The sequence below is a fragment of the Mus caroli genome, unplaced genomic scaffold (assembly GCF_978045245.1).
Source record: "Mus caroli unplaced genomic scaffold, Mus_caroli_1 scaffold_14, whole genome shotgun sequence".
NCBI lineage: Eukaryota > Metazoa > Chordata > Mammalia > Rodentia > Muridae > Mus > Mus caroli.
This window is the reverse complement of record NW_028227269.1, coordinates 21,283,198-21,354,810: the sequence shown is the minus strand read 5'-3', so window position 1 is coordinate 21,354,810 and position 71,613 is coordinate 21,283,198. Positions and strand designations below refer to the sequence as shown.

The 71,613-nt window shown below is 45.1% G+C and overlaps 2 protein-coding genes and 1 pseudogene across 3 annotated transcripts; all 3 read left to right on the top strand.

Moving 5' to 3' along the window:
* The first annotated feature begins 16,825 nt into the window (after positions 1–16,825).
* Positions 16,826–38,554, top strand: LOC147001193 (zinc finger protein 439-like). The gene is made up of 4 exons (XM_085830248.1): positions 16,826–17,157; positions 37,261–37,387; positions 37,590–37,650; positions 38,306–38,554. The coding sequence occupies exons 1-4, from the start codon at positions 17,032–17,034 to the stop codon at positions 38,403–38,405; spliced, it is 414 nt and encodes a 137-aa protein (XP_085686374.1). The 5' UTR covers positions 16,826–17,031; the 3' UTR covers positions 38,406–38,554.
* On the top strand, positions 37,622–56,074 carry LOC147001191 (hippocalcin-like protein 1; annotated as a pseudogene). The gene is made up of 4 exons (XR_015045191.1): positions 37,622–37,650; positions 53,175–53,571; positions 54,965–55,070; positions 55,977–56,074. The product of XR_015045191.1 is annotated as a hippocalcin-like protein 1 (transcript).
* Positions 38,766–40,378, top strand: LOC147001192 (uncharacterized). The gene is made up of 2 exons (XM_085830456.1): positions 38,766–38,776; positions 38,980–40,378. The coding sequence occupies exons 1-2, from the start codon at positions 38,766–38,768 to the stop codon at positions 40,238–40,240; spliced, it is 1,272 nt and encodes a 423-aa protein (XP_085686582.1). The 3' UTR covers positions 40,241–40,378.
* Positions 56,075–71,613: the final 15,539 nt, after the last annotated feature.

Here is a 71,613-nt window from a genome sequence, read left to right as displayed (position 1 = left end):
CCCAGATGATTTAAACATTCCCAGCATGTGGGGATTGGACCAGAACCTTGGGACCTGGAACCTGCCCACGGTTATGTCTTTTTTTTTTTTTAACATTTTGCTTATGTATTTGTATACATGGGTGGTGTGCATGGTCAGAGGACATCTTGCTAGAGTCCGTTCTTTCTTTCCTGTACATTTGTCCACAGGATCAATTAAGCTTGGTAATAAGCTCCTTTGCCCACTAAAGCCATCTTGCCAGGCCTCATGAATATTCTTCAACATTCTACTTAACTGATCTTAGCTCACATCAGGGCTGGGAGTCATGTGTCTGAGTGTGAAAATCTATGTTGACTGTGTTCACTAGGGAAGGAAGATTAGAAAAGTAAGGGACTGGGGAGCAATGCTCCAGAGTTAGAAGGAAGAAAACAGCTGGGTAGGGCACCTGAGAAGGGGCATTGGGGTGGGCCTGTCTTTGCATTCCTATGCCCGAGCCCCAGGTCCAAATAGGCGCCAGTGAGAGCTATTTAGTTTCCCACTAGGTGGATCTGACTCAGCTTACAGAGTTTATACATCCTCAGGCACAGGGAACAGTCAAAGGTTTTAACTTGTTTGACAGAGACAGATTCAGTCTGGATATGCAAATCAGTGATCAGAGAGAGTCCTTGTAGCCTGAAAGAAACTTGTGATTTGCACCTTAGAAAGGGTGGCCAGATAGACCGGACAGACAACTGGACAGATAGAAGACATCAGCTGTACAACAGACACACATTCTGGGATTCTGACATCCATCGATATTTAGTCTGTGGTGAGTTGCAACACCCTGTATGGGTTCCAGCTTGCTCACCTGTAAAACAAGACGGATTCTCTTACCTATTTGATAGGGGGTATGCTGGTTAGTGGTTTTGACAGCTTAACATGTGTTAGAGTCATCTAAGAATCAAGAACTTGAATTAAGAAAATGCCTTTATCAGATGTCCTGTAGGCAAATCTGTGAGACATTCTACTGATTAATGGTTGATGTGTGGGAAGGCCCAGCCACTGTGATTAGTGGGCCTGGCTTGTATAAAAAAAATGCTATCTGAGGAGATGGAGAGATGGCTCAGTGGTTAACACTGGCTGCTCCTCTAAAGGACCAGGTTTCAACTCCCAGAATCCACACAATCTAACCTGAAATGGTGGCTCACAAACATTTGTTGTTCCAGTTTCAGGGGATCTGGAGACCTCTCATGGCTGCTTTGGACATAGCATGTACATCTTATGCAGAGAAGCAATAAGTAAGTAAATAAATAAATAAATAAATGCGCTAAAATAAATAAGTCTCAAAAAAAAAAAAAAAAAAAAAAAGCAAGCTGAGCACATTGTGAGGAGCAAGACCATAAGCAGCCCTCCTCCATGGTCTCTGCTTCAGTTCCTGCCTCTTGGTCCCCGCCTTGTTTGAGTTTCTGCCTTCTTTTCCTTCATAATGGACTGTGAGCTGCCAAATGAAATGAAATTATGCTTCCCCATGTTGCTTCTGATCATAGCGTTTAATGCAGCAACACTAAGCAAAGTAGTTCAGTGAGTTAGATGTTGCTTTTATTGGCATTTGGGGACCATGAAGAGCCATGTTCAGTTAATAATGGAGGGAGGTTATCCTCCTTAGATCCACACATGACTGTGTGAGTGTCAGGGAGATCAGCAATAACTCGAGGAGGTGGGGAGGAGATGAACAGAGATGGTTTAGTTTTATCATGAATCAACTGAAAAATGTCTTGCATTGGCAGGGCTTTACACCCGGCACCTCAGGAGACTGGACCCTAAAGACAGAAAGTTAAGTCTAACCTGAAAACGAAAGAACCTAAAGAAAACTAAATAAACTAAGAAAACTAAAGAATGCACCTGAGCATGCAGATAAAAGACAAGCTTTTTCAGCCAGGCTGTGGTGATGGTTGTGGCTGCCCTCTCACCTTTAATCCCAGTACTTGGAGTGTGGGGAAGAGGCAGACAGATCTCTGAGTTCACGGCCAGCCTGGTCTACAGAGCGAGTTTCAAGACAGCCAGGGCTACACAGAAAAACCCTGTCTTGAAAAACCAAAATCCAACCAACTAACCACACACACAACCAAAAAACAAACACAAAAACTACCACAAGAAATCCAGACAAACATACAAAAACCAACAAGCTCTCCAGGACAAGAGAGATGGATCAATGAAAGTCCTTGTTTTTCTTACAGAGGACCCAGATTTGATTCCCAGCACCTGCTCATAACCACAGTAACTCCAGTTCCAGATGAGGGGGGTGGGGTTTATGCTCTCTTCTGACCTCCACAGGCAGCAGACACACATGCACTGTACACCTCTAGCATGAATGCATAAAAAGTGTTTCCCTGGACACTTTACATCAGTGAATGTTTTATTTAAATTTTCCCCGATATTTAATTATGTAGAGATGTGTGTGTGTGTGTGTGTGTGTGTGTGTGTGTGTGTGTGTGTGTGCGTGTGTGTGTAGATGCACGCAATTGAATGGAGTGAATGGAAGGTAAAGAGGCAGTTGGTTTCCTGGAGCTGGCCTTACACTTGGTTGGGAGCTACCTGATGGAGGTGTTGGGAACTGAACTCCTGTCCTCTGGAAGAGCATAAAATGCTGTTAACCACTGAGCCATCTCTCTAGCCCCTTCTCTTTATATTTAATCAAATAAAGCCCATAGTGAACTATCATTGCTAATCTGTCAAAATGGTTAAAATAAAAACAGTGACACACCAAACACTGGCAAAGGTTCACAGTGACTGAATTTCGCATAAATTGTGGGTGTGGATGTACAATGTCTCAGCCACCTGTAATGGCAACTTTTGGTTGTCAACTTGACTTCATCTGGAATGAAATAAAACCCAAGCTGCTGGGAACATCTATGAGAACTTTTTTTCTTTTGAAGTGGGAAGTCCCTCTTTTAATTCAGGTTTTCCAAGGTGGGAAGACCAACCTGTACTCTAGATCCTTTGAGATGGGAAGGTCCACCTTTAATCTGGCTACACCTTCCCGTGGCAGCCTATAGAAAGAACATCGAAAAGGGAAGCTTTTGCTCTTTGCCTGCTTACCCTTGCTCTCACTGTCAAGCTCATTCCTTCACTGGCTTTCTATGTCTTTGGGATTCCAGGGTCTACTGAAGACCAGCCGAGATGCCCATCTTCATGAACTGGAAAACTACTGGATTCCTGGACCGGTAGACAGCCATTGTTGGACTAACTAGACCACAGCCTGGAAGACACTATAATAAATCCCCCTTTTATGTCTCTGTATAGATTCGCTATCTGTTCAGGTCTCCTAATTCACCTTCCTAGAAAACAGTTCAGCTGTTTTGTAAGAAACAAAACATAGCACACTGCTGTTACTAAAGGTGGACAAGAGAAGGAGGGGAAAGTGAGGGAGTGAGTAAGAGATGAGAGAGAGAGAGAGAGAGAGAGAGAGAGAGAGAGAGAGAGAGAGAGAGAGAGAGAGAGAGGAGAGGAGAGGAGAGGAGAGGAGAGGAGAGGAGAGGAGAGGAGAGGAGAGGAGAGGAGAGAGTAAGTGTAAGGGGAGTAAGAGCAAGAGAGCAAGAGAATGGGGAAGGGCCAAATAGCCCCTCTTATGGTATGCTGTTATCTTTACTGTTGCTAGGTAACTGGGGAGGAGTTTAACCTAAAGGTCAGAAGCTTGGGGCATTGCCTATGTGACTAAAGCCATGCTTCTTTTTTGAGGGCTGTGGGGGTGGTAACTTTGAAAGGATCCAGAGTTCCAGGAGACATGAGAGAACTTCTGTCCCATGTAGGTGAATTATCACCACTGGGTCCTGGGGTTACACCTCAGCTTGACTGGAGACCAGACTGTCTGTGTATACCCCAATGTCCAACAGCACACAGGCTGGTAAGATGGCTAAGTGGGTAATGGTGCTTGATAACCTGAGGCTAAAACCCAGGATCAATGTAGCAAAACTGACTCCTTCAATTTGTCTTCTGACCTCCACATTCATACACTCCACATATGAAAGAAGTAAATGAATAAAATTTTAAAACAAACAATTGAGCTGAGCATACAATTGCTGTGAGGTCCAACCATCGTGCTCCCAGGCAGTTATCCCAGAGACATGGAAACTCCTGTTCACAGATACACCTTTTTGTAAGTGTTCAAAATGACTGTGTGTAATGGCCATCTTTCAATAGTGACTTGGTAATTCAGCTGCCATGCACTGATGCTGTGGAATGGAGCTTAGCCATAAAGGGTCTCTAGGGAATTCTATGGAGTGAAAAAATATCCCAAAAAGGAAGTGAGGAAGAGGGAGAGGGAGAGAGAGAGGTATATGATTATTAAAAAGCAATGGGAGGCTCCTGAGGGGGTTGGAACCATCTGGAGAATTTTTTTGGCGTGGGGGGTTGAGACAGGGTTTCTCTGTATAGCTCTGGCTATCCTGGAACTCACTCTGAAGACCAGGCTGGCCTAAAACTCAGAAATCCACCTTCCTCTGCCTCCCAAGTTCTGGGATTCAAGGTGTGAACCACTACTGCTTGGCTTATTTGAATTTTTACAAGTGTCATTTGTTTGTTTGTTTGTTTGTTTGTTTCCAGGATTGGGTGTATATAGCCCAAAGTGGACCCAAGCTTCATGCTTGCTGTTCAGAGGATGACGATGACCTTAAATTTATGATCCTCCTGCCTCCACCTCTGAGTTCTGGGACTATAGATGTGTGCAACCATACCTAGTTTTATGTAGCACTGAGCACCCAACCCAGAGTGTCATGAAAGTTAGGCAAGCCCTTGACCAACTTTGCTACATGCAAACCTAAATATGATTTATTTTTGTAGCTACAAGGGAGATTTTGTTTTAAAAATAAATCTCTTCATATTAGTAGCAGTTGCTTAAGCCTTGCTAAGCTGGAGCCTGAAGTACTTTCTTGGGCTGCTGAGGGATGGTGAGAAGGCAGACACTACTATTACAAATGAAGACTTCTTAATTTCTACCCAACAACTTCCATCTCCACCTGGGTTGGTGACACATGTTTTCTGAGAGTCAGCCTCAAAAGCTCCAAGGATGCCGGTACCTCACGAACCATAGGCACTGGTTCTTGTTCTTTGCCCTCACCTCTTTCTGAAATCCCTGGCTGCTGGAAGATGTATTAACTGCTGGAAGATGTATCAGTTCCTTACAGATATATCTGCTGCTGGTGTTCCTGTTCATACCCATCTACAGGTCTCTTTATTATCTTCTCTGTCACTCTCCTATTTAAAACATCCTCTTTGGCTCTTTCAGGGCCAGGTCTCTCCTTGCTGCATAAGCATGCCATGTTTGTTCTTCAGAGGTTGCCTTTCCTGAGTATTGTAACCAGCTCCCTCAGGAAGGATAGGACCCATCTCATTGCTAACAGTTTTCCCTCTGAATTCCCATGAGCATGTCTGTTCTGCCCAGGACTGAGATGTATCTGTGAGTAAGGAAGAGAGTTAGTTAATACTTAGTTGAACTCAGGCTCTTGGGTGAGGCTCTGTGGGGCTTGTGTCTTCTGGGGCAAAGTCAAGAAGCAGCCCCACAAGACAGTGTCTACACATGCTGCCATGAGTGTGCTTTGAAATTCTATTTATCAGTCTAGCCTAGACAGACAGTACCTACTCTCCTGCCTCCTCACTTGGAAAATGTCACTGAGCTCGCTTTGTGGGGAAAGCAGGAGCTGGGAATTTCCTAGGTCTGTGCCACTTTGTGCGGTTGAAGGGGACCTGGCTCTTTTCTTATGATGGCAATAAGGACATGTTGCTGTCTTGGATTACTCACTTCTGGGTCTTGTTACTATGGAAGAAAGGTTCTTTCTCAGCTGCAAGTGAGTATCTCAAAAGAGAAAACTGTCCAACAGAAACCCCCAAAAGGAGGAAGGAGAGGACACTCAGGACTTAATATGGAGGTGCCAATTGCGCTGTGAAAGACAGGTGATGAAAGTGCTTCACATCAATTCTGGTTTCTGTTTTAAAACATTTGGTTTGTTGCTATGAAAACAAATATATAGAAAGAATGCAGGTCGGTGACACGAAAGGCATTTCTTCTTCCTAACTTCAGATGCTGTTTCCCTCTACCCTTTGACAAGTCGCTTACCAGCAGAGGAGACAGACGTGGGAAGGGCAGCCAATGCTCTTTCTGGAGAAGTGGCCTCAGCCCAAGCTCACAAGGTGTGTGTGGGTGGGTTGGGTGCAATTTGAAACTAATTGATGAACTGCTGTGGGGACTCTATTCATTAAAACACACTCTTGGTACTGATGAAACCCTAAGCTACAGGGGCCAGTAGGAGGCATGGAGATGCTGGCCAAGGGGATAGTGTTCATGGTTCTGTGTGACTCACCAAGTTGTCTTCTGGAGACAGGGGACAGCACTGTCTTGGTGGCAGGGAGAGTCTCACTGTGACTGGCCGTCTATTTAAAGCTCATGAGGAAACACAAAGAGGAAACAATTGTCCCATAGGATAGTCTTCTGTAATGTCACTGCTACAGACCCTTCTACATGGGACTCATTAAAGGTCTGGCTCTGAGGACCAAAATGGGGCAAGGGGGTCTGGGATGGAGTAGAAGTGCAGGAACAGTGTGGCCCTTCTAAGTCCCTCCCTTGGTAAAGAGAAGGTTTAACTTACATTGATGTATTAGGTCTATATTTTGCTATGAGAAAAGATATCCCATACAAATCAGAGACCTTTTAAAGCAGGTGAACTGTGGGTTAGACTCTCCTAGGTTCCAAACTGGCCTCAGATCACAAAGCAGAGGGTCAACTGCAGTCCCAGGTGAGCTCCCTAAGGGCTCTCTCCCCACCCTGAGGGAGGTGACTTCCTCATAGTCCCTGCCATGATGGGAACCCACCCCACCCCACCGCACCCCACCCCAGTACTCCTAGCAATGCCATCCTTTCTGAGACCAAAAGTTTCTCTTTTCTCATACAAAACCATAGACAGTCAATTGCTGTGCTTCCTCTACTGATTCCAGCTCTCAGATGGGCAGGTCAACCTCACTAACAAATCTGGAGTAGGCGAGTGGGCAGAGGAGGCAGTGAGATGGACTCGTGTGTGTGTGTGTGTGTGTGTGTGTGTGTTTGTGTGAGTGTGTGAGAGAGACAGAGACAGACAGACAAACAGACAGAGAGCTGAGAGCACTGAGCACCTATCTCAGTGTGTCTTGAGAAACTCTTGGGACTGATTCTCCCTCTGTTACTTGTTGACCAGTCTGTGTTGGAGACCAGCAGTTGGCATGGTGGGAAATAGGATGGGATGAGTGGGCCATTTCTTTACTTAAGCCCAATGCTTTCTCCCTCCCTCTCCCTCCTCCCCTCCCTCCTCCCCTCCCTCCTCCCTCTCCCTCCCTCCTCCCTCTCCCTCTCCCTCTCCCTCTCCCTCTCCCTCTCCCTCTCCCTCTCCCTCGCCCTCGCCCTCGCCCTCGCCCTCGCCCTCGCCCTCGCCCTCGCCCTCGCCCTCGCCCTCGCCCTCGCCCTCTCTCTCTCTCTCTCTCTCTCTCTCTCTCTCTCTCTCTCTCAAAACGCAGACCAGGTCTCTCTATTATGTAACTTTGGCTGACCTAGAACTCGCTATGTAGATACAGGCTGTCGTCGATCAGGCTGTATCTTTGTGTGCTGGGATTAAAGGTATATGCCACCGTGCCTGGCTTCTGCTTTTTTTTTTTAAGGGGTTGTTTAATATTATGTGTATAAGCATTGGTCCGCATGTATGTAGGTGTGCCACATGAGTGCAGTACCTCTGAAAGGCACAAGAGGGAGTCACTGGAGAAACTGACAGTTGTGAGGTTCTGTGTGAGTGCTGGGAACCAAATGGGTTGTCTGAAAGAGCAGCCAGTGCTCTGAATCACTGAGCCATCTCTCCAGCCTGTTTTATTTTTGTTTTAAATGTTGTCTGTAACTGTTGAAGAGCTCTTAGTGACTGTCAGCAGCCCAGGACTTCTCAGGAAGCAGTCACATTCCCCACAGGTCCCCACGGGTGTGCCTTCAGACAGTGGACCTCCTCCCAAGCTTACCCTTAAACTCATGTTTGCTCTCCCAGCATTCCTGTCGCTCAGGAACGCAGTTGATCAGCTGGCCCAGAATCTGGGCTGTGGCCAGGGCAGCTTTCTCTGTGTGTTTTCAGGTGGCAGCTGGCAGGCCCTGGTTCTTGTGGGCTGTTGCTACCTGGGCCCTCTATATAGGGCTCCTAACACTGGCAGGTAGCCTCCCTCCTCATAATGAGTGGGCAATAAGTTGATAGAGACCAACTCAGGGGCCTGTTTTATCACCAGATCTTAGAAGTCACCTGTAGCTTGAGGTTGGAACTCTTGGGGACCCCTAAAGAGGTTGCCTCTCATCTCTCTCCTATATTTCTATTATTTATTTATTTATTTATTTATTTATTTATTTATTTATTCATTTATTTATTTGAGATAGGCTTTCTCTGGATAGCCTTGGCTGTTTGGGAACTCAGTCTGTAGCCAGGATGGCCTCAAACTCAGAGATTCAGCTATTGCTGCCTCCTGTTGGGATTAAAGCCATGCTCCACTACTGCCTGGTGCCTTATTCTTATATACAGAAGCATGCCAAGCTTTTTCATGTCGCTATTTAGATATATCTTAGTCTTGTGAATGTATGTACCTATGTCTGTGTATCACACATTCTGCATACTGCTCTCCATACCCCAAAATTGCTTGACTGCATCTCTCGGGATTGATGTTCAGTTCTTATGACAAAGAATGCTCTAGGGAGTGTTTGCCAGTCATGTCTGTGTGGCTGAGGGAGAAAGCTCTGATGTCAGTCTAGTCTCCTTCCTTCCTCCCTCTGACCTCTAACTGACCTGCACCCTGGCTCATCTCATAGCTTCTTAACAAGTACCAGCAAGGCGCAGGCAGTTGTCTCTCCTCCCCTCTCCTCTCATCCCCTCCTCTCCCCTCCCCTCCCTTCTCCCTCCCCTCTCTCTCCCCTCCCCTCTCCCTCCCCTCTCCCTGTTTTCCCCTTCCCTCCTCTCTTCCTAACCTTCCCCTCCCCTTTCCCTCCCCTTCTCTCCCCTACCTTCCCACTGATCATCTTTCCTCTATCTTATGCTTTTGTTCTTCCCCAGGTGTCCCTGCTTGCAGCCTAAGCTCCATAACTCCCCTTACCTGCTTCAGGTAACCTGTATGAACATTCCAGGTCAGACTAGGCATCTCTCCTCCAGGTCCCACAGTGAGCTAAGCAGGGTTCCATTCAGAACTTGGAGGCTACCTCAGGACTATCTGGCATGTCTGTCTTTCTGGGCCTGGGAGATCTCCACTAGCAGGTATCAGCTGAAACTCCAAATGGAAGCCTTGTACAGTCCTGGCCTTAGCTGCCACGCTCTGACAGCTAGTGCAAGAATAATGGATTAACCACACCTTGAACATGAACACCATTGTTAACAGAGTTGCCTTTCAAGGCTGGAGACAAACATAGGGAACAGTCAGTTCTAAGTACTTGTGCAGTGTAATTGCATCTCTGGACTGTTGCTCTCTGATCTCCATTCCTTCCATGCAGCCCTGAGCATGATAGAATTTTCTTCTTCCTTTGATCCTCTGACATTGATTTCTGCTCAGCCCCAAGACCTGAAGGGGCCTTCATCTCCATGCTGAGTTACAGTGCCTAATGTTGGCCTTTTTCACTCCAAGGCCCCTGACAAGCCATGCTCACAGTGGTTACTGGAGGTCAGGAAAGGCATTTTTATCTCCCTGTCGTTAGTCTGTGCCCACTGGGGAGACACATTGGTGGCAACTTTTCTTCTACCCATATTATAAGAATCAGCTCAGTGAGACTCAGTGGGCCAGGTATGGATGGATTTCCATTGGAAGAGATTTGTGATTGACCCTCTGTGGTTGCTTAATATTCATTGTTAATTTGACAGGATCTAGAGTAGCGATTCTCTTCTCATCCTTCCTAACACTGCAATCCTTTGATACAGTTCCTTGTGCTGTGGTGACCAGAACCACAAAGTTATTTGTTGCTACTTCAAAACTTTATGTTTCTACTGTTATAAATCGGATTGTAAATATCTGATAGATGACCCCACCCCACCCCCAAAGGGGTTGAGAACCACAGGTCGAGACCCACTGATCTAGAATCACCATAGAGATATGACTCAGGGTATGTCTTCAGGGGATTATCTGTCAGGTTAATTGAAATGGGAAGAGCCACCTACCTTAAATATGGGCAGCAGTATTCCCCCAGCTAGCGTTCCAGAGAGCATAAAAAGAAGAAAGCCATCTGAGTCCCAGTATTCATCTCTCTTTGCTTCCTGCTGCTATGATAGACTGCATCCTTTTAAACCATCTGCCATAGAAACCCTTTCTCCCATGAGTTGATTTTTGAAGATATTTGGTCACAGACACCAGAGAAGAAACCAGCACACCCTGCCAGCTCTGGCTGCATAGCTCAGCCACTCTGAGCTGAGGAACTGTCTCTAAGAGATCTGCCCTCGGTGATGTCAGATGTGGCTCAGTGAAGGACTGAGTGTGAAGTCTCCATTAGAGTGAGGGGCCCACCCCAATGCATCATTCCTCAAGACTTTGTTCTACCCCTTCAGAGACCATATCCCCACAGGCTATAGTTATATATTACAGCCGACCCCCAATATCCATTTCCAAAGTGGAGCCTGAAATCCTGACAAGAGCCACCATTGTGACACGGATCTGGCCCCTGAGCACAGTGTCTGTTGAATGGACTGACTGTCTTCACTGCTGACCTCCTACCCAAGCTCCGTGCCACAGTTAACCCTCACTGTGCACCTCTTCCATGCCAGCACCGTTCCAGGCTTAACAAAATCCATCCTAGTTAGTATCCAACTGGCCCCAGTGAAGAAAGTGCTGCCCAGCCTCTCTTTACCCCCATAACCACTGATCTTGGCCATTTATCTTGACTGTATCTGGCATCAATTAAAATCCAAACTTGTTGGCTATGTCTGTGCACCAGTAGATTATACAACTGCAAACACAGATGAGAGGAGTTAGGGTGTGGTTGGTCCCTGCTTGTTCTTTATCTCCTGCATCCTAGCAGGCACATCTGTGGGTTTGAGGTAGACTGCCCCATCCTGGCTTAAACAAACACCCTCCAAGATGGCCAGGACATCTGGGAAGACTAGGGGCGGGGCTCCGTCATCCATATGGCTATGGAGAAGAACTGGTCCCTGCAAGATAAAGGCTTTCTATGAGCAGCCTTTTGGGTGAGGAGCACCCACACTACTGCAAACACCTCCACCTTATGTTCTCTATGGAAGCTCAATAAACTCATTGCTTTTACAGAATGAACTTTGGCAAATCTTGTTTCCGTTTGACGTTGAGACCTTAGAGGGAACTGTACCATTTTGTCTCCCCAGAGGAGGAATTTTAGTACTGCATGTGTTTAGTTAGTCTCACTTCACAAAGGAAGGAGCAGAGGTTTGGGAAGTTGTGTGACTTGTGGGCTCACACATATGTCACACAGGTCCTAGTTGTGGGTGAGAAGAGCAGCTGAGGTACAAAATGTCCTTAAACTCCAAACTCCCCTATCACATGGCCAACTGCTCCCTTGGAAGTTGCTCCAGGCCTCTTGTCTGGTGCCTAATGCCTGAGAGGTGCTGAGTGGACTTTTGGAGCCAGCCCTGGCTCTGGAACCAGAGGATCAGGTTTGGCTAGTTGGTTCTGACCAGATAGAACTTGGTCTCTCTAGAGACTGCTTGTCTTTCAGTCTGAAACTCTCCTTAAATCTTCATGTCTTTTGCTTCAGACACTGAGTTTATCTAAAATTTCCATAAAGAGGAGGACATTATCTACGAAGACAAACCTTGTGTCCACCATAGGGCTACCCTGTAAGGCAGGTACCCAGCCCACAGGGTACAATGCTAGGTGACTTTTGTGCTGGGAAAGGCTCCTGGACAGGGTGATGGGTCTGGACTTTGGGTATATTCTCAGTGTCAATTGCTCAAGATGAAAATTGTCAAGAGCCTGAACTCTTGTCACGTCTAAAGATGGAGAAACAAGCCCCAACTGCAGCAAGGCAAATTTATCAGTTCTCCACCTGAGGGTTATGGCCTTTTTGTCACACCTCTATCTCCAAAAATATTTATATTAGAATTCATAATAGCAGCAAAATTACAGTTATGAAGTAGCAAGTTAAATAATTTTTTTTGGCTGGAGGTCACCACAACATGAGGAACTGTATTAAAGGGTGGCAGCATTTGGAAGGTTGAGAATCATTGTTTTAAGTGGACATAGAAGGAGATGCTAAGGAGGACCCCAGTTTCTAGCATGGAGTGGCCCTGGAATTCAGGACCACTGCAGTGATGGGTTTCCTTCAGGCCAAGCTAGTTTGAGAAAGCTGGGTGATATGTAGAGAGGAAAGGGCCGGATTTACAAACCTCAGGTGAGGTCAGAAGAATGGACTGGTCACAGACACACGGGCCTACAGATTTCTTTACATTTCTGATTTTAATGTTTTTGCATGTGTATGCATATGCACTGTGCATGTGTGTTTCCATATGTATAGGCACATGTGCATGTGTGGACAGCTCAAGGTAGACATTGGGTGTCTCCCTACTCCACTCTCCACTGTATTTATTGCGGCCAGGTCTCCTGAACTGTAGCTTGCTGATTCCAGGTAAGCTGGCCAGACAGCTGGCCCTGATGATGTCCCGTCTGTCTCTCAGATGCTGGGATTACAGGTAACTGCCATACCTGCCCAGCTATTACATGCTTCTAGAGATCTGCATTCCGGTCTTCATGCATAAACTGTGCATATTTTATGCACTAAGCCATTGTCTCCCCACAGCCCTGTTTAAAAAATAAAATAAAACTTTTGATATTTGAGTAATGACAGACCCAAGGGAAGCTGCAGCTGGGTAAAAAATAAAATAAAAGTTTTGATGTTTGAGTAATGACAGACCCAAGGGAAGCTGCAGCTGGGTCCATGCATCTGTCCTTCAGGTTCAGCCCCTGGTCCTGTCCTGCACAGCTACAGTGACATTAAAGTCAGGGATAGGGACACTGCTACCATCCACACAGCTTTGTCATATCGTGTGTGTGTGTGTGTGTGTGTGCGCGCGTGTGCGCGAGCGCCCGCAGGCATGTACATGCTGTGTGCATGGTATCTGATGCAGTTTCAGGGCATGTGTAGATCTGCATTGTCACTGTCACTGATGGCTCTTCCTATGGTTAGAAAATTGCAGAGAAGATTCTGTGGGGAGGCGATCCTAGGGTCTCCTAATAATGAACCTTCCTGCCCCATCCTGGACTCTGTACCCTTCTTTCCTGACCCATCCTCGGCTCTGTACCCTTCCTTCCTGCCCCATCCTCCTCTTTGTACCCTTTGTCCAGGCGGCTTTCTGCTCATGCTCACTTCTGAGTACCCTCCCGCTGTGGTCCATCCTGTGGTAAATAACCAGCTTAGAAAGGACAATGGACTAGTTTCTAGGCTGCATTTCCAAAAAAGGCTACATGTCTCGAAGACTTTGTAGGGCCTTGTGTTAATCTTAGATTGAATCAAAGAAAATACACTTTCATGACTTGTCGATTACATTTAACAGCTACAGGTGATGCTGGAGTGACCCTGAAGTCTGTGTCATGAGTTTAAAGCATAGCTTTGTGCACAAGTGACACTTTTGGGGGTGCTTCTGTTTTTTGGCTAAATTCTACACTTTGAGGGGTCTTTCCTTACTGAGACAGTCTCTGGGAAACCTAGCAAGTGAACTCCCATGGAAACAAGGGGGAGGGAAACACCCTATCTTCTTGATATCAATTTTCTGCTCCACATATTTTCGGTCACTCACTTGCATATGAATTCTTCCATCTATGAACTCTGATGTTGGAGGTCTGTGAACAGAAGAAGTCCCAGACTCATCCAGTAGAAAAATAGTCCTTCAGGCTGCAGAAGCAGCAATTGAGTAGTGTGCCACTGCCATCTAGGGCTCACATTTAGTGTTGCACCATAGGGTGGCTCTTGAGTATCTTGGAATGGAGCCTTGTTAGTCTGTTCCTTGGCCTTCCAATGGGAACAATTTAGTCAACTTCAATGGCTCCCAGAAAAAAGAAGTCTAGTGTAGAGAAGCTGGGTGTCAAGGGGACCCTGAGATGAAGCTGACAAGGCTTCCCACACCCTTTGGAAGGGGACAGAGCCAAGCAGTGGTGACAGTATCTAGGAGATCTGGGTCAGGCAGAACAGGGTTTGAGTCCTGAATCTGTCCTTTGTCAGGTACTGGACCTAGAACAAGCTACTTAGGCCTCTTCATTCATTCTATGAGACAGGGTGTTCCTGGGGAGGCAAACATGGACTCAAATTTGAGATTCTTCTGCCTTAGCTCCTCTAGTGCTGGGATTAGAAGGGTGAACCATCATGACTGGACCACTTCAACTTTTGGAGACTGGTGTTTTTAATACGTAGTGGGAAACAGTACTAGTAATCTGACCCTAATTAGGCCAGCATGGCCATTAAAAATATGTGAACCAGCCGGGCGTGGTGGCTCACACCTTTAATCCCAGCACTTGGGAGGCAGAGGCAGGCGGATTTCTGAGTTCGAGGCCAGCCTGGTCTACAAAGTGAGTTCCAGGACAGCCAGGGCTATACAGAGAAACCCTGTCTCGAAAAACCAAAAAAAAAAAAAAAAAAAAAAAAATGTGAACCACGAGGAACATAATAGAGCCTCCAAATGGAAGGTATATATAGTTCTTACTGACTGGTCGCTAGTGAGACTAAGAAGGATGTATGGGGGACAGGGAAGGCTACACAAATGAGACAGAGAGACAAGGTTTCACAGGGTCAGTAGGCGTTTTCCATTCAAAGAGGGGAAGGGCAGTCCAGATGCAGGAACTGTGTGTACAAAGGCATTTTAGTAAGAATTGTCCCACGTGCTGAGTGCATTTCATTGAGTTTGGCCTGGTCTAAGCTCAAAGTGGATGAGGTGTGGCTGGAGGGAAGTTCAATGGTTAGAGCACTTACCGCTTCTGCTGGGATCAGAGTTTGGTTCCCAGCACCCATGTACCAAGGCTTACAACTGCCAGTAACTCCAGCTTCAGGAGATCCAATATCTTGCTCTGGGCCTCCACAGGTCTGTGTATGTGTCTGTGTGTATGTATGTGCCTGAGTGTGTGTTTCTGTGTGTTTGTCTGTGTGTCTGTGTATGTGCCTGTGTGTATCAGTGTGGGTGTCTGTGTCTGTTTGTGTGTGTCTCTGTGTGTCTGTCTGTGTGTATATGTGTCTATGTGTACATGTCTGTGTGTGTGTGTCTTGTGTGTCTGTGTGTGTATGTGTGTCTCTGTGTGTGTGTGTCTGTGTGTGTTTGTCTGTGTGTGTGTGTCTGTGTGTGTGTGTCTGTGGGTGTGTTTGACACATTGATCGTTTGACTGGTACTATATTATGTCAAGGAAAAACACTACTTTCTTTTAACTTCCCAAGGCATCACAGAGACCAGGTTTCCAAAAATAAAACCTTGAGAAGTTACAGGGAATATTCTTCAGTTTCAGAGAAGAACAAAAGGACTTATAGGTGGGAAGAGAGGCAGAGGGATCAGAAAATTCCCTTGTGAAGGAGAGCCTGTACTATAACACAATACCCTCGAGTTATACATGCTGAGATAGGTGTGTCCCTGAGACACTAAATGGAAGGATGTTCACAATGGTGGAAAGTGGCAGAGAGTTGCAGAGTTTTGGGTTTTACAGTTTATTGCCTAATGCAGGAATAAAAGCTACCCAGTGACACAGCTATTTTTGAAGGCTGAACTTATTCACAGGCAGTGCTGGTAAAATACCAGAAGCCATACATAATGTCTGACCCCAGCTGCCACCTCATACAGCAGATTTGTACATGGGAGCCTTAAAAAGATTGACTGGTCTACTGTCCTATGGCAGCAGGAGACCACTTTTATTTCCCATGTTGGGTTTACAATGTCCCTCACATTCCCTCCTTTTCAGACACACAAAAGGTTTTTGTAAAGTTTCTCTAGGCTGTGTTGTTGGCAGTAGCAGCAACCATGCCTCTTGCCTCGGGGAGTTAGAGGGTGTGATTTTTGACTAGTGTCTTCAGAACCTCTGGGTTTTTAAAATACAGCTGAGAATTTATGAATGAGATATAGATGAAAATGTCCTAATCCAGATGATTTATTGGCCCAGTTTTGTCTGTGATCAGTCAGCTGTGGGTTGGAGTACTCTCTGAGAACCATCAGGTACAATACCCCCCCCCCCCCCATGCTCTACCTCTGGTTCTCTTTGGGTATCCCCCACTTCGCACAGCACATCAGTGCATTCTATGATTTTTCTCAGGGTGAAGCCTGCCCTACCACCCTAAAACTGTCTTCAAGTAACTGGGAGTGTCCCTAATTGTAGAAGCTTAGGGAACACGATGCTTACTAGGGGTTGGAGTATTCTTCCAAGTCGAAGGTCATGGGTTTGAATTCCCAGGCTGCTTGTACCATGGTCAACTCCCTATGCAAAATACCTGCCTTTACCCCTGGCTCCTTAAGGCTGTGAGAAGGTGCACACACAGAACATGGATAATATCGCTAGAGGTCATGGCGGGTGCGAGGTGGAAGTCCGGCACTGCAGCCCAGGAGAGGGCGCGCCCTCAAACCACAGCACGTAGATAAGGGAGACACAATGCGGCGGCCCACAGGCATGGACAGTCCCGGAGCACACTTCGCCCTCGGTCCTGCGGGCTCCGCTTCCGGACTGCGAGGTCGCGGCGAGCGCCCCGATTGGCGGCCAGGCCTTTGCCCCGCCCCGCCTGGCCGGCCACCGCCCCCTCCCCAGCGCGTCCCGCCCCACTCCGCAGAAGGCGCCGGGGCAAGCGGCACGTTGGCGCGCAGTTCCAGCTGGCTGTGCGCGGTAGCGTCAGAGCTCGATCGTAGAAGACGCGGCAGCCTCAGCTCCCGGAGAACAGCAGGCAGAGCTGCGGGCTGCACGCGCCCCTGCAGCCACCGGGCGTCCCGCGGAGGCTCCCGCGCCCTGCGGCGACTTCTGCGCCCGCGCTCCCCTTTGTCCGAGTCCCCAAGCGGCGGCGGCGGCGGGGTCGGAGCCCGCGCCGTGGGCGACCTAGGCGGCGGCAGTCCGCGCCCTGGCGCCCCGGCGATGCCGGACCAGATCTCCGTGTCGGAATTCGTGGCCGAGACCCATGAGGACTACAAGGCGCCCACCGCCTCTAGCATGACCACGCGCACGGCCCAGTGCCGGAACACCGTGGCGGCCATCGAGGAGGTGAGCGGTAGCTTCGCCGGCGCGGGGCGGGAGGCTAGGGCCGCGGGGATCGCGCTGCGCCCTGGGGACCCGCTAGGCTTCCGCGCCTGGTGCCAGATACCCAGTGCCCTCCGCCTGCGCCTTCACCCGGGAAAAGTTTCTGGTCCCCCAAAGCCGGACGCAGCCGGACCAGCAGTGCCCGACACAGAAGCCCTTTGTTCCCTGCTCTAGGGAGAGGCTGCTTGGCCACCTTGGGGCTTTTTTGGGAACGCTCCTGTCTGTTCCCATTTTCCTCGCAGGGTTTCAGGTTCTTTGCTCCCATCCTCAGAGAGGTCAACTTCGGCTGCAGAATCCGTGGCGGATGCGAGCCGGGGACCCCTGCGAGCTCCGCGGTCCCGGAGTGATGGGTCTCCCTGCGCGGACCTCTCCGACTCGTTCCAGAAGTAGCCTGGCGGGGGCAGCTATGCTTTCTGAGCCAACATGCAGAGCAGATCCAGGGGACCCCAAGCTGCTTAGGCAGGGGTGCCCATCCCATCTTGGGAGGCCTGGCAGTTCCCACTACGTGCAGCAGAGGAGGACCGGCCCTTTGAGGTCCAAAAGGTCTTTGGTGGCCACTTCTGGACTACCTGTGTGGTGCCTGTTGATAGTATGGTCAGCTCCTTTGCACGGTGCATGGTGATTGTATTGAGTGGCTAAGCAGCGAGCTCGCCAGATCCTGGGGAAGAGGGACTGCGAGAAGGAAGCAGTTTGGGTTGAAAATTGAAGCAGGCTTGGAAGAGGCTGTGTGAGTCCAGAGACCGCGGCTGTCCATAGCTTGGGAAAGCCTCACTTACATCATTTTCTTTACCTCCCCAATAGAATTTAGAGTTTCGTGTTTTCGGCTCTGTGGGCTTTGTGCGTCCAGCCGGACTCACAATAGGTAGCTGGAGAACGACACACACACGTGTAGCAGTAGTGAACCGATTACTACATTTCCTTTGCTCAGAATTTTAAGATGTGGTAGATATTTTAAAATACTTGTGCCGGAGGTTGGTATTCAGAGAGCTTTTAAATTAAGCTATGTCATTACATCCTTTCCCCTTGCTTGAACAAAGCATTCGCTATTAGGTTTCGCCTGGAAAAAAAAAAAAAAAACAAGACTATTTTTCGTTCGTGTAAAATATTTGTCAGTGTAGACTTACACAGTCAGGACTAGACTCAATGAAAAATACTAGGTTCAGCATCCTGCTCTTGGAAGTGAGCTAGGGTATCCGTTCTTCTCCTTCATCCCACCCCCCACCCCCCTTTCTTTTCTCTCACCTCTCTTCCAAAAGATCTTGTAAATCTTTTCTAGGGAGTTCAGTGAGAGCAGATTGCTTTAGTCCACTTTTCTCAGCCTGGCCTTTAGGTGCCACTGATGCCTTTAATGAGGCAGGTGGGGGATGAGGGGGATGAGAGCCCCTCCCCCATGAGGGCCCTTGAAAAGCACTAGGAAGATAGTCACAGTGTTTCTAAAATACATCATTAATGCTTATGAAAATGAATGCATACAAAAGGGTAGGATTCCCTCTGTAAAGAACACTTGTGTGTGATGTCCTTAAAAGAAAGCCCATGTTTATAAAGTTAGGACGCTTCTCTCATTGTATTGAATCAGTTAGGTATCAGTAATACTGGCAGATGTTGGAAAGCCAGGAAAATACAAGTTGCAATTAAAGTAGGCATGGCCTCTCTCTGATTAATTTTAGTTTATTTTGGATGAACCCAAAGCTGCTTTTCCATGCAGTGCAGGAGATTACCCAAGAGCTCAGTTACTGGGTAGATTAAAGAGAGACTGGATTTGGTCATTCTGTTAAATTGCAGACTGGCTTCACTCAGCCTCCTAAGTAGAAAATGGATTTGAGTTGGAAACAGGGAAAACCTGAAATCTTTGCAGGCTTATCTCATTTTAAGTGAAGCCAGCACCGCTCTAAGATAATAGTGTATATGAACTAATTTGAAGGGTGAAAGGACTTATCGTGGATTACTTAAAATAATGCTTTCTTTCTCCTCCTACATTATTTAATGTTCACTTCCAATACAAAATGTTGTTCTCTCTCTAGTGTAGTAAGTAACACACCATGTTCACAATACTTGGACTTTAAGCAAATGTCTTTTTATGGTCAGATGAGACATTAGAGTAGATTTTGTGACATACAAAATGTTATGAATTTCATAGAAATACGACTAAATAAACTAGTCCCTTGTCTTCTACTTAAATGAGTTATGGAATTAGTAAACTTATCTGATTAACTTTGGCAAACCTGATTGCTCCCAATGGAGGATATGTCTAGCCGTTGTAATTTTTCTGACTGAAATAGGCTTTCTTGGCTTGCACACCTGTAGCTAGAATGTCAGTGGTTCGCCAGTGCCTGGCCTGTATTACAGGTATCAGACTGTTGTGTTTAATATCTATCCCTGATGTGCAGATGAGGAATTTGAGGCTAAGAGATTAGTTCAGGTTATAGACACAGCAAGTGGAGTTTGAACTTGGCTGGATGCTGCATACTCAAACTGCATGGCTTTTTCTAATGCTTAGTGATGGTGCATTCTCAAAACTGCCCATAGCTAGATCAGCCACCTCCAAGTCAGGCTCCATCACTTTCCAGGTGTATGAATTGGGATGAGACCCTCCCTGCCCACACACACTTTTACGGTTTTCAGTCCAGTTCACAATCTAGATAATCATGTCTATTTCTGAAGGTTCTGGTACAGTACCCAGTAGACTTAATAAATGGTAGCTGCTTTGCCAGATTTCACTGTAGTTAATATATAGATCTTGGAATGAGAATGGAGCAGGGGAGAAGGAAATGGATGAATGGATAAAGGTGTGTATATAAATGGAAATTGTCCCTTCCCCTAGATGTGCCTCTGTGTGTGTGTGTGTGTGTGTGTGTGTGTGTGTGTGTGTGTGTGTGTGTGTGTGAGATGGCTCCTGTGCTGACTGAGCACAGAGGCTGAACTTGCGAAGCTTTCCTGAATCAGTTCCCCACTGTCTGTTTCTGCTTCCCCTGAATTCTGGGGATCCCCATGCAGGTTCACAAGCTTGTGTAGCAAGCACCAGACCCCCTAAGCTGCCTTCCCAGCCCCCATGCAATCTCTCTAAGGAGCTTATTGTCTTGGTAACAGGTGAGAGTGTAGCTGGTTTGAAACTTTTCACTTCCTGATGACTTTCTCTGGGTGACTTACTTTGCACAGTTTGCAAAGTGCAGAAGCGCAACTGGTGTCAGCTTTGTGCTTTGGAAATAAGGGAGAAAATAAGTAGTTGTGGCATAAATCTGAAAACTGAGCTGGGCCACCCTCCACTTCCCAGCTTTGACTTTTGTATCTTAGTTTATTTAAGCCTCTGGTTACTTCAAAATACTCTGGAAATAGAGAAACATTGTATGCATTCTTGGGATACTCCTGTTGTTTGTTAGGGCTTCTTCATAGCTCCATTCATTCCTACCCTGCTTATTTGGCATTGATGTAGTTTTAAAAATAAAATTGACATTGACTCTTAAGTATTAAATTTTAACCTTTTCCTTCCATGGCCATGAGTCTCTTCTTCTGTTGTCCTTGGTTACCTTGGAAATCGCTTTGCTGTTCTAACTGCAAAAGGAGAATGAACATCTGGACTGTACAGACTCCCAGGGGGATGCTGTTCATGGGGCCAGGTTCTGCGCAGCATTTCCAGTGGGAACTGGCCTTGCATTTGATTCTGAGTTGTAGTCCTTTGTGACTTGTTTGTAAACCAGCTCCTTCAGAATCCCAGGCTAACAGATTTTGAATCTATGGTCAGAAGGATGCCCCCTTTTTCTCAGTGTATCCTTGGAAGGGAGTAGGTTAACAGGCCATCATTTTATGCTGCCCTGAAATCTGAATTGGTGTCTCTGGAACGTCTTGAATCAGTTAGGGTGGAATTGGTTTCCCTCCAGCTGAATTCAGTTTCTCTTTTATGATTAGTAGTGCAGTTACTATACCACTCCTTGTGCATCCCAGCTCTTGCTGTGGTTCATTTGGGACCTGCTGCTGTGTGTTAGGTGAAGGGATTAGACATCTCTTCTCTTTGAAAGAATCTGTGGTTCCGTGGGGAGAAACCAATTCTCCAGGCAGATCAGTGACGTGAGGCCATGTCTGCAAGTGCATCTATGGCGATGATATAGAGAACAGGAAGACTGGGACCACTTACATGTGATCAGAGCATCTATGGCAATGATATAGAGAACAGGAAGACCGGGACTGTTTACATGTGGTCAGGGATGTGGATCAAAGGGTCTTGAATGGAAGCCTGGTGTAAGAGGCTCCAAGGTGGTTTAATCCAGTCTTCCATATCTGTGTCCCTACCTTAGGGAAATATTTATCCACTCTTGGGCTGGTGATCAACTAGGCCTTTGGTGGAATTTTCCTATCCATCCAGGCTGTAGAAGGCTGCTTAGGCCAAGAATTTACAGAGGCCTTTCATGGTGGGGAACAGCGCTTTTGGCTTTTGGTCAGAGTTGTAGCCCAAGAATGAAGTCAGCTCTTTGCTAACATTACTATGTCTCAGATGCTTGGTGGCCACATGGGTTGGTGTCCACTCTGTTGCATGATGTTGATTCAGGACTTTATTCTACATACTTGTAGGAAGTCCTGTTGATGTGCACAGTTTTAGGCCCTTGCAACTGCAAAATGCTTCACCTAACAGCACCAGTCAGTGTGGTGTGGAACTTGCAGAGCCTCAGGTTCCATGGCAGAGCTGTGGAAATAGAGTGTGCATTTTAACAGCACTCTCACGAGTAGTGTGTGCACCAGGGTTTGAAAGTACTGTTGTAGGCTGCCCTGAGTCCTGGCTGTGTTTAGAGTTGTCTGGTGGGGGAGGGGGTGTCTGTGAACTGGAAGAACCTGGTTCTGCTCTCCTGAATTCTGGATTTGGGTGAGGTCTGGAGCTTTTATATTTGTAAAAAGCTCCTCCCTAGTTGATAATCACTGATAGACAGGTGATTATGTCATGTTGTGTGCCAGGTAGTGATAAGTCAAGGTTATGCATAACTTGGGGATAGGATGTGGTTTTGGAAGGGAGGAAACTGAAGTCAAGACAGGCATCTCTGCAGAGGTGACCTTTGAGCAGTCTGGAATGTAGAGGCTGCCTGCTTGCAAAGACCTAGGCATAGAGGAGTCCTGGAAATGGGCTGAGATGTGAGTGTCAGGGCAGACAGAAGGCCTGTGATCAGAGGTGAGGGAGAGCAGAGGGTCCTGTGTGGAGGGGTGGCTTAGGTCCAGATAGCACTGGGCTTTACCTTGGGGAGAGAATTTGCACTTTGGCTGTGGAATGGTGCAAAGCTGTTAGAGGGTTTGGGGCTCAGACTCCTATGGTCTGATTTCCTCTTTAGGATTTACTTTTTATTGATTTGTATCTGAGTGTGACACTCGGAGTGCAGATGCCCTTAGAGCTTATGTAGCCAGAGTTGTACGCAGCTGTGAATTGCTTGGTTGTGGGTGCTCGAATGAAACTTGGAACCTCCAGAAGAGCAGGAAGTTCTCTTACAATAAACCATTTCTCCAGTCACTGCTTCACAGTTTAAAGACATTTCAGTGCTTGTTCCTAGGCCTAGGAGAAAAGTGGGGAGACCAGCAAAGGAGTAGGGGTTCATTTGGGTGCTTCGGTGGTGGCAGTGCAGAAGTGTTCTTTGAACTGGGGGTCATTCCCTGATACTTGACGCATGGGTCTCCTATCATCCCCAAGTTAAAAGTGCCACTGTCCAGCATGTCTTATTGGTAGAGACCAGGTTAAGATTGTCTGGCTGGAGGACTTATATTGCAAGCAGTCTTTTTTTTGTTTGTTTTTGTTTGTTTGTTTCCAGACAGGGTTTCTCGGTATAGCCCTGCTGTCCTGGAACTCACTTTGTAGACCAGGCTGGCCTCGAACTCAGAAGTCCGCCTGCCTCTGCCTCCCGAGTGCTGGGATTAAAGGCATGCACCACCACGTCCGGCTTCCAAGCCAGTGTCTTTATGATGGTGCTTGTTCTTCCAAAGGAATTTGGGTGACTCTTTGTCTTCATATATATATTTAGGTACCTGTCATGTAGTATCACTGTCAAGTGCCTGGGCTGTGAAAGAGGACAGGCCTGCTGAAGACTGACCCGCAGGTTGTGTATGAGTTTTAACTTTTTCTATTCTGTGCATGGACCTCTTTGACATCATACCTCTTTTTAGAAGGACTGTGTACTTCTCTTGTTCTTTCCGTCAGCTTGCCATGTAGCCCAGGCTGGCCTTTGGTGCTCCCTTTCCCTCTGAGCGCTGGGAGTATTATTCCAGGTACCCTGCAGAAAGAGGTTGACATGTAGAATAAAGATTTCAAATGGAACCAATTATGCTGAATTCAGTTTGTAAAACATTAAAAGGAGATATGCATACTGACATGTGAGTTTTTAAAAGTGATGCCAGGATTTATTATTGGGTTGAATAGGTACTTCAGTTGTGGAGTACTATGAGTGTAAATAATACGGTGTGACATTGCTAATAATTACAATGTAGGGCTGTGGCACCTTTTATCTGAGGCCTGGGTAACAGTAACACTAATTGGGATGTGTTGCTTTCATTCCCAGTTGAAGAAAGGCTGGATTTCAGTTAGATGCTAATGATGTGTCCACACATCCATTTCCCCCCTCATCCAAGTAGTATATGGACCTCCTAAATTCACGCTAAAGATTCCAGGTTTGATGGGATGATGTCTTGAATTTGGATGGCTAGTTCTTTGCAAACTCCATAAACCAGACCGTATAACTATCGTCACTGTCATGAACTGGTTCTAGGAGTCTAGCTGAGAACAGTCACAGGCTGAGCCAGTGTTACCTGGTGACATAGTAGAGGTGTTTAGAAGAGCTCTAGGGGAGTGGGGCACTGCCTAACTTTGATGTCACCAGGAACTCACTTTGTAGATCAGGCTGGCCTAGAACTCAGAAATCCATCTGCCTCTACCTCCCAAGTGCTGGGATTAAAGGCGTGCACCACCATGCCCAGCTATAACCAGTATTTTTGTGAGGTTTAATTCTATGTTAAGAAAATGTGCTTTTGCCAGTTGGTTGCCTAATACCAAATGGTCAGCACCGAAGCCAGACATATAAATAATTTTATACAGATTGTGCAGGCTGTGTTTATATGTTTACAGAATATACATATATGTATAAAATAACAAATTAAAAGAGAGGTTATGAATTTGAAAGAGAGCAAGCAGGGATATGTGGGTTGGTTTGGAGGATAGAAACAATGAGATTATATTACAATTTCAAAAAATAAAGAAAAGTAATTGTAAAGTAAGAAAGCATTAAATGGGCTTATTTAAGGTTATTTCTTTTTGAGAGAGGTCATATAGGCACCATGGAGTCATGTGACTCTGGGTTTCAGCAGTTGACAAAACAGGAGTTCTGACCACTCTGGTTGGTTCTTCTATGTCCTTTCACTGTACAGAGGTGGGTTTCCTTAGTGCAAGCTAGTGTCCATTGAGTCTTTGCAGGCCAGCTTCCATTGTTGTCAACTTAGAGGAGCCAAGACTGACAACTCCATTGATATCATGTGCTAACCCCTGGGGAGACAGGTAGCATTAGAGGCCCTTTTTTAGAGGCTTTTCTTTTCTTGTTTTACTTTTGAGTCAGGGCCTCAGGGTGGCCTTTAACTCTATGTACCAAATATAACTTTGGATTTCAGATCCTCCTGCCTCTGCCTCCACCTTTGAAGGCTGAAATTACAGCATGGTAACACATGCTTATTTTATGTGGTGCCAGGGATCAAACCCTGGGCCTCTTGAATGCCAGGCAAGCATTCTACCAACTGAGCTGCCTCTGTAACCTCTAGAGGCGTTTACTGACAGGCCTTCACTGCCACAGAGTGAGTTGTCTAATAATACACCTGGTCCCTTAGGGCTGTGGGTTCCAGAAAACCATCTGGGTTGTGTACATAAAGGTCTCATAGTGAACGGACTCAGGGTGTGTCTTCGAGGCCAGGAGATCTGTGTGTGGTGGCTGCTGCTTCTTAGAGGGGCACAAGCTAAACCATGCCAATTAAGGTAACTGTTAGGAACAGACCTTCCAATTAGGGCTGTCCTAATCATCAGGATACATTCTTCTCAGATCAAAGAAAAAGTCTCCAAAACTAATACCCACAGGAACATGGCAGAAGAGGGAGTACAAAGAGCATCAAGGGACAAATTTGGTAAAACACTTGCTTTCTGGATATAATGTGACCATTGCACCCTGGGCAGTGCCATTCCATTTATATGCACAAGATCCAGCCTAACAGATATTGAGTAATATTCCATCAGGCAGCACAAAGTGACCTTAGTAATGATGGTGATGGTGATGAAGAAGAAGAAAGAGAAGAAGAAGGAGGAGAAGGGGAGGGGGAGGAGCGATGGAGGGGGAGGAGAAATGTGGAAACTAGGAGGAAAAAGAAGACACAATGAAGACACGAATGTGGAAGTGTGAGAAAGCATGTAGGTAGGGGGAGGAACGAGAGATAGAAACAATCAAGATATTGTGTATGCACATATGAAATTGTCAAAGAATAAATTAATAACAAATAAATAATAAACCTTCCAGTTCAGCTCACCCCTGCTTCCTGACCATTGCCTTGCCTCTAACAACCCTAACACTATGAAACCTAATCCTAACCGTAACCCTCTAATAGGCTAACCCTAAGTCTAACCCTGCTTACTGTGAGGGAAATGTGTTCATTATACCTTTTGAAGTGAGAAACCATTTCTTAATCTTGATCTTTTGAGATTGTCAGATCCACCTTCAATCTAGGCAATAGATTCTTTTGGCATCCTACATACATAAAAGACAATGAACAGGGTTGTTCTTTCATTTTTTATACTTGCCCTATTTTTGTATTTTAGAAAAGGTGATTTGCTTGTTTGAGTTTTAAAATTGGCATTGGAAAGTACTTATTTCTTCAGAATTCTGGTACATAGTGAATATCAGCTGCAATATCCTGCAACATGAGATAACCCGTCCTTGATTTTTCTAAGTTACCTTGGCTGAGAGCCTTTCTATATTAGACATTAGAGAGACAATCTATTAAATTTCCTTTCTATATCCATAGAGAAATTCATTCTGATTTGAGATATGTTTATCTAGAGAACCTGTCCTAATACAACTGTGGCTTTTCTCTACTTTGCCACTGATGCAGATGTGCTGGCTACCAAGAAGGCTCAACAGTGTTTCCATTACATTTCTGGCTTTCCTCCCAGGGTTGTTTGGTATCATCTGGTGAAAGGGAGCTGCAGTCTCCCTGAGCCCAGCACTGAGCCCCAAACAAAACTCTTGTTTCCTAAAATCCCTCTTTAATGTTCATTGCCTGGGATCCCTCCCACTCAGATTGATAACCCCACTGCACCTTGGGTAATGGGCTATGCAAGCTCTTCCCCTGTATTTCAGGAAGAAGGCAAGTGCTGTGAGGCAAGCTCAGGCAGGGTCTGAAGACAGGTCCTGGTAATGCAGGATCATTACTCACAGTGGGCAGGAGCAGGGAGCTGATGCCTGAGCTGGAATGTGTTGGGAACTAAAACGGGGCCCTGGGGAAGAAAGGAAAGGGGGGAAGGCCCACGCCCTGCCAGAGTTCCACCTATGCTCTGGACAGAGAGATGTGGGAGAGCTGCCATACACTCTTTGCTCAGCCCCGGGTGTGCATCTAAGCCTTTGACCCACTCTTCAGGTCTGAACAAGGGGCAGCCCAACCTGGGAGCCCCGGGGCTACTTTCCTAAAGCCCTGGGGTTATGGGAGAGAGGAATGAGGGATGAGAGGTTCCCACACCTGTGAGAGTGAGCACAGTGGATCTGGAGTGGAGCCCATGAAGGCCTTCCATGGGGAGATTAGAAAGGGCTCATTAGGAGAAAGCCGATCCCATCCTCCAATTGCAGTGGGCCTTGATGAGCAGAGACATTCTATGGTTTTAGAGCTTTATTATAGAAAGGCAGGGAGAAAGAGAGAAGGTAGAAGAGAGAGAGAGAGCCCCCCCCCAGAAGGCTAGAAGGGGGAAGGCTAGATAGAAAGAGAGTAAGAGGGAGAGAGGAGAGGAGAGGAGAGGAGAGGAGAGGAGAGGAGAGGAGAGGAGAGGAGAGGAGAGGAGAGGAGAGGAAAGGTCAAAGAGAAAGGAAAGAGGAGAGAGGAGTGCAAGAAGTGAGAGGTAAGAGATCAAAGGAGTGAGAGCAAGAGAGATAGGCGGGGCTGAACATCCCTTTTTATGGGCTTTACTGTTGCTAGGTAACTGGGGAGGAGTTTAGCCTGAAGGTCAGAAGCTTGGGACTTTGCCTACATGACTTTTAGCCAGGCTTCTCTTGTGGTGGCTGGGGTGGGGGTGGGGGACTGTAACTTAGGCAGGAGCCTGAGTTCCAGAAGCATGAGGGAATTGATGCCTTCCTTGTCAAGTAAGTGAATTATCACCCTTCAGGGGTTCAGACCTCTGGTCAACTGGAGACCACCCTGTCCATGCTTAGCCCAGTGCCCCACATGAATGTTGAGTTCTCTCCCAGGGCTGGGAGGGGTGAGAGTCCTCTTGGGGACTGGCTCAAATGCTAATGTAGTGCAAACCACACCTGAGATCTGGAAAAGGTGTGGCCCTGGACTTGAAGCACACTTTAACCTTGAGGAAGGGTGAGGCCCACTGGCCAATCAAGGTCTCCACAGGCAGGCCAGCTAGTCAGTCAGGAGGCGGGATTTTATGGGTGCCTTTCCCCAAGTTCACTGTGGCTGTGCAGGCTTGAATGGTTCTCTGTGTCCTGCTCTGAGCTCTGCTGTTGGGTGCTGTGAGAGGACCTCAGGGAAGCTCTGAATTCCAGGCATGGTGAGCACAGGGTTACTGCCCACAGAGGGTAGGGGCAGGGTGCTGAGCAGTGGAAGCTGGGGTGGTGAGTCCTCTCTGGGGCTGGATGGGAAGTATAAGCCATATGTGAGCACCTGTGAGGTCTCTCGTGTTGCTCCTCACTTGCTCCATCGGGGTGACCTCTGAATAACTTCCCTATCATTTCCCAAATCCTTTGGACCTTAGTTAGGCTGGCTTGTGAAAACAAGGGTGGTTTCTTTGAGTCTGTAGCACACATGTCCAAACCCCTTTGTCTTTTAGTATACATTAAGAAGACAGGTAAAAATCTAATAGGTCTGATTTCATACATTATACTTGTTTTTGTTTTGTTTAGGTTTTGTTAATTTTTGTTCTGCTGCAGTTTTTTCATATTTTTTTTTTGTTTTTTCGAGACAGGGTTTCTCTGTATAGCCCTGGCTGTCCTGGAACTCACTTTGTAGACCAGGCTGGCCTCGAACTCAGAAATCCGCCTGCCTCTGCCTCCCAAGTGCTGGGATTAAAGGCGTGTGCCACCACCGCCCGGCTAGTTTTTTCATATTTTTTACTTCATATGTTTAGTGATTTGGTTATTATTTGGCAAAGCGCTTTAATAATTTCAGAATTTTTTTATGGTTTTATTGAAAAATGATAGACCTCTGAGAGGATATTCTTCTATTCCAATCGTTTGTAATTTTCGCCTGCACATATTTTGCTGAAGTCCCGGTTGTTTATTGCCATGAACCTTTTAGAATCCACATTTTTTGACTGAGATATCAATTTTTTCTCTTCATCTTGAATCCCTGAGTTCTGTCTTCCTTTCCTGTTCTGTGGGTGAACCTTGCCTCTGTAGTTGTGAGTGTACAGGTCCTGCTCTTAGGGACTTAGCAACGCTTATGTCATTTCCTGCCTCCATCCCCTGTGTCTGTTGTCAGGGGTGCTTTATATACATGGACCACCAGCTATAGCAGCTCTCTATTTTTGTTCCCTGTCTCTGTTCTCTGCACATGCACACTCTCTGTCATCTCTCCGCTCATGGCTCTCTTTCTCCTCCCTGTCTGTGTGTCTGTCTGCAGGTCCTCTTGTGTATTTCTATCCCTTCCCCAGGTTCTCACTCCTCTCCCTTCCCCCAAACAACCTCTTTTGCACTTTATCTGTTGCATGCTTTAATTTCTCAGACCTGCTGTGATGGTATAGCTTGGATTTCTTGGTTGCAATTGTTCCTGGCTGTTACTCTCTATGTTGCTATGCTGGTGTGTAGCCATCTCTGTTTGGGTGATTATTGACCTAGGTACTGGCCTCTGGGTTTGTCTTTTTGGGTGGGCGTTTTGTTCCTGAGTTACTGTTTGATGCATGGATTTGAAGAGAGTGTTCACTGACAGTTTCCTATTTTACTGACCTGTTTGGTGGGTATGGTCAACATGGGATGCTTTGTGATATAAAAGCTGTTAGAAGAGACTGGCAGGAACAGAAGATCTTAGTAATCCACAAAGAGACATAGTTAGGAGAGAGGTCAAGCAGCCCATGGTGTTTAATACAATGTTGGAACAACTGGGATAATTGAATCTGGGGTAAGAAATCAATCATGAAGTTGATCTATGGAAGCTTACCTGGTGTCCTTTCAGGCATGGAATGTGGTTGAACAGGGAGTATCTGCCCAAGTGGGGGCTGAGACACAGGGATGAGGCAGGAATGGATGGGCAGGTGGGGATTGTCTATGGTGTCTATAGGAGGCTTGCACAGGAGGAGAGGAAATTTCCAGTGGTATTCTGTTCCAGTGGTAAGGGCAGCTGATATTAGTGTCTGCAATAACAGATAGTGAGGTAGGTCTTTGGACAAAGTCTAGTCTACAGACAGGCATGGTTGTGGTTAACCAGGAGTTTCTGTCGATAATCAGGGGCTCAGGAACAGAGATGAGTTTGTAAAGCCCAAACAGTTTGCTTTTTAAGAATGTACATTTGTACATTCCATCCAAAATCCCATGACAAAATCCCCTTATCAACAGCCAGTTAAGGTACATCAGCAGGGTCAAGCTACCTAGAGATAACTAAGACCTCCTATAGAAAACAAAAACAGAAACAGCTTACCCATCATGGTTGTCAGATTTTTTTTTTTTTTTTGCCCCCCTTGCTTGGTTTCTGCACATTATGCCAGATATACAGTTTTTAAAATATTACAATGCGGATTTCTTTGCAAGGTAATTTCATGTCCTGCTCTTTGGGACTTAGCAACTGCTTATGTCATTTCCTGCCTCCATCCCCTGTCTGTTGTCAGGTGTGCTGTATATACATGGACCACCAGCTATAGCAGCTATCTATTTTTGTAAACCTCCCAATGTTGGTGTAACTACAATAAATACTCAAAACCTCTAGACTTGATCTCTCAGTTTGTACCTAATGGGAGTTTGACTGCTGAGAGTCCATGTTACTGAGCTCATAAAAAAAAGGCCTCTGTGTGTTTGCATTGCAATAGGCTCTGTGCTGGTCATTGCAGTTTCTGTGAGTTGGGCATAAAACCTTGCTGCTTTGACTGGAACCCCAAGACCCTCAGGACTCCCATCTGAAGGGTTGAAAGACTGCTGTTAGGATGTGTCATTGCTGTTCTTTGTGTCAGTGACCTGTCTGTCAGAAATGTGTCTGTGTACCTTGGTTTTTTGATTTTTCTTGAGTACTCATGGAGGGAGATGAACAAAGCGAATGTGGAACTCCATTAAAGTGGAAATGCTGGAGAGTCATGGCAAGAAAGGGCTAGGAAGATGTTCCAGGGCCTGGAACAGGGGTCGTGTGCCCCTGGTCTTAATTTGTGGGATGTTACAGCAGTCTTGGAACCCTGCTCCATGACTCACAGCAGCCATCCTGTTTTCATTTTCTCCCCTGTACAAGTGGAAGGAACTGCTGGGTAGCCTTCACCGCCCCTTCGTGGCCCTCTATTATGTGTGTGGCACTTTAGTATTCTGTGACTGAGAGATGAAATGAGACTGTTTCCATCCCAATTGATATAGTTAGTCACCCTCCACCTTGGGTTAAATCCCTCTTATCAAGAGGACCTGTACCCATTAAATTGCCCCTGACAGAGAGCTCTTTATGACCGCATTCAGGGCAAAATCAGACTCTGCAAAACAGGGTGGAAAGGTCAAAGACCTCATTTTGCCCCCTTCTAAACAACCCTGTTCTCAGTCTATATGTGACTCTGCAGTTTTGAACTTGGAGCTGTCAGTATATGGGAGGTTGTTTTTCATCCCTTCCAGCAAATTTAGCATATCTTCCTTTGACCAGCAGTCTTATTTCTAGGTCTGTAGGGCAATCTGCTCCTCCATTCACCTTCCAGCTGTTTGGCCACCTCTTTGGCCTCCCTGGTCTGGGAATCCAGGGTTAAGGACACCTCACCTCAGGGCAGTGCAGCCTCTCTTCTCCCCATTCCACTGTATCTTTCCATGCTCTGAGCCAGGAGCCCTTCCCATTTTATCCTGGCTCAGACACTACTCCAACTCCCTGATGTGGTGGCAGGGGTCCTGTAATGAGATGGTTAGATCATTGGTTTTGGAATTTTACAACTCTCTCATTTATTATTGTCTCTGTGTCGTAGTTGTTTTAACTCAACATTTCACACTACAGTCATCTGAAGGAGCCTCAGTTGCAGGTGTGCCCTCATCAGAATGGCTGGTTTCTATGTCTCTGAGAGATAGTGTTGATAATTGATATAGGAAGACTCTTCCAGGAAGGGTGGCAATATTGGGAAGCAAGTGGTCATGGGTTGGATGAGAGAGCTAGGTGAGCATTGTAGCCACCTGAGGCTATGTGAGCTGGGTTCCCCTGAAAGGCAACCTGGGGCTGAAAGAGATCAGACAGAAAGAACAAGGCCAAGACAAACCTTTCTGTTCAAAGCCTCTGAAGTTTACTAAGTGTCCATGCTTATAAAGAGGGTAGGCCCATTCCCCAACAGCCCATTCTTGGTGCCTGGAGCCAGTCCGTAGGCGATCTACAGGGCTTGTCTCCAGAACATCTCAAGGACCTTTCAACAGTAAGTAGAGTCTTGGAGAAGAGCAAATAGAGCCATCAAGGTCAGAAGGCTCTACCCTAGGTGTACTGGCTGGTTTTATGTGTCAACTTGACACAGCTGGAGTTATCACAGAGAAAGGACCTTCAGATGAGGAATTGCCTCCATGAGATCCAACTGTAAGGCATTTTCTCAATTAATGATCAAGGAGGAAAGGCCCCTTGTGGGTGGGACCATCTCTGGGCTGGTAGTCTTGATTCTATAAGAGAGCAGGCTGAGCAAGGCAGGGGAGGCAAGCCAGTAATGAACAAACCGCCATGGCCTCTGCATCAGCTCCTGCTTTCTGACCTGCTTGAGTTCTAGTCCTGACTTCCTTGGTGATGAACAGCAGTATGGAAGTGTAAGTTGAATAAACCGTTGCCTCCCCAACTTGCTTCTTGGTCATGATGTTTGTTTAGGAATAGAAATCCTGACTAAGACACTAGGTAATATCCTTCTTAGTGGCAGCAAGGTCAAAGTCTGGATCAGCCTGCGTCAAGGCTGAGGGAGGCTACAGAGCATGAGAGAGTGACCAAGCAAAAAAGCAAAGCAGGAAGTAGTGTTTGTCAAATGTTTTTGCCTTCATTTTCTAGCTTCAGTTTCTAGTCTGAACTCCAAGTAGGATGGGCTGTGATCTGACAGAACCGTGTAAAACAAATATTTATTACCTGAGATGCTTCTGCTCAGAGGAAACCATCACAGCAGCAGAGTTGCAAGGTAGAACAACAACAACAGCAATTGTTTCCAAAGCTGATTTTGCTGCTGGACAGAATGTATGGTCTCTTTTGAAGGACTATGGAAAATATCAGAAATTGAGATGGCAAAAGTCATAGAAAGCTGTAGATGGAGCTTAATCGGTTGTTCCCGTAGGGTCTGGAAGATTGGAGTGTTGACAGTAATGCAGCCACACGAAGTTGAGGTCATACTATTTCAGTGGAAAATAGACTGAAAAACTTCAGGAAGAGGTCATTTGTGTGATATTTTGGCCAGAAAAAAAAAAAAAATCTTTTGTACTTGGCCTATGCCCTGAGATATTGAGTATTGAGTAAAAATTATTGCCTGATTTGTATACTTTTATTCTATTGTTCAATCTTCCTATTTCTTTATTCAAGTTACATTCTAATCGGTACACCCATCCCATTCCACCTTCCACAGTCCTTCATCACTGACTCCCTTTTATCTCCCCAGGGAGGCTGGGAACCACTGGATAACCCCCAACTATGGCATGCCAAGTCTCTGCAGGGTTAGGCACATCCTTTCCCACTGAGGTCAGACAAGGCAGCCCAGTTAGGGAAACAGTTTGCACAGACAGAAACAGCTTAAGGGACATGTCCCGCTCTGGATGTTGGGGACCCCATGAAGGCTGAGCAGCACATCCACTACATGTATGGTGTGGGCCTCCGTCCTGCCACGCACACTCCGGTGAAGTCTGCTTGGCAGGCCGAGAGGCCTGGAAGCACTCACGAGGCAAAGAGTATCATGGAAGCTCACCTCCTGGAGTTTTGGCGTTCTCATTAACCCATATACTCATACCCTATTCCCGAGTTAGTCTGGTGTATGGATCCACGTGCTCTCTTTTAGTATTATCTTATTATAAGTGCCTTTTAAGATTGAATTCTGACATAGCTAAGCCTTCACCAGTGTTCCAACGTCCTAGAAAGTCCTTGAGCTGACCATGGGCTTGGAATTCAGTAAGAATGTTGCCTATTCAGTGACATTCAGAATTACCTCTGGTATTACACTATCACTTAGAATAAAAGCCAAGTCGCTCCCATATACAGGAATTTACAATGGTTTAGGAAGTAGATCAGGCTGTGGTTTTAGAGTATTGCATTATTCATGAGATGGTTAGCTAGAACGGAACTCCCTAATTAGAACCATGACTTGGGTGTGAAAGCCCTTGCCCCTGATCTCACACCTGGCTTCTAAGACTATAGCTGACCTTAGATAGGGCTGACTTTGTCTGTTATTTTATTGCCCAGTTCCTGCCAGTATTTGTGTTTACATTCCTCTGTTTTGTGTAAGAGTCATTAAGCATCCAGTAACCTCATTTGCACCTTGCAGATGTGTCACCTAACTTCCCTAATTTCTTCTGTATAAAAAGTTTGATACTCAATTTGACAAATTACATTCAGATTCTCACAACCTTTCCTGTGTGAATCTGTCTGTCATTCAATTCCTGCCAACTCCTTGCCCACCTGTGACCAGAGACCCGTTCCACGCAGACAAAGGGACCCAGAGGGTCTGCAGGTGGCTCCATCTCTGAGAATCTCCTAGGTTCTGGGTTAGTTGACTCTGAGGGTCTTCTCATGGACTTCCTATTCCTTCAGAGGCTGTCAATTATTTCCCCAACTCTTTTAAAATACTCCCTGAGCCCTGTCCAATGTTAGGCTGTGGGTCTCTGCATATGTTTCAGTCAGATGCTGGATGGAGATGTTCAGAGGACAATGATGCTAAGCTACTATCTGCAAGTATAACAAATTATCCTCAGTAATGCCAGCCTTGGTGCTTGCCCATGGGATGGGTTACCAGTTGGGCAGGGTATAGTTTGGTCATTCCTTCAGTCTCTGTTTCTGCCTGCCTTACTTGCAGACAGAACAAATTTTGGGAGGAAAGGTATTTGGTTTTCTTGGTGTACTGAACACTTCACTGGTGGTTCTGCCTGACTGCAAGATGCCACTTCTTCTGGTCCATAACTCAATGCCATCTATCTCAGTTAAGATCACCTCCCTAGCCACATTTGTGCCCTCCCATTCATAGTCTCAGGCACATTCTACAGATGTTCCCACCCTAGCCCTGCTCCCTCCCAGCATGTGCTGATTTCATTTCATTTTCCTGGCTCTCTGGCCTTCTCTTGTCTCTTACCACACCTGTTCCTAACACTCCCCTTCTTCTTTCTTAACGACTATCCCATCCAGTTCTCTCCCTTCCATCTGCCTCTTCTGTCTCTTTCATACCCCGTTCTGAGTGAGATTCAACCATGCTCATTTGTGCCTTGTCTTTTTTAGTGTCTTTCGGTCTATGAAGTGCACTGTGGATATTCTGTACTTTATGGTTATTATTCACTTGTAAGTGAGTACGTACATGCATGTCCTTTTGGGCCTGAGTTACCTCTTTCCAGATATTAGTTTCTAATTGTACCCATTTCTCTGCAAAATTCATGATGTCCTTGCTTTTTATACCTGAATAGCATCCCATTTTGTAAATGAAACATGGTTTTTGTGTTCACATTTCAGTTGAGGAACATCTGCATTCTTTCCTGTTTCTAACTGTTATAAATAAAGTGGCTATGAACTTAGTGGAGCAAATGCCCTTGTGGGTATGTGCCTACAAAGGTACCCTAAGTAATTCCTCCTGCTTGTATGTTTTAAATTAATGGAAGGAGTATTAAAAGTGTTTTCTCATCCCAAGATGGAACCTTAAACAAAACCTGCTGCAAATGTGATCCAAGCGAGGCAGGGTCCATTAATTTAGAAGCCAAACTTCACAGGATCATCCACATTGTGCCGCTTCTGGAAACTGAAAGATGAAAATACCATGGTCATAGATTCTTTCTCTATGGTTTAAGTTTAGCACCACTCCAGCCATCTTTTGACAAAGTCAGGATCCCAGGGAAGATTCTGTGAGAGTTCCTTGCCTTTAAGTGGTGAGGTTGATCCCTGAGTTGCATTTTGTGACCACAGATTGTGGAGAAAACTAACGCATTGAGAAATCTGCCTTGGAGAGATGCTACAGGGAGATGAAGTACCCAAACTGAGAGATGTATGAGAAGTTACCGGAAGAGCACCATCTATGCCTTTAGGAATAGAAGTCCAATGTGTTTGAGACAAAACTAGGATTTGTTGTTTGCCCTGCTGTTTTTCTTGCCTTTGTCCAAATTCTCTCCCTATGTGCACATTCCTATCGATTGGAATGGGAAGGCGTATTCAGTGCCATTTTATGTTGGAAAGATATAACTTGCTTTCTGATTTTGTAAGATTTGGCTGTCAAGATATTGTCTGGAGTGTCAGCAGAGACTTTAGACATTTGAACAGTGCAGGAGCCTTTCTAGATTCATCTTGGGGAAGATGAAAGTGTATATTCACTCAAAAGTTTCCTTTTTCTTTCTTTCCTTTTTTTTTTTGTTTATCTTATATTTTAGATATTCATTATCACCTTAATCACTGTCTCTACTCTAGGTCCCTGCCCTCACAGACTCCCTCCTCCCAATCTCTTCTGTTTCTCCTTTGAGCAGGGTTGGGGCCCTCTGTCTACCCCCTGGGCACATAGGTTATAGTCTATTTTTTAGCATGGCATATGCTCATGACATCAATACTGCCTGAGGCTTCAGTCATTGGATTCTGGGTGTTGATGTTTCCCCAAACTCTTGTGTTTGTTTTGAAATTTTTGAATAAATAGGAGTGTTTTGCCTGTGTGTGTGAATATGAATATCATGTGTGCCTCATCATTAGTGTTGTTGGAGGGTGGACTCAGAACTCCTGTTCATAAAGCCATGGGTCACGTAAATGCTACTAATTGACCACTGTTATCTGGAAGACCAGCAAGAGCTTTCCACGGCTGAGTTATCACTCTCTCCTGCCTTATGTTGCTTTTTATGTTCAACACTTATATTACTAATATTTTCATCTGTCCATTGGTCCATTAAATGTGCCTTGATTGCTAGTAAAGTTTTACTAATGGTGCAGTTTAAAGCGGTACACTTCTTGTTTCTGCTAGATGAGTACAGAAGTGCAGGGAATGTATACTTCTTTGTAGGATCTGTAGTAAACAACTGAGATCTTTCTATCATTTTTGTCTCCGTGGTTGATTTTTGCAGTGGAGTAAGGGTCTTAATATGTAACCTTTGCTGCCCTGGAATGTGTTACATAGAACAGACTAGGATCCAGCTCAATGACTTATACCTGTCCATGACTCTGGGATTAAAGACATGAAGACATACACCCTGCTTGTCCATGATTTTTCTCGTTAGTGATTCTTCTTACAATTTCTGGGATGTGTCCTCAGAACTGTTGATCTGTTTCACCCTACATCTCCCTCTCATTGGAATTCCGCTCGAAAGACTTTACACTATTTATTTAAAATTTTCATAAGCAACACAAATGAACCTTCAACTCAATTTCCTTTAAAATGTTATGGTACTTAGATTATAACTTCTGTGTCTGGAAGTCAGTGGAGGAAGCACCAGAATTACATAAATATATGATCAAGGAAGTGTACATTTACTTTACAGTGATGTCAGTACCATGCTTTGTGATGTACACATGTATGGGATATTTTAGGATGCAGTGACTTATGATGATGTGCACGTGAACTTCACTCGGGAAAAGTGGAATTTGCTGGATCCTTCCCAGAAGAGTCTCTACAAAGATGTGATGCTGGAGACCTACTGGAACCTCACAGTTATAGGTATGACTGTGAATTTTCTTTTGCTTTTCAAAATAGTGGGAAGACATGTCTCTTGGTGAGTGATGATGCTCAGTTATTTCAATTGAGAACAAGGGAGACTGAGCTGAATAAATAGTGTCCAGTGATGTGAAAATTCACAGTACCTTGAATTTTGCCTTATTTCCAATACTGTATCATTCATTTTTCTGGTACTGTCTTTTAGGCTACACTTGGGAAAGTCATCATATTGAAGGACATTGTCAAAGTTCAAGAAGAAATGAAAGGTAATTTTCATGTGCAAGCTGATGCAATTATGCCTCTGAAGAAATTTTACTATGTTATGGAAGCTCTAAAGAAAAGCAGGAGTGTAAAATGTCAATGCTTCAAGTGTAACTATAATTACAATATTCTTTTTTTTTAAGATTTATCTATTTATTATATGTAAGTACACTCTAGCTGTCCTCAGATTCTCCAGAAGAGGGCATCAGATTTTGTTATGGATGGTTGTGAGCCACCATGTGGTTGACAGGATTTGAACTTAGGACCTTCGGAACAGCCTTCTCTGCTCTTAACCACTGAACCATTTTGCTGGCCCTAATTATAATATTCTTAAAAAAATGTTCTGCCTCGATGTAGTTATCTGATTTATCTATCAAAGCATTCCTCAAGATGAGGAAACATTGCCTTAAGAGACACCTTTATTCAATTTGTAGCTCTATTAGACCTATACTGATCTGACAATGTGTATAGACTTATAAGACTTAGATATTGCACATCGAATAGTGATAAATATATATCCAAAACCTTCTGATAAGCAAATAATCCATGGGAAAGTTGGTGATACTCATATTCTTATAGTGAAATTGATCATTGTTTAGGGTACAGTTTATGAGAGTCAAGAGTGTTGTCATAGGAGAAACCTTAATTCATATATTACATGTCTATGAGGAACAAAAAGTCAAACAGTGTGAATGCAATGTGGAAACCTTTCATCTGTTATTTTTCTTTTAATGTATATATCATGTGTCACAATGGATGAAAGCCATGTGAGCATAGGGATATTGAAAGAAGCAATGTACTGCTTTCTATCCCAGAGCAGTGAGAAAATATGTCAGATTCTGCCTTTGGTAGACATTGTGAATATGATAAACGTTTGCAATCAATTGGTTTTCTAATTTTACTGGGAACTTCTCCAAGCTCACACTGTACAAAATCTTTATGGGTACTAGGAATTTGTAAATTCTTTTGTTTGTCCTGGTTCACATTCAAATGTGATACAATTCATGCTACAGGGAAAAATTATGAAAGCAATTACTGTTATAAAGCTCTGGGTTGTTCCATTTTCCTCATATACATGAAATACATCATATAAATATCCCATATAAAACGGATGTTATAAATGTCAGCCATGTAATAACCATCACAGATATCTCGAAAGATGCAAAACAACCCATAATGAGGGAGAACACCATGAACATATAAAGTGATAAAACCAGATGATCTGGTCCACCTTTATCAGTAGACCAATTTGTAAACTTTATTCATCTTGATGAAATGATTGAACAAGGAAATTAATGTAGTAAACATATCACATGTGCCAATTTTCATTGCAGGTATGTAAGTAATCATAGTGGAGAGAAACTCTATGAATGTAATGAACGTTCTAAAGCCTTTTCATGTCCCAGTCATCTCCAATGTCATATAAGAAGACAAATTGGAGAAAAAACACATGAACATAATCAATGTGGTAAAGCCTTTCCAACACCCAGTCATCTTCAATATCACAAAAGAACCCATACTGGAGAGAAACCATATGAATGTCATCAATGTAGTCAAGCCTTTAAAAAATCCAGACATCTTCAACGTCATAAAAGAACACATACTGGAGAGAAATCTTATGAATGTAATCAATGTGGTAAAGCATTTGCACACCTCAGTAGTTTAAGTCTTCATAAAAGAACACATACTGGAGAGAAACCCTATGAATGTCATCAATGTGGTAAAGCCTTTTCATGTCACAGTCATCTCCAATCTCATAAAAGAACACATACTGGAGAGAAACCCTATGAATGTCATCAATGTGGTAAAGCCTTTTCATGTCACAGTAATCTCCAATGTCATAAAAGAACACATACTGGAGAGAAACCCTATGAATGTAATCAAAGTGGGAAAACCTTTGCAAGACTCTGTAATCTCCAATGTCATAAAAGAACACATACTGGAGAGAAACCCTATGAATGTAATCAATGTGGTAAAGCCTTTGCAGTTCACAATGTTCTCCAATCTCATCAAAGAACACATACTGGAGAGAAACCCTATAAATATAATCAATGTGGTAAAGCCTTTTCACAATACAGTCCTCTCCAATGTCATAAAAGAACACATACTGGAGAGAAACCCTATGAATGTCATCAATGTGGTAAAGCCTTTTCATGTCACAGTCATCTCCAATCTCATAAAAGAACACATACTGGAGAGAAACCCTATGAATGTAATCAATGTGGTAAAACCTTTTCACGATTCAGTACTCTCCAATGTCATAAAAGAACACATACTGGAGAGAAACCCTATGAATGTAATCAATGTGGTAAAGCCTTTTCACAAAACAGTCATCTCCAATGTCATAAAAGAAAACATACTGGAGAGAAACCCTATGAATGTAATCAATGTGGTAAAACCTTTGCACGTCACAGTTATCTCCAATGTCATAAAAGAACACATACTGGAGAGAAACCCTATGAATGTAATCATTGTGGTAAAGCCTTTGCAGGTCACAGTGGTCTCCAATATCATAAAAGAACCCATAATGGAGAGAAACCTTCGAAACCTAATCAATGTGATAAAAGACTTTTCACAAAGTTATTGTCTCTATAATCATAAAAGAACCCATATTAGATAGAAACCTCATGAATGTCGTCAGTGTGCTAAAACCTGTGCATATCCCACTTGTCTTCAAAATGTAAAAAATTCCACACTGGAAAAAAATCTTATGAATGTAATCAATGTGGTAAAGACTTTTTACAACTCTATAGTCTCAATTATTTTTAAAGAAGACAGAAACCTTAGGAAGGTAATCGGTGGTGTAAAGCATTTGATGTCACGGTCATCTACGATGACATAAAAGATCACATACAAGTGAGAACCCACGTGAATGTTATGAACGTAGTAAAACCTTTGCATGTCAGAGTACTTTAGGCATACACAAGACAAACCACACTGCAGAGAAACCCCAATTTAAATGTTTGCTTTTCTGAGAGTTGGTTTGGTCATGAGATCTGTTCCTAGCCATTGAAAGGCTGAGGGAGAAACCCTCTGAGTATATTTAATATGGGAAAGCCTTTGCACAATTTTGTAGTCATCTTCATCATGGAAGAATTTGAACTGGGTAGAAACATTGTGAATCTATTTAGTATGGTGAAGCTTTTTCATTGAGCTTCTTTTTATGGATATTCTTCTTTATATGAGACTATTCGTACTGGTGACAGATGCTATGAATGTCAGCAGTGTGGTAAAGCCTTTAAGTTGTTGGGTCCACTGAGGTTCAACACAACTCACACTCCAGGACAATGCAAAGGATAAGAATTTATTGGGCTGGGGGTGGTGGTGCACTCCTTTAATCCTAGCACTCGGGAGGCAGATGCAGGCTGATTGCTGAGTTTGAGGCCCAACAAGTCTAGAGTGTGTTCCAGGACAGCCACGGCTACACAGAGAAACTCTGTCTGGGGGAAAAAAAAAACGAAAAAAAAAAAAAAAATAAGAATTTATTGGAATTAAGTCACTACTTATCAGTGAGAGACACAAAATCATACTCAGAAGTTTATCTTCAAAACCTCACCGCCCCTACCCAACCTGAGACAGAAACTTGTATAGCTTTCAAACACAAAAACCTCAAAGTCCTGGGCCTTACAGCTACATTTTGTCCCAAATCAAAACTTATTTTTATTGAATGAGTCAATAAATGGTGATTGCTAACTCCTTGTATTTTGTTGTTGTTGTTGTTGCAGCTGCGGGTGGTGTTGGTGTTGGGCTGTGTGTGTGCTTTCCCTTCTTTTGTAGACAGTAAGAGATTATTTACTACCTGTGTTTTCATGTGTATCCTTAACTTCCTCAGTTTAGATTCTACCTCTATCTCTTTGTGTAGGTCTGTATGTTTAGAGAAAGGTTGTTTAAATTTGAGTTTATCGTGTACTATCTTATTTTTTTCCATTTACAGTGTAGTCATTTTATTACATATTAAAATCCAGGCATCTGTTGTTTCTGCGGCACATGTGTACAAACCCTTCTGGCATCTACAGACTCCAAGGAGAAGACATCTGTGATCTTAATAGATCTACCTTTATGTTTTTCCTGGCTTTTTACCTTTGCAGCTTTTAGTATTCTTTCCTTGAACTGTATGTTTTGATTATTACACAGGGAAGAGACTTTATTCTTTTGGTCCCTTCTGTTTGGTGTTTTGTTGATTCTTGTGCTTTCTTTAGGTTAGGAAGTTTTTCTTCTATGATTTGGTTGTCAATACTTTCTGAGACTTTGAGTGAGGATTCTCCTTCCTCTCTCCCTAAGTATTCTTATGTTTAGTCCTTTTACAGTGTCCTGGATTTCCATGATATTTTATATCAGGAAGATTTAGACTTAACATTTTCACTGTCTGATTTACCCATTCCTTCTATTGCTTATTCAATGATTGAGATATTTCTTCCATGTCTGTGTTCTGTGGGTGATCCTTGCCTCTGTAGTTCCTTTTTGCAGTCCTAAATTTTTATTCCCACCATTTCCTAAGTTTTAGTTTTCTTTTTTGCTTCTATTTGCACTTTTATGTATTGAATAGTTTTTTTCACTTCACCCATTGGTGTGTTCTTTCTTGGCTTTATTTCTAGGAATTTTGGCTTCCTTTATTTTCGGTTTGTGTTTTCCTGGCCTTCTTTGTGGCATTCATTGATTTCCTCCAATTTTTTTCTGTTTTCCTGGATTTCTCTAAGTGATTTGGTCATTTCCTCGTTAAGGAACTCTGTCATCTCCATACATTTGGGGATATAGTGTTTTTCTGGTAATTTAGCTTTGTTGGAATATTTAAGACCTTCTTTGACAATATAAATGAGCTCAGAGTCATTAACCAGAGAGTGATAAATGTTGGTCCTTATTACATTATCGAGTACCAACGTCATGGAATGGAATGGCTCTATCTGAGCTAAGTATTCAGCTTAGATTTAACCCGATGTGTGATTTATCCCAAGGTTGTTCTTTCTCCTTACACTGGACGGGTAGACAAGTGAGGCACTTTTTGATAGAGTTACTTTTTGTGAGACACCTGTTTTTATCACTAATCTTGTAGTCACCATTAATTTAAAAAAAAAAAAAAAAAAAGACCTGATGGTGACAGGGTAAGCGACTTTGTAATTTTCCAGCATGTATTTATTCATGTCTTGTGCATGAAATCAGACCAGATTGGTAGATATGTAAATTGGGGACTTTAGCTTGGTCCAAGCAATATTGAGTTTCTTACTTTGGAGATATGTCCAATGCACTTTCAGGGTTTAGTCAGCTCAGATGATTGTGACACCGGCCATTGGCTGTAGTTGTGTGTCATGTGACAGATCACAGCAACTGATATTGCACACAGGAGCCAGCTCAAAGAGTAATGTATTAATGCCATTTTTTTTCTGCCATATAACTTCTCTCTCTCTCTCTCTCTCTCTCTATATATATATATATATATATATATATATATATAAAACTTTTCATTTTTCTTTCTTTAATTAATTTTATTTATTTAAGTACATAAATTTATATTTATGTTAATTTAAATTTAAATTTATATTTATTTAAGTACATAAATTTAAATTTATATTAAATATTTAACTACATATTTCTATATCTGTTCATCTCTATATCTATATATCATCTATATATCTTTAATCTATACATCTATATATCTATATATCACCTGTTAATCTATACATATACATATCTATATGTATATATCTATACATCTATATATCTATCCATATATCAATGAATATATCAATATATTATCTATAAATCTATATATCTATAAATCTTTATATAAAATCTATGTATCTAAAATTTATATATATACATAGTATTCTTATTATTTCATATTAGATTATTATCATTTCTTTTCCTCTTCGTATTATTATTATTATTTCATACCTCTATAATTTATGTGGTGGTAAGAAATCCGCAAGTAATATTTACCACATTAAGTTGGCTGTAAAAACAGCTTGTGCCCAATGACTGAAATGCAATTGAAAGTAAGATGTGGTTTTACACACTTGTAACCTCAGACCCTAACAGACAAAACAGAAACATAGCCAACCCTCATTTTCTTGTGATACAGGAAGAAAGTCCTCTTGGGTCTCTGCTAATAAGGTCACACACACACACATACTACATACGTACATTAACACATACACACACACACACACCACACACATAAACATACACGCACCACACATACACCAAGCACACACACATAAACACCATATACACACGCCCCCACAAAAACCTGCACACGCACATATACCACATACTTACATTCACACACACACACACATACACCACACAGACACATGCACACACACCATGTACAGTAACACACATACACACACCACACATACCCCCACACAGTCACATACATACCACATACATACATTCACACATATACACACACTCCACACATACACATGTACACACCACATACTTATATTCACACACACCACACAGCACATGTACACGCACACCTCCCTTTTTGATTCGGTTTCATTTTGCTTAACAATGATTCCTAGTTTCTTCTGTTTCTGTGTAAGTATCATGATTTCACTTTTTTTCCTGACTGCATGAAATCGTGTCGTGTGTACACCTTGTGATCAATTTGGTTAACAAGAATGAATGCATAAAGCAGGTCCTGGGCTGAGGAATTTGCATTGTGGGTGTTCCACTTAGCCAAGAGTGACAAGGCATGTCCCAGAGTCTCTTCTCCCTCAGTGAGCCCCTTGGAGCATGGCTCTTGACCAAGGTTGTGGGGAAGGCAGGATGAGGAAATCAGTAGCTGATATTGTTTGTGTACTTACTTGCCTGGTGACTTCTGCTCCAACCACCAGGTTGTGTGTCTGACCTTCCACAGGTTCCACCATCTGCCTGCACTTTGACCCCATGAGTGTCAAATCAAAACTCCTGGAACCTATTGAATCTGTGGGCTTTGAAACACTTTGAGAAAATATGGACAAGGTGGAGCATGGGGTATCTGAGGTCAGTGAAGCTGGTCTGTATACATTGTAGAAGACATGCATCTGTGAACCCAGAACATGCAGCTCAAAGCATGAATGCTGTGTAGGCTGTAGACCGAGTGAGGGCAATGATTGTCCATGCTACAGATGCCCCATTCTGGTGGAGGGTGTTGACCAGATGGGCCCAGGGAATGTCTCTGTGCCTGTCTCTCAATTTTTCTATGAATCTAAAACTGCCCTAAAATAAAGTCAGTTAAAAATACATATGGGGCCCAAGGAGCTGAAGGGGTTTGAAGCCCCATAGGAGAAACAACATGAACCAACCAGTACCCCCAGAGCTCCCTGGGACTAAACCACCAACCAAAAAGAATCCCATGGCTCCAGCTGCATATGTAGCAGAGGATGGCCTAGTCAGTCATCAATGGAAGAAAGGCCCTTGGTCCTGTGATGGTGCTATGCCCTAGTATAAGAGAATGCCTGGGCCAGGAAGTAGGAGTGTGTAGGTTGGGGAGCATAGGAATGGGGGAAGTGATAGGTGATTTCCACAGGGGAAACAGGAAAGGGGATAATATTTGAAATGTAAATAATGAAAATATCTAATAAAAAATACATATGGGGACTGGCATGGTGGCTCCGTGCTTAAGAGTTCTTACTGTTCTTTTTTTTTTTTTTATTACGTATTTTCCTCAATTACATTTCCAATGCTATCCCAAAAGTCCCCCATACTCCCCCCCACTTCCCTACCCACCCATTCCCATTCTTTTGGCCCTGGTATTCCCCTGTATTGGGGCATATAAAGTTTGCAAGTCCAATGGGCCTCTCTTTCCAGTGATGGCCCACTAGGCCATCTTTTGATACATATGCAGCTAGAGACAAGAGCTCCGGGGTACTGGTTAGTTCATCATGTTGTTCCCCCTATAGGGTTGCAGATCCTTTTAACTCCTTGGGTACTTTCTCTAGCTTCTCCATTGGGAGCCCTGTGATCCATCCAATAGCTGACTGTGAGCATCCACTTCTGTGTTTGCTAGGCCCCGGCATAGTTTCACAAGAGACAGCTATATCTGGGTCCTTTCAGCAAAATCTTGCTAGTGTATGCAATGGTGTCAGCGTTTGGAAGCTGATTATGGGATGGATCCCTGGATATGGCAGTCTCTAGATGGTCCATCCTTTCATTACAGCTCTAAACTTTGTCTCTGTAACTCCTTCCATGGGTGTTTTGTTCCCAATTCTAAGAAGGGGCACAGTGTCCACACTTTGGTCTTCATTCTTCTTGAGTTTCATGCGTTTAGCAAATTGTATCTTATATCTTGGGTATCCTAAATTTTGGGCTAATAACCACTTATCAGTGAATACATATTGTGTGAGTTCCTTTGTGATTGTGTTACCTCACTCAAGATGATGCCTTCCAGGTCCATCCATTTGGCTAGGAATTTCATAAATTCATTCTTTTTAATAGCTGAGTAGTACTCCATTGTGTAAATGTACCATATTTTCTGTATCCATTCCTCTGTTGAGGGGCATCTGGGTTCTTTACAGCTCATGGCTATTATAATTAAGGCTGCTATGAACATAGTGGAGCATGTATCCTTATTACATATTGGAGCATCTTCTGGATACACACCTCAGGTGGACTCCAGAAAATCAAATAACCCCATTAAAAAATGGGGCTCAGAACTGAACAAAGAATTCTCACCTGAGGAATACCGAATGGCAGAGAAGCACCTGAGTTCTTACTGTTCTTTGAGCAGATCCTAGTTCATTTCCTCCCGTGTTGAGAGGCTCACACTCACTGGTAACTCCAGCTCTGGGGGATCGAGTGTCCTCTTCAGGCCTCCATGGGCACCTGCACTAGGGTGCATATTCCCACCCTAATGTGCACATATCTGTTAGGGAAGTGCATGGCTTTTCTAGTTCAGATCTTGGATTTTTGGTCTGAGTCTGAATTTAGGGGTAGTCCTTTGTAAAGCACTGAGTATTGAGTGCCTGCTTTGTTTATAGCTCCTGGCTAGGCAGTGATGCGAGGTAATGAATGAAGTGATGCCCTCTTGACTTCATGGTGTCCAGTCTACCTGGCTGGGTGGAAGGAGGGAAGACACACAGTCCCCACCCCTACCCCCCAGTCTGCAGAGCAAGGGAAGTCCTAGGTCTCCTGCACTTTAGAACAAACTCTGGGCCAAACCAGTGCTTGGTTCAGTAAGAACATTGCAAGTATGATCATTGCTGTGAATGGAGAGACTCTGCACCAAAGGGGAAACTGAGACAGTGCTGTAGCCTAGGAAGAGAAGTTGTGCTCAGGTGACAGGACTTTCAGGTCCCATACTGACTTCCACTTAGCTCTTGAGTCAATTACTAGCCTCCCTGTGAGCCCCATTTTCCCTCTCAAGGAAATGGAGGTAACACAGGGCCTCCCTCCTTGGTCTGTCCTGAGGATCTCAGGGGACAATGACAGCTTTGAGTGAGGTACAAGACTATTTAGGAACTGTCCCATAATACTGTTCACTGGGAAGAGGCCTCCAGTCCCCATGTGGGGAGCAGACAGGGATGTAAGAGATGGCCTTCAGAGCTGGCTCTACAGGGGGCTAAGTTATATTCATGATCTGATTGTGTGTATCTTTGCCCAGATTGGTGATGGCTTGTGGGCTGTCTGTATTGGGATATATTTTTACTCCATGTGTACATTTCTATGTGCCATTTTCTGAGCCAGGGAAGCATGTCTGGACAATATGGGCTTTGAGGAAAAGGTCTGGCTGGGATCAGCCCCAGTAAGGTCCAGAGCAGGACCTTGGATGCTCCTTTGAGCCTTTCCAAGCCCAGCCAGGATGCTCCATCAACCATCCTAATGACCAGAAGGGAAAAGGTCCAGGAGCAACACACAGCTGCATCTGGATAGCCCAGTCACCAGTTGAGTTATAATTAATATTCTGAGTCCAGAGAGCCATGGCTATGACCGTCACCCACACTGGCTTTGTGACAATGTTATTGCAGCTGAGGGTGACCAGTATCTCACCAGGCTTCTGTTAATGGGGGTTCATAGGAATTATATGCACACACACACACATAGAACATGCATACACAAATGCACACATGGTACACACGTGCATACACATGTAAATACACACACAATCAGCTTTGTTTGGGTACTTGGGACAAGGGAAGGGATGTTGTGAGCTCACCCAGGTGCCAGTGCCCTATGTGACCTGTGGTCTTCTTTTCCACGGGCGTGGTCTAGCAGCTTGTCGAGCCTGTGCATCATCCCCCAGTGTTTCTGATCCCTGCTCTGCCTTGGCCTCCACTTGGCCCTAGATAAGTCACCCCAAGGCCAATAGGCCTGCAGAGCATTAGAGCTATGGATGAGAGGGGTGCCATTCGTAGAGACTGTGGGGACAGCCAATTCAGTGATCTCAGAGGACAGGTCAGGAAACTGAGGCTGAGAGGTAAGAAGAACCCTGTAAGTACCAGGATGAACCAGGCCTACTTAACCATGAGGCCAGCATCACCACCATTGTTTCAGAGTTTGTGCATGTTTCATGGTTCTTTCTAATCCCAATGGCTGCTCCTTCAAGAGGTCTGCAAGATTGAGAGGCAAATGTCAAGCAGTACTTCTGTCCCTGGCTTCTGGTAAATGCAGCTAATTCCCTTGAGACTTAGACCAGCAGTTCCCAGCCGACCTGGGAGTGGATGGGTCTCCCTCACTCCTACCCCCAGCCCCAGACACCCAAGCTCCTACAGCATTCATAGAGGGAATTTCATGGCACAGGGTGTCCTCAGGACTTCCTGTAGGTAGAGTTCCTTTCTGGCCTTCATCTTCTGGAGGGAGAGGATATCTCCTGCTGCCATTTTCTTCACTTCCCCACATTCCATAAACACGCTCTCCAGGTTGTCAGTGAGTCTGAAGGAGATACCCAGAAAGAGTCCCCTGTCTTCGGAAAGAGGGTCTTTGGGTCCCCTCAATCGAAAATAGACACAATGTTATATGGTGTGCACTTCTGGTGCTAAAGAGAGCAGTTCCTGAGTCTATATGACTGAATGTCACCTGCATACATGCCTCCAGCCCCAGGGTCCTCAACTCCAGATGCCATCCATGCACAAGTGCATGGTAGGGTCCAGCCAAACCTGGAAACTGATGTCTGGAATCTGAAGCAGACAAAGAGGTCAGAGGAGTACAAGTTCTAGCCTATAGTGTCTCTTCTCATCCTGAGGCCCTTGGATACTTTGGTGTACACCCAGTGACTCCTCTGTAGCCAAACACCTCGCCACTGAATGAGGAGAGTCTGGGTCAGATAGTTCCTAATTTATGTCAGAACTTTGCTATGGTGTCAGAAGTCAGAGGATGATCAGTAGAAAGATCCCTCTGAAGATGGGCACCTCCTACATTCCCTCCCATCTGCCTGTGGATGAATGCGTGTACAAGTCTGCACACAGACTTGCTGATAGCTGTCTACCTTGGCAGGCTGTATGGCTGTGCTCAGCATGTATTGAGAATATACTCAATACATGTAGACCTGGCTCTGCACTTACAAACAACTACTACTGTTTCAGAGGACCTGAATTCAGTTCACAGCACCCACATCTGGCTCTGTGAGCCACCAGGAACTTCAGTTGCAGAGCCCTGACTTCTCTCCTCTAAGCATAGATACACACAGACATACATGTGAATAGAAATTTAAAAAATCTTTTTTAAAACGAAAAAGATAGCTGGGCAGTGGCAGCACACAACTTCAATCACAGTATTCATGAAGCAGAGGTAGGTGGGTCTCTGTGAGTTTGAGGCCAGCCTTGTCTACAGAGTGAGTTCCAGGATAGCCAGAGGTACACAGAGAAAACCTGTCTTGGGAGAAGTGCAGAGTAAAGAAAAGCAAAAAGAAGGAAAAAACATTCTCTTGTCAACCTCTATATCCTGCATGGGAAAGCATGCATGTGTGTATGTGTATAAGGGTGCATGTGTGTGTGCATGAGGGTGCATGTGTGTGTGCATGAGGGTGTGTGTGATGGTTTGTATATGCTTGGAGCAGGGATTGGCACTATTAGAAGGTGTGGCACTTTTGGAGTAAGTGTGGCCTTGTGGGAGTAGGCATGTCACTGTGGGTGTGGGCTTTAAGACCCTCATCCTAGCTGCCTGGAAGTCAGTATTCTGCTACTTTCAGATGAAGACGTAGAACTCTCAGTTCCTCTTGTGCCATGCCTGCCTGGATGATGCCATGTTCCCTCCTTGATGATAATGGACTAAACCTCTGAACCTGTATGCCAGCCCCAGTGAAATGCTGTCCTTTGTAAGAGTTGCCATGGTTGGTCATGGTATCTGTTCACAGCAGTTAAACTCTAATATAGTGTTTAACACATACACACATGCACACACATACACACGCACACACACAGGAAAAGGGAGTTCAGTATCTGGTCTGAGGAAGTGCTCTGAACAAAACAGGACCAGAGTCTGAAGGTAGATGAGAATTGATGCTAATCCTAGAGGCCTCTTCCAAGAGAAAGCACATATTGGCAGAGCTCTGGGCCGACACGCACCTCACACAGAAGGCAGGGGAGTCGACTCTGAGTCTCCAGAGCTCTGTCTCTATTTCTTGTTCCTGAAGCCCCTCCCAGACAGGGCTTAGCCTATAGTGTTCTATCAACTCAGAGGTTCTTAGACATGCCACCGGTCAAGAGATAGAGGCTGGGACACTGTGATTTGGGGATGCTTCTTCTTTGAGTAGAAAATAAAATCTAAGGGGACTGGGATCCTGGAGATAGGGCTCTTGCTGTTCTTGCAGAGGACCCCAGTTCAGTCCTGTTCCCTACAACCACATGGTGGCTCACAACTTCTGTAACTCCAGTTCCAGGGATCTGACATACTATTCAGGCCTCTGCAGGTACCAGGCAATCTCACAATGTATTATATAAGAAGAAAAACATTTGTTACATACTATATAAATAAATATTCTTAACGTTTGAAAGAGAAAAAAAGAAAAGAACACATGGACACATTTTGACAACTTAAAACTGCAAATGACCTTAAATCCCAGCACTTGGGAGGCAGAGTCAGGGGGATTTCCGAGTTCGAGGCCAGCTTGGTCTACAAAGTGAGTTCCAGGACAGCCAGGGTTATACAGAGAAACCCTGTCTCAAAAACCAAAAAAATAAAAACAACAACAACAAAAAAAAAAACAAAATAAAAACCCTGCAAATGAGCCAGGCATTGTGGCTCACACCTGTGACGGCTAGACAGGGGAGGCAGGAAGGTAAGGGTGAGGTTTGTCCTCAGCTACATAGTAAGTTTGAAGCCAGCCTGAGCTACATGAGACCCTATCTCAGAAAACAAATAAATAAAATTACAAAGGAAAACAAGACAAAAGGTCTTACAAGGTCCATCCAGCCTATTCCCCACTTCAGTCAACTTTACCTTTCCAGTAAGTTCTTCCACAGGAGGCCTCCACTCACAAACCCATCTGACCAGTTCTCACAGATGGCAGCAATGGCCACATGCCCTTGTGCATAATCTTCTTCCATTTGTAGATATCTCTCTGTCTTTCTTTCTCTGTCTGTCTCTGTCTCTCTTTCTCTCTGTCTGTCTCTCTGTGTGTTTGTGTGTGTGTGTGGGTGGTGGTGTTTGTGTGTATGTCTCTGAGAGAGAGCCAGGGTTTTTCTGTGTAGTCCTGGCTATCCTATAACTTGCTCTGTAGTCCAAGGTAGTCTTCCTTGAGCTCCTATCTGTCTGCACTGTCACTGAGTGCTGGGGTTAAAGGCATGCACCACTACTGGCCTTCCTGTTCTCTTTCTTCTAATATAACTTTGTTAGACAGGTTCTCATGTAGCTCAGGCTGGCCATCAACTTGTTATATAGTCATAGATGACCTTGAACTCATGATCCTGCTGTCCCCACCCTCCAGTTCTGGAATTACAGATCTGTGGCACACGGCTACCTGACTTGATGATTATTTCTGATCAAGACACTGTGGACATTTGAGTTGGTTGTTTGTAAAGGGGAGGACGTGTTTAGATAAGTAAATGTGTGCTTTGCAAGGCAATATCAAGCTGCCACATGTCTGTGTTGAACAAGGAACTTTAAATATCTCCTAGTCATCTAGATAAGTAAATAAAATATGTACATAGAACGCTAACAGCCTGGGAAAGAGGTGAAGAAGACAAGGGTGGTAGCAGGTAATACTGAGTGCATGTCTCATCTTCCTTAACAGGACCTAGCACCTAGAGCTTAGAATTCATAAGCCTCTGAGCAGTTCAGAGTGATTTCCTTTGGGACTTGGGTAGAGGAGACTCACCCACACTAGTTCTTCTACACATTTCAAAAATAACTGAGCTATGCAGGTGTGTTACTGTGAAAGAAAGAAACCAAAATTGAGGTAGGGAAGTGAATGAGCATTAATGTCCAGTGGCCAATCACTGCAGGATCTCACACTTGGACCTTGTGGGAGACTGCAGTGGGGTGTGCTGGCCAGTGAAGCACAGTCCTGAATTTCCATTGGGGCTGTTTCAGCTGTTAACATGCACATCGACATTCACCGACCAATTGATGCCAATTCTAGATCTCCCTGGCAGAACAGTATCTCATAGGCATAATAAAGAGTGGGGACTCCCATAAGGTCCCCAGGTGTCTCTTCTAGGGTTAAAACAGCATGGCATGTGCTGGTAACTTCTCCCAGTATTATATGTAGGGGGACAGGGAGGTCTTGGGGGGGTCTAAAAGCCCCCTGTCAACATGCTTCAAAGCTTTAATACCTGGGTCCCCATGAAACCCTACTTACCCAGATTAACCCAGAAATCTGGGTAAGAATGGGGTTTTTAAATGTAATTTATAAAATTAGGGTTGCTGATAAATGAAGTTGAACTTTGAAGGGCCAAAGCCATGTTCCTGTTCTCTGGTATCATCCCTGAGTCCACTCAGGATGGGTGTCAACCTAGTTCTAAATTTACCCTAGCTGTGTTAGGTAGGAATGTGAACCACTAACATCCGCCTATGCAGGCGGGATTTATTTACTATGCAGCATCAGCAAATGTATCTGTGACCAGGAAACAAACACACTGGGTCCCCCACGAGAAAAAGAATGAGCTGTTCAAAGTGAAGAGTCAGGATTGGGTCCACGAGACCCCTTTTTCCCAAGCTGATGAGCTGAGGGTTTTGTCTCAATCCTGCCTTTTGTTTAACCCTCACAGGACATTTGACAAAGCTTCATTCCACTGATTTTAGGTTGTCTCTCCCTGTCCTCTTATACCATGATTCTGCATGCATGCTCCAAGTAGACTGTATTTATCCATAAAAAGATATTCTTACTATCTTTCCTAGAGTGTTCTGGGTTTTGCCATGTTATATAGAACCATAGCAAAATTACAGTTATGAAGTAGCAACAAAAATGACTTTATAGCTGGGGGTTCACCACAACATGAAGAACTGTATTAAGGGGTTGCAGCTTTAGGAAGGCTAAGAACCACTGCTGTTATGGATGTCACTGGACATACAGAGGATATTGCTTAGCCAGCATGGTGCTAGGTTGTGATAGGAAGTCAGACTTGGGGTTTCAGGTATCCACAGCTCACCTTGTGTCTTGGCCTTGCAGGTTTAGTCTCCACTGCCAGCTGCCATGGGCAAGCAGAACATCAAGCTGGGTTCTGAGGTGCTGCAGGAACTGCGGAAACACAGGGATTTCACCGACCATGAGCTTCAGGAGTGGTACAAGAGCTTCTTCAATGACTGTCCCACTGGCCACCTAACTGTGGACAATTTCAACATAGGCCAACTTTTTCCCCTACAGAGAAGCCTCTAAGTTCGCTGAACATGTTTTCCACACCTTTGACACCAACAGTGACAGCACCATCGACTTCTGAGTGTTCATCATTGCTCTGAGCCTGACCTCTCGGGGCAAGCTGGAATAGAAGCTCAAGTGGGCCCTCAGCATGTCCGACCTAGACAGCAATGGCTACATCAGCAGCAGTGAAATGGTGGAGATAGTGCAGGTACCTACACTTGACAGGGCCTGGCACATGGGGAGTGCAAGGATCCAGGACCCGCATCCTTGGCCCCATACACCAGGTCATTCCTTTGCCCACTTGCTACCTGGGTATACTAAAGGAATGCATGTCTTTGCAGAGAGTAAAGATAAAAACCAAGCATCTATCAATTGCATGCTGAACATCAGGCTCCAGCTGAGCTCATCCATCAGGTTTATTCACACAATTCTATAAACTGGGTCTTTTTTTTTTTTAAACCTCTAATGAGATCTGAGTCTCAGATAGGAGATTAAGAATTGTCAAAGCAAGAACTGGGAAAATGACTCAGTGGGGAAGAAGACTTGATACCCAGCATGAGCCTGAGTTCTGATCCCAACACCCACAGAAAAGGCAAGAGTGGCTGAGCATGCCCGAAACCCTAGAACTAGGGGACAAGTGAGTCCTAGAAGCTTGCTGAGCAGGCAACCTAGATAAAATGGTAAGCCCCAGATGGGTTCAGTGAGAGGGTAAAGGGAATATTGTGAACACCGGTATTCCTGTTTGGCCTCTGCACGGGTGGGTGTTCATCTGCATACACATTAGTTGTCTATAGGGCTTCCTATAGAAATCACAATGACACAGTAAAGGATGAGTCAGCAGTCAGTTCTTTACAGGAGCGATGCTTATGTGCACCCTGGATCTTCCTGCCCCATGCTCTAAACCATCTCTGTATTTGGTCCATTGGCTGACTCTGTGGGTAAATGTGCTTGCTACCAAGCCTGGCAGCCTGGGTTTGATCCCTAAGACCCACATGGTAGGAAAAGAGAACCAGCTTCCACAAGTTGTCCACTGAATTCCACATGAGATCACCTCCCCCAAATAAATAATTACATACATCCATAAAATAAATAAATAAAGTAGTTGTATACAGTGCCTAATACAATGGCTATAGATGTTAATATAGATGTTAATAAAATTTGTATTATTTGGGAAATAACAAGAAACTGTCTATGTACCTCCAGTTTCATTTTCTAGACTATTTCCCACCCGTAGTTTGTTGGATCTGCAGATTCAGGACCCATGGGTGGGCAGGGCTCAATGTATTTCCCCTAAGACCTTCCCTCCAGGATTTCCCAGCTCTCCACCAAAGATCCTCCTTTCAGACAAACGCTTTGCCCCACAACCTCCCCTCTACTCCGAACCAAGGAGCCCTCCATTCTTCCATGCCCCAGCTGTATTCTGTGCTGTTGAACGTCACTTAAACTTTCCTGGCTCCTTTTTCCCAGCTCCTTGTCTGTGAAACTTGTTCTGATGAGAGAAGGGTCCTGACTCTGCCCTGTCCATGCTTCTTGGTTAGCTGAGAGAAGACCATAACCCACCCTCCATCCTCCAGAGCACACTCACAGATGCCCCTTTGCAGGCCATTTACAAGATGGTGTCCTCCATGATGAAGATGCCTGGGGACGACTCCATGCCCGAGAAGCAAACAGACAAGATCTTCAGGCACATGGACACTAACAATGATGGTAGGAAACATGGCAGGAGTGAGCAGGTCGGGTGGGAAGAGGGTATTGGGAGAGGGGTGGGGTGGGGAGAGGGGAGTAGATGAGCCTGTGAAACTGTTGATGGCACAGAGGTGTTTGGGATATACCCTCTGCCCTATATAGGCTTGCCCTTTTCTAGCCCACTTGATTCAGCTCTGATTGAGGGAGGGAGACTAGAATTTAGGGTCAGGTACGCCTAGCTTGCATCCTGTACCCTTCCTAGGACTCTATAACCATGGGCATGTCAGTAGACCCTCTGACCTTCAGGCTTCATCCGCGTTGTCTGAGTTAGGGTTTCCATTGCTGTAATGACACACCATGGCCACAAGCAACTTGGGGAGGAAAGGGTTTATTCACTCACAGTTTCCATATAACTGTTCATCATCAAAAGCAGTGAGGGCAGGACTCAAACATGGCAGGAATCTGAAGGCAGGAGCTGATATAGAGACCATGAAAGGGTTGCTACTTCCTGGCTTGCTCCCCATGGCTTGCTCAGCCTTCTTTCTTATAGAACTCAGAATCACTAGCCCAGAGTTGTACCACCTACACTGGGCTGGGCTCTGCTCCATCAATCACTAGTTAAGAAAATACCCTCTGGTCAGGCATGGTGGCACGTCTTTAATCGGAGCTCATAGGAGACAGGAGGCTCTCTGTGAGTTCAGGGCTAACCTGGTCTAAAAAGTGAGTTCTAGAACAGCCAGGGCTGTACACAGAGGAAACCCTGTTTCAATAAGCAAAACAAAAGGGAGGAAAGGAGGGAGAGAAGGAGGGAGGTAGAGAGACAGGGAGAGAGAGAGAGAAGAGACTGGACATTGTCCATTTTCCAGAGGGTTCCAGACTTTAACCAGAGCACTGGCTAATCCTAAGTCTCCCTCTTCCATTCCTCAGGCAAAATGTCCCTGGAAGAATTCAACAAAGGTGCCAAGAGCGACCCATCCATTGTCCGGTTGCTACAGTGTGATCCCAGCAGTGCTAGCCAGTTCTGAGGGGAATGGGCTTTACACAGTTGTGAGAAACACAGGCTTGACCTGCCATCTTCAGCTTTGTTTGCAAAAGTGGATTTCTCCATTATTTCTCCTGCTCTCTCGGGACCTGGGTTCAGGCAGCACATCACACTCACCTGGTCTGGCTGGATGCAGCTCCCTCCTCTATCTTACCCAATATATGTCCCTCCCCATCCAGTCCAGGCTGGTTCCTTCCAAGGTTTCAAGTGTTCTCAGCTGTAGGGCTCCTTCCCTGCCCACAGAGGGCCTGGAGGCCCTTAAGGACACCAGACAGGATGTTTCAGTATCTTACCGAGACCAGCTGATTTATTCAATGATCCCAGCTGACTTTGTGAGGATGAAGAACATGGAGAGCAGACAGGCAAGCCCTTCCTGTGCGTGGCTCCACCTCCCTTGTTTATTTTCTCTGACCAAAGCTGCTTGCATGTATATACCGTGGTATCCTTACTTTTAATATATACGTTTTGTATAAAGTGAGAAGGTTCAGCCCCTGTATTTAAAGCCTCTGACTACCTTTATAGCATGGTCCCCTGTGACCTGTGATTCTCCCCACCCCAAAGTCTGGCTGTGCTGTGGTATTTATGTATTCATTTGCCTAATTACACAGGAGATACATGCATGCCCAGGGCTGTGGACATCTGCCCTCTGTCCTGCAAACACAGGTGTTCCTGTGTGTTATGTCCTTGCTTTCCATTGACCTGGTATATTAAAATGATCAAATAAACCAAGATCTGTGAGTTTCCTGTGTTGCCCCAAGCACCCTGTTCATGGTTCACTCTCCAGTGAGTGTGGGGATGAAGCAGATAAGTGGTAGACATGGGAAAAGTCCTTGAATGTCTGGAACAGCCGAGAATTTGTCAGAGAGGAGTACATGCCAGCCTTTCCCCACTCAGTGGGCTTCACACACAGCAAGGCCATTGGCCCTCCTGCTTTAAGCCACAGAACCTGTAGTCTGAGCCCCAGACTGTCTGATGATGTTCAGGAAGCACCCACTGAGCACCTGTCCTGGGTGAGCACTGGAGACTCTGAGATTGGCCAGACATTGTCTTTGCTCCCACCTCACCTCAAGGAGAAAGGTGCTGTTGGCTAGAAGGTGTTTTAGATATTGGACAGAAGCAGTACCTCAGGGCCAAATATGTGTCTTGGCTAATGTCACCCACCAATCTTGCAAGCCATCCAGCAGTTCACTTGGAGGGGGTACACCTGAGTGGTAGGCCGGCACTTAAAGAAAGGGAAACTAGGTGGATGAGAGAGAAATGGAGCCAAGACAATGTTCTGATCAAGGTTCAAATGTTTAATGACAAATGCACTTATAAAGGAGGGCGTAGGCCCATTCCCACCCATTCATTCTTGGAGCCTGAAACCAGCTGAAGGTGATTATGTGCAGGATATGGCATAGTCTCTGGAATAACTCCTGGGCCTCTCAGCAGGTAGCAGTATCTTGAAGAGGAACAGCAACAGTGGCTAAACAATTGAGTGATCTAGGGTGGAAGGCTCCACCCTAGGTAATCTCCTTAGTGGCAGCAAGGTCAAGGTCTGGCTCAGCCAGCTTCAGGCTGAGGGAAGGTTACACAGCAAGTTCAGGATCACTTATTCAAATAATGGGGAATAAGAGGATGGATGGATGTGTCTGCCCAGTTTTGAAGACTTCTCTTTTTCTCTTTCTCTTTCTCTTTCTCTTTCTCTTTCTCTCTCCCTCTCTCTCTCTCTCTCTCTCTCTCTCTCTCTCTCTCTCTCTCTCTCTCTCTCTCTCTCTCTCTCCCTCTCTCCCTCTCCCTCTCCCTCTCCCTCTCCCTCTCCCTCTCTCTCTCTCTCTCTCTCTTTCTCTCTCTGCCAACATGTGATTCCTGGGATTGTAACTCAGGACCTTAGGTAGAGCAGTCAGTGCTCTTAATAACTGAGCCATCTCTCCAGCCTTGGGAGTCTTCTGAAATGGAGAACTCAATGTCACACAAGATGTGAGAGTACAGTGAGGGGCAGAAATAAGAGCACAGAAAGGGGCGGCTGAGGCAGATAAGTCATGAGTTCTGGGACAACCTGGACTCCATAGCAGAATTAATGTCAGAGGACCAAAGGACAAAGAAAACTCTATTGTGCTCAGGGCTGCATGGAAAAGGAATGGAGGTCAGAGAGCCACAGTCCAGAGATGCAATTACACTGCACAAGTACTTAGAACTGACTGTTCCCTATGTTTGTCTCCAGACTTGAAAGGCAACTCTGTTAACAACAGTGTTCATGTTCAAGGTGTGGTTGATCCATTATTCCTGCACTAGCTGTCAGAGCATGGCAGCTAAGGCCAGGACTATACAAGGCTTCCATTCAAAGTTTCAGCTGATACCTGCTAGTGGAGATGAAAGACCCACAGCGTGAGGATTCCCCCAAGTTCTGACTCAGGAGAGGCGACACCCCAAAATCACCCACAAGAAATGTTCTTGCTGCAAACAGCAAGAGGATTTTTATTCAAGAGTGCTCTTGGGCCCACGGTCATACACCACGCAGGGGTAGAGGACCGTGGTGTGCCAAGTCGCTGGGTAAGGGGGTATTTAAAGGAAGAAACCACAACTCAAGGAAGTGGGGAGGGCGTTGTTGGAAAATACCAAAGATACCAGTTAAGAGTCACAAGGAAGTGCAAAGTCACAAGTGTCACAAGGAATACCTGGTAATTGTTCAGGTTATCTCTTAAGACAGTTTCTAAGAGCCCCTAACATTAGCACATTCTTTGAATTAACACTCTTTGAACCCAGGAAGCAGGTGGGTGGAGAGATGTCACTATCTGTTTTATGATTAACATACCTTGGAGCATTGAGTCACAAAGGTCACATTCCCAATCCTGGGCCTAAAGGCCTAGAATTTTGTTATTACGTTTTACTTTTTCAGAGATCTCCCAGGCCCAGAAAGAGAGACATGGCAGATAGTCCTGAGGTAGCCTCCAAGTTCAGAATGGAACCCTGCTCAGGTCTCTGTGGGACCTGGAAGAGAGATGCCCAGTCTGACCTGGAATGTTCATAGAGGTTGCCTGAAGCTGGTAGGGGGAGTTATGGAGCTTAGGCTGCAAGGAGGGACACCTGGTGAAGAACAAGAAGCATAAAATAGAGGTAAGATGATCAGTAGGAAGGGAGGGGAGGAAAGGGGAGGGAAAGTGGAGGGGAGGGGTGGGAAAGGGGAGGAAGAGGGGAGGGGAAGGAGAGGGGAGGGGATGAGAGGAGATGGGAGGAGAGACAACTGTCTGGGCCTTGCTGGTATTTGTTTACAAGCTATGAGATGAGCCAGGGTGCAGGTCAGTTAGAGGTCAGAGGGAGGAAAGAAGGAGACTAGATTGACATCAGAGCTTTCTCCCTCAGCCACACAGACATGACTGGCAAACGCTCACTAGAGCATTCTTTGTCACAAGAACTGAACATCAATTCTGAGAGATGCAGTCAATCAATTTTGGGGTATGGAATGCAGTATGCAGAATGTGTGATACACAGACATAGTTACATATAGTCACAAGACTTAAGATATATCTAAATAGCGACCTGAAAAGGCTTGGCATGCTTCTGTATATAAGAATAAGGCACCAGGCAATGGTAGATCATGGCTTTCATCCCAACATGAGGCAGCAATAGCTGAATCTCTGAGTTTGAGGCCAGCCTGGTGGACAGAGTGAGTTCCCAAACAGACAAGGCTACCCAGAGAAACCCTATCTTTCTTAAATAAATAAATAAATAAATAAATAAATAAATAAATAAAATAAAATAAAATAAAGGAGAGAGATGAGAGGCAACCTCCTTAGGGGTCTTCAAGGGTTCCAACCTCAAGCTAAGGGTTACTTCTAAGATCTGGTGATAAAACAGGCCCCTGAGTTGGTCTCTATCAACTTATTGCCCACTAATTATGAGGAGGGAGGCTACCTGCCAGTGTTAGTAGCCCTATAAAGAGGCCCAGGTAGCAACAGCCCACAAGAACCAGGGCCTGCCAGGTGACACCTGAAAACACACAAAGAGAAAGTTGCCCTGGCCACAGCCCAGATTTTGACCCAGCCGAACTACTCCTGCGTTCCTGAGTGACAGGAATGCTGGGAGAGCAAACACTAACAGTTTAAGGGTAACCTTGGGAGGAGGTCCACTATCTGAAGGCACATCGGTGGGGACCCATGGGGAATGTGACTGCTTCCTGAGAAGTCCTTTTTGATGCTGACAGTCACTAAGAGCTCTTCAACAGTTACAGACAATATTTAAAACAAAAATAAGACAGGCTGGAGAGATGGCTCAGTGATTCAGAGCACTGGCTGCTCTTGCAGACAACCCCATTTGGTTCCCAGCACTCACACAGCATCTCACAACTGTGAGTTTCTCCAGTGCCTCCCTCTTCTGGTTTTCAGAGATACTGCACTCATGTGGCACACCTACATATATGCAGACCAATGCTTATACACATAAAATTAAACAACCCCTTAAAAAAAAAAAAGCAGAGGCCAGGCACAGTGGCATATACTTTTAATCCCAGTACACAAAGATACAGCCTGATCGACAGCCTGATCTACATAGCGAGTTCTAGGACAGCCAAAGTTACATTATAGAGAGACCTGGTCTGCATTGAGAGAGAGAGAGAGAGAGAGAGAGAGAGAGAGAGAGAGAGAGAGAGAGAGAAGGGAGAGGGGAGAGGAGGGAGGGAGGGAGGGAAAATTGGGCTGAAGTAAAGAAATGGCCCACTCAACTCATCCCATCCTATTTCCTACCATGCCAACTGCTGGTCTCCAACACAGACTGGCCAGCAAGTAACAGAGGGAGAATCAGTCCCAAGAGTTTCTCAAGACACACTGAGATAGGTGCTCAGTGCTCTCACCTTCTGTCTGTCTGTCTGTCTGTCTGTCTGTTTGTCTCTGCCTCTCACATTCACACACACACACACACAAACACATACACACACACACGAGCCCATCTCACTGCCTCCTCTGCCCACTCGCCTACTCCAGAGTTGATAGTGAGGTGGGCCTGCCTGTCTGAGAACTGGGATCAGCAGAAGAGGCAAAACAATGGACTGTCTATGGGTTATGTATGAGAAAAGAGAAACTTTTGGTCTCAGAAAGGATGGCATTGCTAGGAGTACCGGGGTGGAATGGGCTCCCATCCTGGCAGGGACTATGAGGAAGTCACCTCCCTCAGGGTGTGGAGAGGGCCCTTAGGGAGCTCACCTGGGACTGCAGTTGTCCCTCTGCTGTGTGCTCTGAGGCCAGTTTGGAACCTAGGAGTCTAACCCACAGTTCACCTGCTTTAAAAGGTCTGTGATTTGTATGGGATATCCTTTCTCACAGCAAAATATAGACCTAATACATCATTGTAAGTTAAACCTTCTCTTTACCAAGGGAGGAACTTAGAAGGGCCACACTGTTCCTGCACTTCTACTCCATCCCAGACACCCTTGTCCCATTTTGGTCCTTAGAGCCAGACCTTTAATGAGTCCCATGTAGAAGGGTCTGTAGCAGTGACATTACAGAAGACTATCCTATGGGACAATTGTTTCCTCTTTGTGTTTCCTCATGAGCTTTAAATAGACAGGCAGTCCCAGTGAAACTCTCCATGCCACCAAGACTGTGCTGTCCCCTGTCTCCAGTAGACAGACTGGTGAATCACACAGAACTATGAAGACTGTCCCCTTGGCCAGCATCTCCATGCCTCCTACTGGCCCCTGTAGCTTAGGGTTTCATCAGTAACAAGAGTGTGTTTTAATGAATAGATTCCCCACAGCAGTTCATCAATTAGTTTAAAATTGTACCCGACCCAGCCCACACACACCTTGTGAGCTTGGGCTGAGGCCACTTCTCCAGAAAGAACATTGGCTGCCCTCCCACGTCTGTCTCCTCTGCTGGCCAGCGACTTGTCAAAGGGTAGAGGGAAACAGCATCTAAAGTTAGGAAGAAGAAATGCCTTTCATGTCACTGACCTTCATTCTTTCCATATATTTGTTTTCATAGCAACAAACCAAATGTTTTAAAAACAGAAATCAGAATGGATATGAAGCAATTTCATCACCTGTCTTCCACAGCGCAATTGGCGCCTCCATATTAAGTCCTGAGTGTCCTGTCCTTCCTCCTTTGGGGGCTTCTGTTGGACACAGTTTTCTCTTTTGAGCTACTCACTTGCAGCTGAGAAAGCACCTTTCTTCCCTAGTAGCAAGACCTAGAAGTGGGGTATTCCAAGACAGCAACATGTCCTTATTGCCATCATCAGAAAAGATTCAGGACCCCTTCAACTAAACAAAGTGACACAGACCTAGGAAATTCCCAGCTTCCACTTTCCCCAAAAAGCGAGCTCAGTGACATTTCCCAAGTGAGGAGGCAGGAGAGGAGGTGATATCAGTCTAGACTAGACTGATGAATAGGCTATCTCAGCACACTCATGGCAGCATGTGTGGATACTGACATGTGGGGCTGCTTCTTGACATTGCCCCAGAAGATACAAGCCCCACAGAGCCTCATCCAAGAGCCTGAGTACAACTAAGTATTAACTAACTCTCTTTTCCTTACTCACAGATACAGCTCAGTCATGGGCAGAACAGACATGCTCATGAGAATTCAGGAGGGAAAACTGTTAGCAATGAGATGGGTCCTATCTTCATGAGGGAGCTGGTTACAAAATTCAGGCAAGGCAACCTCTGAAAAACAAACATGTCATGCTTATGCAACAAGGAGAGTCCTGGCCCTGATAGAGCCAAAGAGGATGTTTGGAGTAGGAGAGGGACAGAGAAGATAATAAAGAGACTTGTAGATGGGTATGCATAGGAACACCAGCAGCAAATACATCTTCCAGCAACTGATACATCTTCCAGCAGCAGATACATCTTCCAGCAACTGATATATCTTCCAGCAGCAGATACATCTTCCAGCAGCAGATATATCTTCTAGCAACTGATACATCTTCCAGCAGCAGATACATCTTCCAGTATATGAAACATCTTCCAGCAGCAGATACATCTTCCAGTATTTGAAACATCTTACAGCAGCAGATACATCTTACAGCAGCAGATATATCTTCTAGCAACTGATACATCTTCCAGCAGCAGATACATCTTCCAGTATCTGAAACATCTTCTAGCAGCAGATACATCTTCCAGCAGCAGATACATCTTCCAGTATCTGAAACATCTTCCAGCAGGAGACATATCTTCTAGCAACTGATACATCTTCCAGCAGCAGATACATCTTCCAGCAGCAGATACATCTTCCAGCAGCAGATATATCTTCTAGCAACTGATACATCTTCCAGCAGCAGATACATCTTCCAGTATCTGAAGCATCTTCCAGCAGCAGATACATCTTCCAGTATTTGAAACATCTTACAGCAGCAGATACATCTTACAGCAGCAGATATATCTTCTAGCAACTGATACATTTTCCAGCATCAGATACATCTTCGAGTATCTGAAACATCTTCCAGCAGCAGATACATCTTCCAGCAGCAGATACATCTTCCAGCAGCAGATACATCTTCCAGCAGCAGATATATCTTCTAGCAACTGATACATTTTCCAGCAGCAGATACATCTTCTAGCAAATGATACATCTTCCAGCAGTTAATACATCTTTCAGCAGCCAGGGATTTCAGAAAGAGGTGAGGGCAAAAAACAAGAACCCGTGCCTACAGTTTGTGAGGTACAGACATCCTTGGGGCTTTTGAGGCTGCAGGTGACTCTCAGAAACCATGTGTCACTAACCCAGGTGGAGATGGAAGTTGTTGGGTAGAAATTTAGAAGTTCTCATTTGCAATAGAAGTGTCTGCCTTCTCACCACCCCTTAGCAGCCCAAGAAAGTTCTTCAGGCTCCAGCTTAGCAAGGCTTAAGCAACTGCTACTAATATGAAGAGGTTTATTTTTAAATCAAAATCTCCCTTGTAGTTACAAAAATAAATCATATTCGGGCTGGCATGTAGCAAATTTGGTCGAGGGCTTGCCTACCTTTCATGACACCCTGGGTGGGGTACTCAGTGCTACATAAAACTAGGCATGGGTGCACACATCTATAGTCCCTGAACTCAGAGGTGGAGGCAAGAGGATCATAAATTTAAGGTCATCGTCATCCTCTGAACAGCAAGCATGAAGTTTGGGTCCACTTTGGGCTATATACACCCTATCCTGGAAATAAACAAACAATCAAATATATAAATGACACTTGTAAAATTTCAAACAAGCCAGGCAGTAGTGGGGCACACCTTTAATCCCAGCACTTGGGAGGTGGATTTCTGAGTTGGAGGCCAGCCTGGTCTTCATAGTAAGTTCCAGGATAGCCAGGGCTACACAGAGAAACCCTGTCTCAACCCTCCCCCCACAATTCTCAAGATGGTTCCAGGAGCCACTCATTGCCTTTTAATAATCATATACCTTTCTCTCTCTTTCTCTCTCTTTCTCTTTCTCTCTCTCTCTCTCTCTCTCTCTCTCTCTCTCTCTCTCTCTCTCTCTCTCTCTCTTCCTCTCTTCCTTTTTGGGATATTTTTTCACTCCATAGAATTCCCTAGAACTCTTTATGGCTAAGCTGCATTCCACAGCACCAGTGCATGGCAGCTGGGTTACCAAGTCACTATTGAAGGACATCTGGTCAGCCCTTATGGCCATTATGCACAATCATTGTGAACACTTACAAAAAGGTGTATCTGTGAACATGAGTTTCCATGCATGTGGGATAACTGCCCGGGAGCATGATGGTTGGACTTCACAGCAATTGTATGCTCAGCTCAATTGTTTGTTTTAAAATTTTATTCATTTACTTCTTACATAGGTGGAGTGTATGAATGTGGAGGTCAGAAGACAAATTGAAGGAGTCAGTTTTGCTACATTGATCCTGGGTTTTAGCCTCAGGTTATCAAGCATCATTACCCACTTAGCCATCTTACCAGCCTGTGTGCTGTTGGGCATTGGGCTATACACTGACAATCTGGTCTCCAGTCAAGCTGAGGTGTAACCCTGGGACCCAGTGGTGATAATTGACTTACATGGGACAGAAGTTCTCTCGTGTCTCCTGGAACTCTGGCTCCTGTCAAAGTTACGGCCCCCACAGCCCTCAAAAGAGAAGCATGGCTTTAGTCAAATAGCCAATGCCCCAAGCTTCTGACCTTCAGGTTAAACTCCTCCCCAGTTACCTAGCAACAGTAAAGATAACAGCATACCATAAGAGGGGCTGTTTGGCCCCTCCTCATTCTCTTGCTCTCTTGCTCTTACTCCCCTTACACTTACTCTCTCCTCTCCTCTCCTCTCCTCTCCACTCCTCTCCTCTCCTCTCTTCTCTCTCTCTAACCTCTTACTCACTCCCTCTTACTCTAGACTTTCTTCCCTCTCTTCTTTTCCCCCTTCTCTCCTCTTGGCCATGGCTGGTCTCTCTCTCTTTCTACCTTTTCTCATTCTCCCTGCCTTTTGATAATAAAGCTCTAAAACCATAGACTCTCCTTGTTCATCTAGGCCTGCTGTGCTTACTCTCACCTGCATTGGAACCTCTCTCCCTCAGCCCTCACTCCCATAAACCCAGTGCTACAGGGTGTCGTCCCCGGGCACCAGGTAAGGGGCTGTCCCTTTTCCACCACCACCACCACCAACCCCCCTTCGAGTGGGGTCAGTGGCTTAGATGCCCACCCGGGTCTGGGTAGAAAGCGTCTGGTAGCCCTCCCATGTCTGCATGCCCAGAGCATAGGAGGAACTCTGGCCGGACATGTGCTATCCTCCCTTCTCCCTCCTTCCCTTGCCCCCCTTTAGTCCCCACAGTGTGCTATGTTTTGTTTCTTACAAAACAGCTGAACTGTTTTCTAGGAAGGTGTATTAGGAGACCTGAACAGATAGCGAACCTATACAGAGACATAAAAGGGGGATTTATTATAGTGTATTCCAGGCTGTGGTCTAGTTAGTCCAACAATGGCTGTCTACTGGTCCAGGAATCTAGTAGTTTTTCACTTCATGACGATGGGCCTCTCAGCTGGTCTTCAGTAGACTCTGGAATCCTGAAGACATAGACTCTAATGCCAGTGAATGAATGAGCTCGCCAGTGAGAGCAAGGGCAAGCAGGAAACGAGCAAAAGAGCTTCCCTTTTCCATGTTCTTTCTATAGGCTGCTATGGGAAACTGTAGCCAGATAAAAGGTGGACCTTCTCATCTCAAAGGATCTAGATTACAAGCTGGTCTTCCCACCTTGGAAAACCTGGATTAAAAATGAGACTTCCAACTTCAAAAGAAAAAAAGTTCTCACAGGTGTTCCCAGCAGCTTGGGTTTTACTTCATTCCAGATGAAGTCAAGTTGACAACCAAAAGCTGCCATTACAGGTGGCTGGGACATTGTACATCCACACCCACAATTTATGAGAAATTCAGTCACTGTGAACCTTTGCCAGTGTTTGGTGTGTCACTGTTTTTATTTTAACCATTTTGCAATGATAGTTCACTATGGGGTTTATTTGATTAAAAACAAAGAGAAGGGGCTAGAGAGATGGCTCAGTGGTTAACAGCATTTTAGGCTCTTCCAGAGGACAGGAGTTCAGTTCGCAACACCTCCATCAGGCAGCTCCCAACCAAGTGTAAGGCCAGCTCCAGGAAACCAATTGCCTCTTTACCTTCCTTGTGCACTGCACTCAATTGCGTGCATCTGTGTGTTTGTGTACACACACACACACACACACACACACACACACACAAATCTCCACATAATTAAATAACAAAGAAAATTTAGATAAAACATTCACTGATGTAAAATGTCCAGGGAAACAGTTTTTATGCATTCATGCTAGAGGTATACAGTGCATGTGTGTCTACTGCCTGTGGAGGACAAAAAAAGAGCATAAAACTCCAGTTCCTCATCTGGAACTGGAGTTACCATGGTTGTGAGCAGGTGCTGGGAATCAAATCTGGGTCCTCTGCAAGAAAAACAAGGACTTTCATTCATCCATCTCTCTTGTCCTAGAGAACTTGTTGGTTTTTGTATGTTTGTCTGGATTTTGTTTATTGTAGTTTTTGTGTTTGTTTTTTGGATGTGTGTGTGTGGTTAGTTGGTTGGATTTTGGTTTTTCAAGACAGGGTTTTTCTGTGTAGCCCTGGCTGTCTTGAAACTTGCTCTGTAGACCAGGCTGGCCTTGAACTCAGAGATCTGTCTGCCTCTTCCCCACATCCAAGTATTGGGATTAAAGGTGAGAGGGCAGCCACCACCATCACCACAACCTGGCTGAAAAAGCTTGTCTTTTATCTGCATGCTCAGGTGCATTCTTTAGTTTTCTTAGTTTATTTAGTTTTCTTTAGGTTCTTTCGTTTTCAGGTTAGACTTAACTTTCTGTCTTTAGGGTCCAGTCCCCTGAGGTGCCTGGAGTAAAGCCCTGCCAATGCAAGACATTTTTCAGTTGATTCATGATAAAACTAAACCATCTCTGTTCATCTCCTCCCCACCTCCTCGAGTTATTGCTGATCTCCCTGACACTCACACAGTCATGTGTGGATCTACGGAGGATAACCTCCCTCCAGTATTAACTGAACACAGCTCTTCATGGTCCCCAAATGCCAATAAAAGCAACATCTAACTCACTGAACTACTTTGCTTAGTGTTGCTGCGTTAAATGCTATGATCAGAAGCAACGTGAGGAGGCATAATTTCATTTCATTTGGCAGCTCACAGTCCATTATGAAGGAAAAGAAGGCAGAAACTCAAACAAGGCGGGGACCAAGAGGCAGGAACTGAAGCAGAGACCATGGAGGAGGGCTGCTTATGGTCTTGCTCCTCACAATGTGCTCAGCTTGCTTTTTTTTTTTTTTGAGACTTATTTATTTTAGCGCATTTATTTATTTATTTATTTACTTACTTATTGCTTCTCTGCATAAGATGTACATGCTATGTCCAAAGCAGCCATGAGAGGTCTCCAGATCCCCTGAAACTGGAACAACAAATGTTTGTGAGCCACCATTTCAGGTTAGATTGTGTGGATTCTGGGAGTTGAAACCTGGTCCTTTAGAGGAGCAGCCAGTGTTAACCACTGAGCCATCTCTCCATCTCCTCAGATAGCATTTTTTTATACAAGCCAGGCCCACTAATCACAGTGGCTGGGCTTTCCCACACATCAACCATTAATCAGTAGAATGTCTCACAGACTTGCCTACAGGACATCTGATAAAGGCATTTTCTTAATTCAAGTTCTTGATTCTTAGATGACTCTAACACATGTTAAGCTGTCAAAACCACTAACCAGCATACCCCCTATCAAATAGGTAAGAGAATCCGTCTTGTTTTACAGGTGAGCAAGCTGGAACCCATACAGGGTGTTGCAACTCACCACAGACTAAATATCGATGGATGTCAGAATCCCAGAATGTGTGTCTGTTGTACAGCTGATGTCTTCTATCTGTCCAGTTGTCTGTCCGGTCTATCTGGCCACCCTTTCTAAGGTGCAAATCACAAGTTTCTTTCAGGCTACAAGGACTCTCTCTGATCACTGATTTGCATATCCAGACTGAATCTGTCTCTGTCAAACAAGTTAAAACCTTTGACTGTTCCCTGTGCCTGAGGATGTATAAACTCTGTAAGCTGAGTCAGATCCACCTAGTGGGAAACTAAATAGCTCTCACTGGCGCCTATTTGGACCTGGGGCTCGGGCACAGGAATGCAAAGACAGGCCCACCCCAATGCCCCTTCTCAGGTGCCCTACCCAGCTGTTTTCTTCCTTCTAACTCTGGAGCATTGCTCCCCAGTCCCTTACTTTTCTAATCTTCCTTCCCTAGTGAACACAGTCAACATAGATTTTCACACTCAGACACATGACTCCCAGCCCTGAAGTGAGCTAAGATCAGTTAAGTAGAATGTTGAAGAATATTCATGAGGCCTGGCAAGATGGCTTTAGTGGGCAAAGGAGCTTATTACCAAGCTTAATTGATCCTGTGGACAAATGTACAGGAAGGAAAGAACGGACTCTAGCAAGTTGTCCTCTGACCATGCACACCACTCATGTTTACAAATACATAAGCAAAATGTTAAAAAAAAAAAAAAAAAGACATAACCGTGGGCAGGTTCCAAGTCCCAAGGTTCTGGTCCAATCCCCACATGCTGGGAATGTTTAAATCATCTGGGTAATTCTAGTATGGCTTCAAGGATGAAAATCAACTTCACAATCTGAATGAAAAATTAAATAGTATAGGGGGCCTAATGACTCCTAAAGCATTGGGAAGGTTTTTATTGTAGCTATAAGGAAGAAAGAAGACAGAGGAAAGAGGACAGAGTGAACTTGCCGATAGACTAAACCATGTGAGGAGAGAGAGAGAGAGAGAGAGAGAGAGAGAGAGAGAGAGAGAGAGAGAGAGAGAATCACTGACCAAGAGAGGTGGCCAGGGCCAAGAGAACAGCATAAACCAAATGGCTGAGTTATACAGGAATCAGGCTTGGGGAAGGGATTCTAAGGTCTAGCTTCCAGGAAAGAGAAGTTTAGGGTAGGGGATGAGATGAGAAGTGCTAGGAGGAACCATAGGTACTGAGAGATGCTGGGAGAGCTGGGAGGAGCCATAGGTACTGAGGGATGCTAGGAGAGCTGGGAGGAGCCATAGGTACTGAGGGATGCTGGGAGAGCTGGGAGGAGCCACAGGCACTGCACAACACTCCTCCCTGGTCTCCTAGAGACCCTAAGTCTGTTCTTGGATGGTGTGCTCATGTCTTCCCCCTGAGCAGGGGGGCCTGGACTCTGGAAGGTAGATTCTGCTGTCAAGGGAGGCAGCAGGGCTAGTGACAAGCTTTCTTCTGCCCTATAAAGCAGACGTTTCTGTACCTGTATCTGTCTGCCACTGATTCTTTCTTTAAGCAAAAACCCTTCTGGGTTTTAGACTGGAATCCCAGAACTACGGTCCCAGCCACCTTGTACAGTGCCTAGGTCTTGGCACTGGTCCTGAACTGGGATTTTATTGTGAAAAGGAGGCAAGAATCCTCCCTGGGGTGGCAGACATCTGCAGAAAGATTTAACTACCCCCGTCTACCATCAGAGAATGTTCAGAAGCCACAGCTGGGCAGCAGGGTCCTGAGAGGACAAACACCTCTGTACACAGTGGACACGTGCTTCTGGCTGTGTAGTGCCTGACCTAGTCTGGGCCCCTCTGGAGATCTGGGAGTCACCCAGATCTCACAAATAAACTCCCATACTACTTCCATTAGCCAAAAAGGATGCTGCTTCCTTGGAACAGAGAGCCCGTTGGCTGTGAAGTCAGAGGAAGCAGCAAAATAACAAAGCAAAACAAAACACTTGTCCTTCATGGGACCAGCCAGTCTTAAGAGCATGCTCAGATCTAGGGAGGGTTCTGTATTGCCCGCGCTTTTGTTCCCCCTGTTAAGAACACGCTCAGGGCAACCGGAATCTTCTGCAGCACAAGCTTTATTGCTTACCCCATCAGGAGCCAGTAGAGAAGAGAGCCAGAGAGAGAGAGAGAAATGGCGGAGCCCTCTCCCTTTTATGGAGGACTGTCCTGCGCCTCGGACGTGTCGCTCCCTGATTGGCTGCAGCCCATCGGCCGGAGTTGTCCTCACGGGAAAGGCAGAGCACATGGCGTGGAAAGCTACCCCAGCACATGCGCAGCTTGCTTGTTTACTATTTAGAACACGGGTGTCAGTGCCATCAGCGCCATCTTGTAATGGCGAATGTGAGGACGGCTCCTTACAGTTCTGGGTGTTCTTCAAGCCATCTCCTGGCCTGTAGGCTTGTCAGTCTTCAGTAGCCAGAGAGGCAGCAATGTGCCTGAGGTTGGATCTCCTGGAATGGAGCTCCTTGGGCCTGGCCCCAGGCCACAGCATCACAGTACTGGAGTGGCACCTGGATTCCTACAGCAATCCTGCGGCAATTCCTTTGGGAGCTGAATCTTGAGAGCCCTGGTCTTAGCCTTCAATGCAAGTCTAGAGCAGTCCTTGAGTAGGCAGGGCTCTCCTAATGAAAAGAGACTGAAGTCTCCCAACATAAAAAATTTCATTTTTCAATGAGAAAACTGAAGCTGGATAGCCAAGTGGTTTTTCAAGAGCCATTGATTTGTGAGGATGGGAGTGGAGACCATAGGATACTAGAGGACAGGAGCATTGTTCTGAGAAGAGGGAGCCCACAGCAATTACTCTAGATTGCACCCCACTAGAAAAGCACAGAGTTCATTGTGTAGATAGGGCAGGTTGGAGATGCAAACTCTGTGGGAGTTATCAGATTGGAAAGCAGGAAGAAACTGTGACTGTCGTGGCAATACCAAGGTTGTTCTAAAGACACACTTGTGCCCTCCCTTCAGCTTTCTGAGGACTGTGACAATGGACCCCCAAAGAACTGGAATTTTCACCAGGAATTTCAAGTCGACATAGGGAAAGTGCTGGGACCCTGACACTAGCCAGAACAGGACTCTGTCTCTAGTGCTGCCAGACTGCAGGACAAATATGGGGAAGGGTTGTGTGCTGAGAAGAGACAAGGATGGGTCGACCACGGGCTGAATCTTGACCATGACCTCCAAACCTAAACCCATCTGTAGTCAGGAGCAGAGAGAGATGTATCCTGGTGCTCAGTTGCTTTCTCCATTTTATT

What these genes read in the sequence shown, in the direction of transcription:
- LOC147001193 (XM_085830248.1), top strand. Translation starts at nt 17,032, where the DNA reads ATGCCGGACCAGATCTCCGTGTCGGAATTCGTGGCCGAGACCCATGAG. An exon ending in CCGTGGCGGCCATCGAGGAG is followed by an intron (nt 17,158 to 37,260) that starts GTGAGCGGTAGC and finishes GGGATATTTTAG; the next exon opens with GATGCAGTGACTTATGATGA. An exon ending in CTGGAACCTCACAGTTATAG is followed by an intron (nt 37,388 to 37,589) that starts GTATGACTGTGA and finishes ACTGTCTTTTAG; the next exon opens with GCTACACTTGGGAAAGTCAT.